Source organism: Artibeus jamaicensis, unplaced genomic scaffold (assembly GCF_021234435.1).
Source record: "Artibeus jamaicensis isolate MK-2021 breed Jamaican fruit bat unplaced genomic scaffold, CSHL_Jam_final scaffold_1964, whole genome shotgun sequence".
Taxonomy (NCBI): Eukaryota; Metazoa; Chordata; class Mammalia; order Chiroptera; family Phyllostomidae; genus Artibeus; species Artibeus jamaicensis.
The window spans coordinates 11,712,606-11,784,694 of NW_026522030.1; positions in this window are offsets into that span (position 1 = coordinate 11,712,606).

Sequence of the window (72,089 nt, forward strand, 5' to 3'; positions counted from 1 at the left end):
AATCCTCGGCTCTAGAAGAACGCTTAGAACACAGTAGGCACTTAGTAAATATTTCCTGAGTGAATGAACAAATGAAAAAAGAAAATGAATGCGATAGATATTTCTGGACAAGCTTAACTTCACTACGTACTGATAGAATGACACTTGACAAATGATGTAATTCTAAAACTTATTTGCCTCACATGTACAGTTTGAGGATCAGGAAAGGGGACTCAGGGAGAGTGTAGTTATAAAGGGGCAACGTGAGGGATCCTGGTGGTATTGGGACTGTTGCACATCTTGAAAACAGTGGCAGGTATACAAACTACGCACATGATAAAACTGCATAGAACTAACTGCACACACATAGATAAGTACAAGCAACACTAGAGAAATATGAATACAACTGGTAGATGGTATCAACATCAATATCCTGGTTGTGTACCATACCAGAGACTTGCAGGACAATGCCACTGGGGGACACTGAGTATACAGGATTCCTCCATGTATTTTTTACTACTACATGTGAAGCTACAGTTATCTGAAAAATTCCAAGTAAATATTAAATTAATTTAAATTAAATTAACTAACAGGGAGTGTTCCGTACATCGAAGCACTCAGCTCACCGCCTGGCACACAGAATTTACTAAATGTGAGTCCCTGCTTCTAAATACTTGTTTCACCTTCTATTGTCTTCCTCATGTTCTATCACTAAAGGGACTTAAATGTAGCTGTTAGTCTCTGCTGACCCAGTCCACAGCCCTGACTGAGATATATAGCTTCAGGCTTCACCTTACGCTGGTGGAACATTTCTCGTAAAGATGCACCTTCCACCGACAGGCATGCTGTTGCATTTGTGTGTGTGTGTGTGAGAGAGAGCGAGAGACAGAGAAAGTTTAAGAGGTACATTGAGTTAGGTGGGAAATTAGGAAGTATCTTCTGGCCATTCCTGTACATTTTCCTAACCATTAGCAAGTTATTGCAACCACTTCAAGTGTCTTCTGTCTCAAATTTTCTGCTTTGCAGTTGGAATCTTGGTTCAGAATCCATCGTGGTCAACCAAGCCCTGCTATTCTGCAAAGCCCTTTTATATTTCTCATCCAGGAACAGAGAGTCTTGACCTGACTCCTTACCTACACACCAAAACCTGACCCCCTTGAATCTGGTTAATACGTCCTTCTTAGGAAGCTTGGGTCAAGTTTTCATTTACCAGTTTTCTTTTTGCTTACATTTTACTCAGTTTGACACTGACTCTGGAAGCGCTGTATCCCACAGTGAGGCCCAATTATGAAAGCTGACGAGTTCCCTCCCACCAATTCTACCTGTTTCCATCTCCTTCTTTTTCCCAAACGCCTACGACTAAGACCCCAAAGTTCCCTGATTAAAGTTCCAAAGGTTTCTCCAAACTGACTGTGAGTCGGCTTACCTGATGAGTGCTACCTGTTCATGGGACAACAGAACACATTTTCCTTCCTTGAGGCTCCACTCCTACAGCATCATGCAGAAGAGGAAAGAGAATACGGGAGATTCCAAACACTGGGTGAGGTGTTACAAGATGCTACAGGAGGGTAAGAGAAGGAGGGAGAAGCTGAAGATATCAGGGGAAGGAGTCTTAGAGCTGAGCCTTGGACGATGTGCAAGGATTGGGCAAGAACACCACTGGAGGAAGAGGGTTTTTAAGAAATGGGACCCAAAAGTTCTAAGGCTTGGGTCAGCACAGCTGTTTTTGGAAACACTGGGATGTTGGTATGGCTGCAGCACACATTGCAAAGGGAGGTGTGGTCGAGAGAAAGACAGGTAAACCTGATCACGGAGATGGCTTTAGCAGAAGCTTAGATTTCTAACTTAAAAAACAATGAGGAGGAGGAATTACTAGTGTAACTCTTAGTAAAAACCAACAACTTGGACACAGGTTCTCTGGAGATATAAGTCACAGGTGAATTTCACCTGGGTACTGATTAACATAAGTCACATGACTTCCCACAAGCCCTATATTACTGGTAGGATATTGCTTAATAGAACTGATCTTTTGGATTGCCAGGGTGTAAAAAGGCAGGAGCCACAGGGGAATGTCTATTGCTCCTTAGCTATAAACTCTCGCAAAGAGAATATCAGAGTGACTCAGCGAAAGTGCTTCGACCATGAAGGGCATTCCAAGGTTGCCATTGTTGTGAAGAAAAAGCCATATCCTTGCGGCATTTGGCCAGTGCATCCAGGCATCTGTTCAGCAGATACTCTTCCCTCAGACTGGGTGCAGGTGGCTTCATTATTTTCTGGTTCACTGAATGTAGAGGAGAGAATGCAGTGCAGGCACACCTGTGTTCACACCCAAAGACTATTCTGCACTGACCATTTCATCAGGGGCAAGGGACTCCTGAGCCTTATTTTTCCCATCTGCAATACAAAAATAATCCCACTTGATTTTGAGAGACATTAACTGATAGAAAGCAAGGAAAGCACCCAGTAAAGAAGAGGTTCACAAAAAGAGAGATACATGTTGCTATTGTTGGAGGTCAAGTCCTGTCTTCAGCCCAGATTTTAAAAGGGGTGGAGAGTGAGGCACTGGGCACCTGAGAGAGCCAATCACATGGTTATATGTCATTCCAAGGCATGCAAGTGCCTCATCCAAGGAGGAACTGGCAAGTAGCTTGTCTTCTTGGCATGAGCATCTGCCTCCCTTGGGCTGTTTGGCTCACCATTCAGCTATGGGGATGACTGCCCATCACCGGGATGACACTTGGATCACTGTTAAAGGGCTTTCCTAGGAATCTGAGGTTGGAGGATTGAGGAATAATCCTGTGAAGAAAATATTTCCACAAGTTCATTTAGGAATCTGAAGTTACAATAGTGTCCCTTTAATGAGGGACAGAAGCAAGTATGTCCCAAGTCCATTACAAATGAATTTTCCCTGGAAAGAAAAGGCAGAGAATGGATATTAATGGACATTAAGTGGCTACTCCATCAGTGTAGCCCATCTTATCTTGGGCAGGAATGAATTTAACAGCATCAGTCCTGAATTAGTGTAAGTCCTGATGTTGGCAAGTGAAATGGGACTACAGAGGTCTTCTTCTTGTACCCCATAAGAGAATGATTCTTCCTGCCAATGGGGACTTGAATGCTCCTCCTAGGGTCACAATAGAGAATAATTACAATCAAACAGGGCATATTGTTCTAGAGAGAATACAGACCAGTGTTTAGATTAAAAAATAAAATTAAAATTAAAAAGCAGCTCCCACAGCCATTTTCAGCAAGCAAAGGATGCAGGCAGCATTTTAGAAAGTATAATAGAGGGAAAATTTAGCTTCCATAGAAATCAAATAAAATACTGATCCAAAACAATATATGCACCCCTATGTTCACTGCAATGCTCTTTATAATAGCCAAGATTTGGAAGCAGCCCAAGTACCCATCAATAGATAAGTGGATAAAAAAAAAGCTGTGATATATTTATAGAATGGGATACTACTCAGCCATAAAAAAAAAGGCAACCTTACCCTTTGCAACAGCATGGATGTTCCTGGAGGCTATTGCACTGAGTGAAATTATCCAGTCAGAGAAAGACAAGTGCCACATGATTTCAATTATATGTGGAATCTGATAAACAAAATAAACTAACAAAATAGAAACAGACTCATATGTACAAAGAACAGACTGTCAGGCATCGGAAAGGAGATGAGGTTAAGAGCTGAGTACAAAAGGTGGAGGGATTAAGCCAAAAACAAAAACTCATCTACACAGACACCAGTATGGTGATGACCAGAGAGAAAGGCGGTGGGGAGAGGTTAGGAGAGGGCAAAGGGAAGATACATGGTGTCGGAAGGAGACTTGACTTGGGTGGTGAACACACAATACAATATACAGGTGATGTATTATAGAACTGTATACCTGAAACCTATATTATTTTATTAAACAATGTCACCCCAACAAATTCAACAAAAAAATTTTTTTAATCAAGTGACAAGAGGAAGCCCTTTTGGAATCACCTCTGAGGAAGTCCTTAAGCAAATACTAACACTATCTGGGATTAGTAATAAAGACTCTGAAGGAAGAAGCAGGTGTCTCAGAATCCATTGCCTGGGATAAGATGGCATGAAATGCCAGGCTTTTCCCGGCCTGTCCCACCAGGGGACAGCTGGGAAAAGAATCAACGTGGGATCAGAGCTGTTACGCCAAGACTGTGTTCAGCCCCTTCAACCTGGGACAGGTGTGGAGGCACACTGCTCAGATCTCTCTTCAGGAAAAAACTTGCCATCAGATGCAAGGAGAGAAGGCAGCTGATAGCCTCCAGCCAGAACACTCAGCTTTCCAGCCAAGGCCACATTCTTCCTGAGCACCCTCTAGCCAATGACTGGGTGCACTGAACTTGGCCACTGCCGAATTCAGATGACCTGTGCTCCAGAGCAGCCAGTGGGTTGGCAGAGACTTAGATCAGACTCATGGCCCGGGACTTGGGGCTCCCTCTTCCTTTCATCATAGATGCTACATTTGCATCATGGTCTGAAGGCTTTCTCTGACCAATTCTGCTTCTTCCCCCTGCTTTATGTAATTACCCCCACCCCCATGAATACTTACACCCCTAACTCCATCTCATAGGCTGCTGCCCAGAGAACCCCAATGAAAAACGTGTTACCTTATTTCATATTATTAACGCCTTACAAAGTAGATGGTAATAGCCCAATTTTATAAAGTAGGAGATTAAGGATCAGAAAATAAACAAGAAAGCTGTAATTCAAGCCCTGCTCTGCTTGACCTGGGAGAAAAAAATTAGGAGACAACATTTCCTATTCAAATTGTGAGTAGACAGAAAAGTTTTGCTAGTGTTATCTTTGTCTGAGTGAAGGGAAGACAAAAACCCAGAACACCAAGGTAACTGTTCTTTTTCCCCCTCTGGGGATTTTTCTGAGTAGTGGGGAGCTCTGCATAGAACTCCAGTCCCTGAGGCTTTCGAGAAGGAGCTGCTGTCAGTATGACAATCGCACTTCTGTGCATGGGGCCATATGGCGGCATCTATAGACCCCTTCTCAGAGTAATATGTTTAAATGCATAAAATGAAATGTGTCAGGTTGCAAAGGAAACCAATTCCATTAAAGTAAAGCAATCAAAATGGTTTTTTTGAATCTGCAGGACAGTATGATATGTACTTCTTTATTGATACTTTAAATAAGATTTAGTAGCAGGTCTCAAAGTAACATAATTTCAAAGTACTTTTGCACTTGAGAGATATTTTAAGATGCCTACCGCTCCCGTGTGATAGGAAGAATTTATAATTTACATTGCTGACAAAGCCACAGGTCATGCTATTATGACTGTGGCTTGTTGCTCACATTCATCATTGAAAACGTGCTACATTTCAGTTAGAGATTAGTGAAAACAAAGATGTAATTTATTCCCATGTAAATTTATGAACCTGAGATTAAGAAGCCTTTCAATAAATTCTAGTAATACCTGAAAAACCAGGAGACAAATGCTAACTCACTCAAAACTTTTATAATCATTACCAAAGAGGAAATGAGCTCCAAGAACCACTAAAGGATCCCCAAGAATAAGTTCTACCAAGTAACTTTATTCATTTTTTTGTGATAGAATACGAGACTAATAGATTGGGAAACACCACTTGTAGCCATGTTATGTCTGAAAGGCCCTTGACCCAAAGATTCATGATGCTTTGTAGCTAAGATAGAGAGACGTGAGCTGGACAGTGATGCAGCCATTCTCCAAAGGGTCAAAGCCAAGCTGCAGAGTGTGTGCAAATTGCATCCTGGAGGACTCAGCCCTGCTCTGGCTGCTCCAACAGTTTCTTGCAGAGACTTGGATAAGGACCTAGAAAACCAGCTGAGCCAATTCTCAAAAGACATGAAGTCAGGAGGCTTGGTAAATCCTCTGGATAGCAAAGAAAAATCCAAAGTGATGCTGGAGAGCCAGGAAAAATGTTTCCCTCAAGAAGGAATTTAATAAGAATGGGTGCAAAGTCAGATGCTGAAATTTACACATGTACATGCAGACGCAGAGGATGAGGCGGAAGAGCTTACGAGGAGGATATGTGGTGCTAAAGGCTTAGGGATGCACATCTGTCATAGGTGTATCCTTTTACATAAGTGTAAAGCTAGGGCTACCCTCGTCTGAAAGCTGTTGTCCAGAGCAAGGGAGGTGAGATTCTTTCTCTTCTCTAAACAGGATGGCCCAAATCCAGGGGTGGGTTGGGGTGGGTGTATGCTAAGAGTCATACTCAAAGGACTTGTAATAAACAAGACTGCACTTGGCGGAGGGCTGAAGGACCCAAACTCCACAGTATGGGAGTCATTGTTTACGCCACCAGCAGCATTTAGTCTGATAAATAGCACTTTTGGAAGGACAGGGACAGGGAGATAAGGTCATTTTCCCCAAAGGACATTATGTAGATCTGGGATCAGAAAACACTTTCCATCAAGGGCCAGATAGTAAATATCTTCTGCTTTGTAGACCCATAGCGCATCTGACTTCTGTCACAGAGACACATTCTGCCATGGTGTGGCTGTGTTCCAATAAAACTTTATTTATAACAACTGGCAGGAAGTCAGCTTTGGCCTGTGGGGCATAGTTTGCTAACCCCTGATGTAGAAGGAGGAACGTAACATTTACTTAGCATCTACTCTGTGCTAAACATCTGCACATTATCTCATTGACTCTTTATAGAACTCCTACAAGGTAAGTACTATCACCCATTTTACAGATTAGAAAACTGAGGCTCCCTATATTCCTATGCCTGCATATAACTTAACAATTTCCTATAGGAGTTACTAAGAAAACATGCCCCCAAACCCCACATTATGTGATAGCCCTAGGATTCTAACAAGGTTCCATTACAGCACTCCCTTGAGATTTGGGGGTAGGGAGGGAGATTTACATCTGGTATAATTTGTCATCCTAGAGAGAACAAACAGTACATCTGTAAGGACCACTGAGCTCCAGAAACATGCTGAGAAACACAGACCCTGATTCCAGTCATGAGGAGGAGACCTGGGTCACTGGGTTGAAAGTTGTGATGAAGTGAACTATGGTGCCCCCTCTTTATGGGAACAAACCTGCTAAGGCTTTTGCATATTGTTTCAAGTATTTTCTTAATTAGATGATTCATTAGCCACAGAGATATTTTCCACAGCACTACTAACCACAGTGCTTCCTGCCAAACACAAGGTCAAAGGCAAGGGTATCTAGATAGCTGCAGCATCGGGGTGAGAACAACGCAATAACATCGCTGTCCAGACAGAACTGCTTTCCCTCCCCCTCCCCTTCCTCTCTGCCTTCTTTCCTCTCTCCTCACAATATACCCCTTGGAAGCCTCCCCAAAGCTCTCGAGCCAACCTCTGGGCAGTCACTCCCTCCTCTGTCTCTATCCAGGCTGCCATTTTCATACTTCCTTCTCAGGAAGACCATCTCAGTGGCCCGTGCTGCCCCTCACTCATCACCATGCTCCAACGCTCAGAGTGCACAATAGATAGACACACTCAATCAACATGTTCCATTCATCTCCACTCAAACACATCTCAACCAAATGCATTCACCTCTCTTTCCCATTTAACTGCCATGGTCATCATTTAACAAAGTAGCCTCTGTCTGACTTTGTAGATGGAAGAAGCCAGGACTCTGAAAGGAGACTAGACTGAGGCAGCAAGCACTGATGGTGCCTGCTGGAAGCCAGGCCTGATCATCCCATGTCCCTTAAGCCCTGCATGGTTCCTCTGCCTTGACCATGGGAAATAGTGCCATGTTGCCAGGCTGCACAGCCTTTTTTTTAGTGATTACTGGAGAAGATTGATTTTTTTTTCTTTCAAATCAATGGCTACATCTAAGAGTAAACTAACTGGATAGGCCAATCCTGCCTGGATTCACTCTACTGTTTCATTGCTAGAATCACCTTCCTCAGGAGTATTTTATTCACCAGCATCTTCATAGACCCAACAGAGGATGAAGAAGAATGGTAGGTTCTAAGGTTAAATCTTAGTTCTGCTATTTATCAGTTGCAACCTTAAACAGATGGATTAATCTCCCCGGGACTTGATTTTCCAATCTGTAAAATGGGGTTAAGAATACCTATTTTGTAGGTTTGTGAGATTAAAAGAAACAATAGGTTGGGAAAAGCATTTGTAAAATGTTCATACAGATGAGGTAGATAGACAATAGACCGATAGATAGATAATAGATCATGATGATAGATGATAGCAGCATGTAATAATGAACTTATTTTGTGACTTGAAAAATTGAATAGTAAGAGCTCAGGAGAAGGAGAAATAGACCATCCTCATAAACGCTTATCCTCTTTCTGGATGAGGACCTGACACTCAGAGACATTAGATAACTAGCCTAATGGCACACAGCTAATAATTGACTGGTTCTCAGCAAGCATTGTGTACTTACATGGTACCTGTCATTCACTGGATATTCAGTGAGCTTTACAGACTAATGAACTGAAGGAATGGTAGGATGTGGTCTGAAAACAAGGCAATGTAATCCAGGAGTAATGTCCTCTAGTCTTCTTCAGGCAGAGCCAAACTTGTGGCATTTTATTGGTATTAACAGTCTTAAATGAGTTTTACTGACTCCAGTGGGAATCATCTCCATAGCTCTGAAAACTAATGGGACTCACTGCCTCCAGCCTTCTCAAATAAGAAAGGCTACAGCTCAAGAACATAGGGATTTTAACTGCTCTAATTTAATGTTTATGACTGTTCTTAAACAAGGTAAACTTCCCTTCTTGCCCTGAAAATATTACAGAAATAGAATTCCACTTAGTAATATTTAATAGGCCATCAGTTCTCATTTGTCTTCATATTATAGAACTAGGTTGATTATAAACATGGAAATCCATGTTGGTATAATGGAAAGAGCACTGGACACAACATTAGGAGACATGTGTTCAAATCTCAGATCCTGGGTGAATTCTTGGCATGAATCTTAGCCCTTTGCCTCTGTTTCTTCCTGCATGAAATGGGAAAAATAATACTTGCCCCTCTCCATTATAATAGTGAGGGTTAAGTGGTATCATTGTGTTAAAGTGATTAACCTGATGCTTAACACAGGAAAGTGCTTAATAAATATTTACCCATTTGAGAGAATGCTCTTATTAAACATGAAAAACAAGATTCTGTCCACTTAGTTCAATCCTAGCATTACAGTGGGTCCATAAAAGGCATTTAAAATAGAGGGACTTCCAGTCAAGATGGCGGCATAATCAGACATGGCTCACCTCTTCACTCAACCACATAAAAATTACAATAGAAATACAGAACAACCAGCACTTGGAACCATCAGGAATTGAGTTGAATGGAAGGCTGACAACTGTGAAGTTAAAGAAACCACATCCATCCAGACTGGCAGGAGGGGTGCAGATATGGAACAGGCTGCTCTCATGCTCATGAGTGATGCATAAACTCTTGGGAGGGATATCTCAGAAGCAAGAAGTCCCAGCCACACACCAGGCCTGCAGCCCAGGATTCCGGTGTCAGGAAGATGAGTCCCCACAACTTCTGGCTGCAAAAACCAGCAGAATTGAATCAGTGGAATAAACTTCTGGAGACCCAAGCAGTTCCTCTTAAAGGACCCACCCACATACTCACCTATTCAGACTCACTCCCTTTGAGCTCCAGCACTGGGGTAGCAGCTTGAAAGGTACCAGTGGCACATTGGGAGAAACTAAAGGGTCTGGCATAAAGGTGAGTAGAGGCCATTGTCCTTTTTCTAAACCTTCCTCTAACAGAGCAACAGAGCAGGCAATCTGGTGCAATATCTGAGATGCCATCAATGTGGCTAACACTGTTTGACCTCCTTGGAGATCCTAGAGACTCTGCCCCACCCAACTTATTGGCCCACCCAAGCTGCTTTTCCAAATGAATGGCTGGGCTTGGCTCATGCTTTACAACTTCCTAAATGCTTTTAAACAAGCAACAGCTGTCCTCAGTGTGCCCCAGGCCTGGTACTATCAGCAGCCAGCCTGGATTCACAGCTCAGCTTCACCTGGGAATCTCCAATCCCAGGACAAGTAGAGGCCATCTCAAGATTGCTTTACAGCTCAGGAGGGTGCCCCAGGCAAAACACAGGTGGTGGCTGACATTGCCCTGCTCCTCTGAAGTAACCCCAGGGCCAATGCGCCCAGTAGATAGCTACAGACCATGTTGGAGCACCCCCACTCTGCCCCTGCACAGCTGATCCTCCAGAGGATGGAGGTTGGTGGTCAATGGTCACAGCCAGTCTTTATAGCTGACTGGCCTGGGTAAATCCCTCCCATTGATCTGCCAACAGCAACCAAGACTCAACTATAAGAGGAGAATGTGCTCAGTCCACATGAAGGGCACTCCTTGAGTACCCAGCTTGGATGAAAGGGGAAGCTGTGCCACTGGACCCTATAAAACACCTACTATATTAGGCCACACTATCAAGACACAGAGTCAAAGTTACTCTATCTAATACATAGAAACAAACACAGGGAAGCTGCCAAAATGAGGAGACAAAGAAACATGGCCCAAATGAAAGAACAGATCAAAACTCCAGAAAAAGAGCTAAACAAAATGGAGATGAGCAATCTGGTTATAAGGATGCTCAAGAAACTTAGTGAGGACCTCAGCAGCATAAACAAGATCCAGTGAAAAATGAAGGATACACTAATTGAAATAAAGAACAATTTACAGGGAAACAACAGTACGGTGGATGAAGCTGAGAATCAAATCAATGATTTGGGACATAAGAAGCGAAAAAACAACCACACAGAATGACAAGAAGAAAAAAGAATCCAAAAAAATGAGGATCGTATAAGCAGCTTCTGGGACAACTTCAAGAGATCCAACATTCACATCATAGGGATGCCAAAAAGAGAAGAGAAAGAGCAAGAAATTAGAAATCTATTTGAAAAAATAATGAAAGAAAACTTCCCTAATTTGGTGAGGGAAATAGACATGTGAGTCTAAGAAGCACAAAGAGTCCCAAACAAGATGTATGTAAAGAGGCCCACTCCAAGACACATCATAGTTAAAATGCCAAAAGTTAAAGAGAGAATCTTAAAAGCAACAAGAGAAAAGAAGTTAGTTACCTACAGGGCAGTTCCCATAAGACTGTCAGCTGATTTCTCAAAGGAAATTTTGCAGGCCAGAAGGGATTGGCAAGAAATATTTAAGGTCATGAAAACTGGGAATCTACAGCCAAGATTGTTCTACCCAGCAAAGCTACAGTTTAGAATGGAAGGGCAAATAAAAAGCTTCCCAGACGAGAAAAAAACTGAAGGAGTTCATCATCACCAAACCATTATTATATGAAATGTTAAAGGGACTCATTTAAGAAAAAGAGGACTTCCAGGTAAGATGGAGGTAGATACACTGTGCCTCCTTGCACAACCAAAATAAAGACAATAGAAATTTAGAAACAAAGTAACAACCACAACTGACATAAAATTGAACTGCATGGAAGTCAGACAGCCAAGGATCTGAAATAGACACATTCAACCAGACTGGTAGATAGGGCAGAGTTGGGCGGCTCAGCAGAGAGGGGTCCCAGAACTGGAAGTGGTGACACCAGGTGCACAAGGCACCCCGGGCGCACAAAATGACAGCAGGCTGACCCTGGGAGCGCAGGAAGTGGCTGGCAGACCCCGGGCATGGGGTGGCAATAGGCAGACCCAGTGAGGCGATGACTGTGAAGTGGGGCACCACGCGCAAGGTAGTTGGCTGACCAGGCAGGGGGCGACAGTCCCACATTCGCGCCCAGATAACTGGAGAGTGAGATAGACCATGCAACCCAGGATCCCAGCACCGGGAAATAAAGCCTCAAAACACTGATTGAAAACACCTGTGGGGGTTGAGGCACCGGGAGAGATTCCCATCCTCACAGGAGAGTTTGTTGGAGAGACCCACAGGGTCCTAGAACTCACACAAGCCCACCCACATGGGAATCAGCACCAGAAAGGCCAAGTTTGCTTGGGGGAAGTGGCAGAAGGGACTGAGGTCCAACAGGGAGTGGAGCAAGAGCCATTGTTCCCTCTTGGACCCCACCCCCACATACAGTATCACAAACCTGTGACTTGGGTTGCCTGCCCTGATGAACACCTAAGGCTCTGCCCCTTACTATGTAACAGGTGTGACAAGACAAAAAAGAAATGGCAAAAACAGAATAGATCCTAGCTCCATAAATAATACAACTAAGTGACCAAGAGATAGCCAACCTATCAGATGCACAGTTCAAAGCACTGGTGATCAGGATGCTCACAGAATTGGTTGAATTTGGTCACAAATTAGATGAGAAAAGGAAGGCTACGCTAAGTGAAATGAAGCAAAATGCACAGGGAACCAACAGTGATGGGAAGGAAACTGGGACTCAAACCAATGGAGTGGACCAGAAGGAAGAAACAACCAACCAAACAGAAACAAATGAAGAAACAAGAATTCAAAAAATAAGGAGAGGCTTAGGAACCTCCAGGACATCTTTAAACGTTCCAACATCTGAATCATATAAGTACCAGAAGTGGAAGGGGAAGAGCAACAAGTGGAAAACTTATTTGAACAAATAATAAAGCAGAACTTCCCCAATCTGGCAAAGGAAATAGACTTCCAAGAAGTCCAGGAAGCTCAGAGAGTCCCAAAGAAGTTGGACCCAAGGAGGAACACACCAAGGCACATCATAATTATATTAGCCAAGATTAAAACAAAGGAGAGAATCCTAGAAGCAGCAAGAGATAAGGAGACAGTCACCTACAAAGGAATTCCCATCGGACTGTCAGCTTATTTCTCAAAGGAGACTTTACAGGCAAGAAGGGGCTGAAAAGAAGTATTCCAAGTCATGAAAGACAAGGACCTACATCCAACATTGCTCTATTCAGTAAAGCTTTCATTTAGAATGGAAGGACAAAGTGCATCTCAGATAAGGTAAAGTTAAAGGAGTTCGTCATCACCAAGCCCTTAGTTTATGAAATGTTAAAGAGACTTATCTAAGAAAAAAGATGAAAAACGTGTATAGTAAAATGACAGCAAGCTCACAATTATTAACAACCACACCTAAAACAAAAACAATCTAAGAAAACAACTAGAACAGGAACAGAACCATAGAAATGGAGATCACATGGAGAGATAGCAACAGGGGAGTGGGAGGAGGAGAGAGTGGGGAAAGGTACAGAAAATAAGTAGCATAGATAGTAGGTAGAAAATAGACAGGGGAAGGGCAAGAATAGTATGGGAAATGTAAAAGCTAAAGAACTTATGACACATGGACATGAACTTAAAGGGGGGGGAATGGAACAACTGTAATAGCATAATCAATAAAATATATTTAATTTTTTTAAGAAAAAACAAAGAGGATCAAAACTATGAACAATAAAATGGCAAAAATTCCTATCCATCAACAGTTGAGTCTAAAGTACAAACTAAGCAAATAACAACAGAGACAGAATCATGGATATGGACAGCGTTTGGATGGTTGCCAGATGGGAGGGGATTGTGGGGCAATGAGTGAAGAGGTGAGGGGATTAAGAAGTACAAATAGGTAGTTACAGAATAGCCCTGGGGATCTAAAGTGCAATATAGGAAATGGAATAGCCAAAGTACTTACACACATGACCCATAGACATGAACAATGGTAGGGGGATTGTGAAGAAGTGTGGGGTGGTGGGTAGAGGGGGGCACAGGAAAGAAACATAAGGACAACTGTAATAGCATAATAAATAAAATATAATTTAAAATATATAAATAAATAAAAAGGCACTTAATAAGTGTTTATTCACTCAGTGTAATATTTACCCAATGATTGGCATAGCAGTTGCTTAATGAATGTTCATTCACTCACTGGAATCGTGCACAATACTCAGTAAATGTTGGTGGAATCCACATAGGGAAAATGGAACCTCATTTATTTAATAAGATTTTGCAATCCCATAAATACTGTATATTGTTGCCAGTGCTTTACAACAAAGTGAATCAACCATTGCATAAATGTTCTCAGCTTGTACTATTTAACAAACCCCTGTAAGCTATTTTCCAAACATACAGCATTCCATGAATGTGCCATAATAACAGTAGTGATGCTAGATACCCACCCCCAGACCCCAAACAAGTAGCAAAAAAGTGAAGCCCATGAATTAACTTAGAAAGTCAACAGAGGATCCAGCTTCACAGACACAAATACAACTGAACAATCCTTCCTATGCTTTTCTAGAGATCAGCCCCCAGGGAACAATTCCCAAGTACAACTGTAGACCGAGACATTTGGGAATTAGAAATACATATAGGCAAGTGTATGCACGTGTAAGTGTGTGGTGTATAAAACCTTCTTATAAAGGATTGCTCTTTGTTAAGTTTTGCCTTCTTTAAGTACTTTGCAACAATAATGCAATCCCCTTGGAAGAAACAGGGGTGGCTTTTAATCTTATCATTTCTCCTTTTACAGGCCACTTTCTTTAGAATGACCAGGGAGCAAAGACTTTAGGGAAAGGAGGGAGAGATGCCTTCGGATAGGCGTTTGGTGTCCCCAGTTAATCAGTAGTCCAGGAAAGAGGAACGGACTGCATGGTTCTTTTGCAGAGTAGGTAACACTGAAGTTTGGTTCTGAAGAGTGTGCTGGATCATGAGTGATCCAGGCAGCAAAGGTGGAGAAGGAGCACCCTGAAAGGGAAAATGGCATTCAAGGCATAAGGAGTTTGATGTGGCTGGATGGGCAGCCAAGGAGTCAGTGATAGCAGGTGACGGTGAAGTGGTGGGCCGGGCTGGGACCTGAGGGGAATGCTATGCTTGTATCTTTCTTATAACACATCACTGCCTGTCTTGTTTTAGACTTGGTTGCTTATCGGCATTTTTTCCTCTCCTTCCTTTTTCTAATCTTTAATTCCTTGAGACCAGGATGTGTGCATCTGTGACCTTTATTCATACCTGTGAATCTAGCTTGGCACCTAAGTACAAAACAACTTCCAGCGTAAATAAAAACCAATGATAACGCTTCTAGAAGTTAACACCTGTTGCCTACTATCTAATTCCTTTTCTATGCAAAGACACTGTGCCAGTTAGGAGTTAATAAGGAAAAAGAAGTCCCTCCAGGTGTTTTCACAGAGGAGTTTATATGATCCTTGGAAACTGGAGGAACCACTCTGGGGGCTGCTGGCTCAAGGGCACACCTCCAAAGCTAAGATTCCGAAGTGCACCGCTGCCGCTGGTGACATAACTGCCAACACCTCCCATCCTCAAAAGGACTCCACTGCGTGCCATAAGTCTGAGTCAGTCCATTGACACGTGTGTGTCTATGATCTCACTGGCCAGCAGCAGTGACCACGGGACTGTGGCTTCCAACTCCTTTCCAACTCCCAGGTCTCCTGGAATTTTCTCTCATTGATGGAACCTAATCTGTCTCTAGAATCTCAAGCACACGGGAGTCAGGGAAATGTGGTTTGTAGCCTTCTAGCCCCTGTGATAGAGATCTCTTAAGAAGGGGGTGGGAACGGATGCCTAGTTTTAATTGAAGATACCCAGCCCAGCCAAGAGTGATCCAAACGCTTGCCCACTTAATATGTGAAATATGTTCTCAAAAACAATAACAAACACCTCATCCTAGTCAGGATAACATTTCCTAAGAAATAAAATAATTGTTTTTAATAGCCTTATTTTTAACTTAAATGAGAAGCACCTGTTTTTCCCCTTCTCTTTCCTCTTCCTCTCTTTTTCTCTTCCTTTTCTTTTCTGAACAGTTTAGTTTTAAACCCATTGGTTAGGAGAAATCAGGTTCAGCAGGGGTGGGAAGGCCATAGTTAAGAGTAGGGTGTCAGAGCCCCAGCCTGTAGCTGGGCAGCCCAGAACGGGGTGCAGCTTCTGAGCAGGGTCAAGGAGAGTCCCCATGGAGCCACAGCCCAGCATAGGCTTTCAGAGCTCGGGCAAGGAGAAAAGAGATTCCATTTGGGTGAATGGCCTAAAAGAGAGAGAGTTAAAGCCCAAGAAAAGTGAAGAGAACATTCACTGGGGTGTTGGCCTGGCGAGGTGTCTGCCTGAGCTGGGGTCAGAAGACAACCACACGGGGGATGGGATACAGGCAGAAACGGAGGAGGGTACACACAGGGGGCTAGTCGATCTGTAAATATGGCAGGGATATTGGAAGCCAAGGTGTTCACTGTGGGAGAAGGAAGTCACGGTACAGAAAAAGGGAGAAAATGAGCCACAAAACCATGAGTGTGAACTCGTTATTTTCAGTACACATGTAGATAGATAGAGAAATAAATATAGATGTAAATATGAAGAGCATGTGTGTGTTTCCTGTTTCTGTCCATATACAAAGGACCTGGGAACAGTGACACCCAAGAGCAATGAGTACAACTAGTACCCAAACCTTGGCTTTCAAATAACATTCTGCACTAAAAGAAACTGGGGTTCCTTGGTGAGATGGCTGATTCCAGGACTGGGGCAAGGAAAATATGAGATGAACCTGGAACACCTCGTTTGTGCCAGCAAGTAGAAAAGACTCAAAGGATGTTGGGGATATGTCAAAATAGAGAGGCCAGACTGAAAGGACCCCCACTGGCCAAATCTGGGGCACTCTGAACATCAAAATACATGATAGAGAAAGGCTGTAACTCACTGAATGGGAAAACCGTGATTCTATACTGATACACAACTTACAAAGTGAACATTGGACTAGGAAAGAGGTATTGACATAGTTTCAAAGTAGCTCCCCCCCCAAATTAAATTACGAAAGGAACAAGGAGTGCACTTTATATGGAAGAGGCTGGCAAACACCACCATAGGAAGTGACCATAATTACCCTCATCAGAGATGGGACACACTGGAATCCCACAGCCGGGATGACCCGTAATGAGAAAAAGTGATACTCCTGTGATATCCATGCCAGGGAGGCGCAACAAGGAGAAGATCATGAGGAAACATCGGACAAACAATCAAACTGAGGGACGTTCTGCAACATCAGTGTTCTGTAACCGTCAGCGTGTTAAGGTCGGGAACAGAATGGAAGACTGGAAAGTAACCAGTGAGACATACAACTTGTCTCTCTGGGGAAGATGACTCTCAAGTGGAGTCTGTTAGGACTAATAGGTCACTATTGGGTCAAGGGATGAAACTGGAGTGAGGGCTGAGGATTAGATTGTAGCAGCATATAGATAGATGTCAATTTCCTGATCTGGATAGTTGCATTGTGATTATATGGGATAATATCCTGGTTTGTAGGAAATACCCACTTAAGCATCCGGTGGTCAGGAAGCATCAGAGTGGCAATATTACTTCCAAATAATTGAGAGGGAAAAAGTGTTCTTGGCACTGTACTTGCAATTCTCTGGAAAGTTTGTGAATATTTTAGAATAAAACTTATTTTCTAAAAGTGATAAGTACCCAGATTCCAGGGAAACCCAAATTTATTAAATTAATAGCCATGATCTCACCTGAGACAGGTGAAGCCTCCAAAGAGCTCCATTTAAACTATTCAAACAGATGTGAGGTTTTCTTTTCTCACACTGCTTCAGAGAAACATATAATGGAACCATATTTATAAGTTTCCTGGAATAGCAGTATTCTGGAAGGCTGCGTCAAATATATGCCAACTTCTAACCTTCTCGTGTCTATCACGATGTATGGGAAGAAAACTTGGTTCAGAGTAAGAAGACCCAGGGTCTGAAGGTCATTTTCACCACTTCCTAAACAGGCTGCATTGGGCAATTGCTGACCCTCCCTAGGCCTTGGTTTCCTTGATTATAAAATGGAGATAATAATATTTACTTCACGGTATTGTTGGAAGAATTAAATACAATAATGGGTGTGAACCTGCCTACATACCAACTGACATCGGAGCACAAGGGTTTTTCTTTTGTTTTCAATTGCACAACAATTTAATCTTATATAACCCAACAAGTTCCTTCATCTCTGACACAATTTCTCCTGCTTATGGGTGGACGCAGTTGCCATTTAGTTACTCATCCTTATTCATTTACGCACTTCGTGTTTGACAAATACTTGTCGAGAGTCTACTACACAGGGTGCTACGTTCTGAGTCAGAAAGAATAAACCCCAAGTTACCTTTTTTTTTCCTATAAAGAAGAAGACGCAATGGAAACAATGCTTTACATACAGCTGTGAATTATGAATTTAAAATCAGCTTAATAATCCAAGGAAGGGTGTGTGTGCATTTTATTCCCTCTCTCTTATTGTAACTATTGGATCCACCCACTTCTCCATCACATCCCTATTTATTTTCCAATGAGTTCTGCAAGAGTTCCAAGGGAGAGCAAGAGACAGGGAATGCAGCTGACGTCTGCCTCCCCCTGGGAATTAGGTCACTCCTTGATCTAATTCCTCCTGACATTTTCCACATTGCATTTTCTGCTCTTCTTCAAAATACATCCCTCTCAGAAGATGAATGTATTTACTGACTACCTGGGACAATCTTGGCAACAGTTGCAACTCGTCATGTGTACAGTTTGAAAAAAAAAAAAAAAAGCAAGCAAATAAAATGTGGAGACCTGTCCCATAAGGTCTCCGGAGCACAGAAGGGCTGGTTCTGGAACACAAACACCCAGGGGTTTCTCTTCAAACCCCACTTAGGCAAGGCAGAGAGCTTATTTTCCATCTTCAGCTCATTGGCAATTTTGTTTGCTTAAGCTTAATTGTTCCCGGATACTGAGAAGGTACAGAAGGTATGTTTGATTTTAATGACTCTTGGCCTGGATTTAACATCCTCTCTGAAAAAATGACCAGTGCACACATGCAAATGGACAGAGGTTTTTGTTTAATGTATTTTTTTTTTCTCCTGAAGAAATGTGCATGGAGGGGAAGCGCAGGTAAAATCCAGCTCCATAGCCAATGCCCTTCCTGTGAGCAGCAGAGCGGCCAGCATGCATGGTTGCTGTTGGTCAGAGCAGAGCAAACAGTAGCTGTGCCCTCAGGAGAATCATCCACACCTCTCCCTGCTCTTGCATCTCCCCCTCCCCCCCCTGCCCCCTGCAATCCCACTTCCCCTCCCCCATTTCTCCAAAACTGCTCTGGACAGGTGGCACAGAACTGAAGACACCCACCCCGCTGGCTGCCCAAAAACAGAACAATCGTAACTGCCAGAACTGCGGCAGAGCTTTCAGAAGTGCATGAAATCAGCTAAGTAAATTGTGAAATAACTGTTGTGTGACAGCATCAGGTCACATCGTACAGTTGAGGTCCCCTGGGGGAGGGGGAGACAATTTCCACCCTCTCCCCCAAACCCCCAACATGTAGTCCCCCCTGTATGCACGATGCATTCCTCACCTGCCCGGCCCCGGGGCTCGCCTCAGTCCTCACCGCAATGCCTGGTACAGGTGGCCTCCCCCAAGGAGCCCTCTCATCCTAACCCTAACCCCTCACCCCCAAACACACCCCCTAACACCCTGTAGCCCCCCATTTCACTCCCACTCCCCCCTCCTTTCTTTTTTCAGGCTCCCCTTTCTCCCTTCCCTTTAAAAGTTGGTGTAACCCAGTCCTGGGAGCGAGAGCAAAATGCCAGCCGTGTCAGAGTCTCTGAGATGGGTAAATTTTGAAAAAGCATAATGGACAGTATAGATTAATATTTAATCAAGGAAAGAGACATCTACTTTTTAAGAATACAAATTCTTGCAGGCAAAGCTCTGCAAAATCCCCTTGGTTGTGAGAATAAGGGGATGATGGAGTGAATCTTGGTTGCACCCGTCACCCAGAGTTCTGTCCATTTGTTTTCCTGGGTTTTATTTTTTTTCGGGGGGTATGTTTCCCAAAACAGGATGTGTGCTGTGTATAAGGTTGAGAAATTCTGTTCTCAATAACCTCATCCACTCCCACGGCTCCGATTATATGTATAAGCCGACGACTCCCAGCTCTATCTCCATCCCAGATCTCTCCATGGAGGCTCTGATCCACCTATGGACTGGTTATGGGATCTTTCCACTCACAAATCTCCAACCTAACAGGTCTGAAGGTGAGCTCACCATTTCCCCACACCCTGCTTCCAGGCTCTGCAAGTGGCGCCAGGGTCCGCCCCCTCACCCAGGCCAGGGACTGGGGATGCTCCCCTTTCTCTTGCTCTTCCCATGCAAGGGGCACCTCTAAACCATCTCATACGTCCATTGTCTTCTTTCCTTCACTGTAGACACAGCCGCAGCTCAGCACCCCTCTCCGGGGTCTTAGGAAAGAACAGCCTCCCAACTGGGTTCCTTGACTTCCAGTTCTCCTCCTGCCTATCTCCCAAGCTGTTGCAAAATGGCCCATCTAAAATACAGGTCTACTCAGTTCATTCATTCCCTTGCTTACAGTACTCTGGTGGCTCCTTGTTGCTTACAGAATATACTTTCACATTCTTAGAACAACCATGGAAGTCTCGTCGGAGTAAACTGCTACCTTCCCTGTTTTTCCTGCCAGGCCTCCTTCAAATTCTACTTTCTAGCCACCCTGTCCCTGCACATCCCCACACTTTTTCCCACTGCAGACTTTTATGCTGAGAATTCTTGCTTCCCACCTGGCTACATAGTGAATGCCTACACTTCCCGCAGAACCCAACTAAGGGCCACCTTCTGGGTAGAGCCTTTCCCAATTTCTCCAGGTAAAAATAATTCTTCCCTTCATTGTTTTCCTGCTGTACTTCCTACAGGTTTCTTTAAACCCTTATCATTTTGTAAATTTAATTCTTTGGTTAGTGTCTATCTTTCCCTGTATATCACAACTGCTTTCAGTATAGAAGCTGAAGCAGCATGTATATGTGTTTCTGAAGACTCTAAAACAGAGCCTAGTACAGAGTAAGGAATGAATGAATGAATGAATGAATGAATGAATGATAAACTCAGGGTTCCTGCTGCCTTTACCCAGCATTATTGTCCTCTCAAGTCCTCTGGGACATAAATAGGGCTAGACAGATGAGTAAAGGATTGCAATATCTTTGCATTAGCTCTCTAATGCTGGATAACAAATTACCCCAAACTTAGTAGCTTAAAAAAGCAATCATCATTTATGATCTCTCTGTGAATAGGGAATTTGGACAAGACACACATCCTGTCCTCAGGAAGTCTGAGGCCTCAACTGGAAGACTCAAAGGCTGGGGGCTGGACTTGTCTCAAGGCACATTTTCTCACAAACTGACATTGACTGCCAGCTGGGATTTAACTCAGACTGTCAGCCAGAGCATTTCCATGTGGCTTCTTCATGTGGCCTGAGTTTCCTCATAATATAGGGGATGGATTACGAGAACAAGTGTCCTAAGAATGAGAAAAAAAAGCAGGTGGAAACCATACGGCCTTTCATGACCTAGCATGACTTCTGCCACATTCTGTTGGTCAAGGCAGTTACAAAGGTGCATCCAGGTCCAAGGGTAGGGACCACAGAGCCCACTTACTGATGGAAGAGTGTTAACATTGTAATAAGAACATGCGGGTGGCATATACATTGGTGTGGCCATATTTGGAAAATATCTGCCACAATCTTCAAGGAACACTACCCTCTACTATTATGTGACACTAACCTCAATCTCATGAGGCACTGGGAGCAGGTTACACAAATAACCCTAAATGCCTCCCCAACTTTGTCAGGAACACTGGTGCTCCGAATCTCAGATAGGAGCTTTCCATCCCATTAGCCAGAGCCCTGTCTCCTCAGGGACACACAGCTGTGCTAGGAGAATTATGCTAGGTAGGATCCATTTGTTAAATTCATTCACAAAAGACTGACTGTACCAGGGCCCACAGATGGGTCAGAAGCAGCGCCTGCTTTCCAGAAGAAACTATGCTCAAAACCACTTCTTGCTACAGCAAGTACACCGCCATCCTTGAACCAAGTCAGTGCACTTGCACTTCCTTTACCCCTTGAGATGGAACCTTGGTTCCATAGGCAAAATGGACTCTGAAGATATGGCCAGTCATGCTGGAGTCCAGGAAAGAACACATTTCAGGCTTCCAGGCTGAGGCTCGCTATAGCACAAGGAAAAATGAACTGCCATAAAAATAGAACAGATAAAACATTATTAGTGGTTAGAATGTATAGATACTGATAAAATTACAACCTGGGGGCCAAGTTCTGTCAGGAGCCTACTTCTGTAAATAAAGTCTTATTGAAACACAGCCATGCCCATTGATTTAAGTATGGTCTGTGGCTACTTCCATGGGTCACAGCTGAGTAGTTGCAGCAGATTGTGTGGCCCCGTAAAACCTAAAATATTGACTATCTGGCCTTTACTGAAAAGTTTGCTGACCTTGCTCTGGAGACCTGACTAAATCTGGTTTCCTTGCTTGCATAAATCACAGTGGTTGCCATTTATCGTGCATCACTTACATGCCAGTTTCTGAGTCAGAAATTCCTATATGTGTTACCTTTAAACTTACATAGAGCCGCCCAAGAAATATCACTATCCTTATCTTGCAGCTAGAGAAAACCAAGACTTAAAGAAATAAAAGATCTGCACAAAGCCACAACCAGCCAGTGGTGAAATTCAAACCTAGGTCAGCTTGATTTCAAAGGCCATGCTCTTGACACCATCAATAAAAGCACGGGAAACAGGCCCTGCTGCATGCTGGCTGTCTGGGTGCGAAACAACTGCTATCCTTGCTGGAATCTAGAAGCTGCCATACATGATCATTAGCCTAAGGAGTCTGCACTCGAGCAGAACCACTTTTTCCAAACGACTGCATATGGCAGAGATGACTCATCCATCACCCAGCAAGGCAGGATCATAGAGGTTGCCCCCTGAAGTTGTTGGAATGAATGGAGAGAGATGGGTTGCCCAAGCCCACAGCCGGAACTTCTCCACCCGCTCAGATGGGAGACTTGAAGCAGCAGCCACAAAACTGTGTAGACTCCACCACCTCCCGCAGACCACTTAACTTGGAAGGGTTGCCCAAGCCATATGGAGGATCAGAAAGAGCCCAGTTATGGCAAGAAGCTTTTATCTGGAGAGTAGCCACTATTGCAATGATGCTCCCATTAGCACTTGCCAATCTCTGTGGGCCTCAGGGTCAGCTGGGAGCTATGTTTTCCTCCTCCTGTGAAAGGCCATGAGGGGCTCTGACTGTCTGAGAGCCACCATGGGAGCAGGTTATCACCCACGGGGAAGAAGGAGGATGGCCTTCTAGAGAGCTAAAAGCCATTTGGGAGTGAAGACCCAGTGAGTGGGGAGCTCAGGACAGAACACTTGGCCCAAAGGAAGTGTGCCTGGAAAGCAGCAGGTCTGGGTTCATGTGTACTTGTAAATATTTTTCTGGAAGCTTCTGGAAGGTTCTCAGAATGGGTGAGGTCAACCTTCCAGCAGGCCTGAGAACTGTCTCCCAATACCAGCCCTTCTAAGTGGTTTTATTGCCCTGGGTTAAACAGTGGTAATCCCTTTAAGGCAAAAACAAACTTATTAATGCCAGATGGCCAGCTGAGGGGATATTCCAAGAGCTGAATATGGTATCCAGTGTAAGATTCCATGTACCCACTGTGCAGATCCATTGTGAAGACCAAATGCATCCAGCTTAGGATCTCAACAGGAGATTGTTCAACCACTGATTTATTCAGGAAGTATTTGTTAAGTTTCTACAAAATGTCAAGCCTCATTTCTTATTGCTGTGGATACAGAAGGGACTAGGCATATCCTTGTTCAGTTCTGTAGGACAGACAAATACCCAAGAACCATGGTGCAATGTGATGAGTACTGGGACGGAGGGATGGTGAGCAGGAGAAAGGAACACTACCTGTCATGGGACCTGGAATGGGACAGCAAGACTGTCAACACTACCAAACCCTTGTCTGAGCTGTGTGGCCTTCAGCAGTTTACTTAACCTCTTTATGCTTCAGTTCCTTGTCTGTAAATTAGAAATAAAACAAATTATTTCCTTGGAATTTTGTTGTAAGTATTAAATGTCAATATAAATAAAGTAGTTAGAGCAGCACCTGGCGTGTCCTGAGTATCATTTGAGAACTGTCATTATAAAATGTTCACCATGCACTACATCCTGTTCTAAGTGTTTTTGCATAAATCAACAACCTATGCAGTTGGTTGTTGATCCTATTTTATGGGTGCACAAGGAGGTACAAGGAGGTCGCATAGGTTCTAAGTCCATGGGGCAGGGATCTGAACCCAGGCAGCCAGGCTCCCAGGTCTGTGCTCTTGATCTAATACAATTCTGCCTCAGCACCCAGCACAGAATGGGCACACATGAGTGGGATCATTCCAGAAGATATAACATTGGAGTTGGTGACATTTGATATTTGCAAGGAGTTAGGGGAGTGGAATAGCTATGTGTCACCTGACATAGAGTTCAAGGGCATTGGTTTGGGTGTCAGAGGCCCCACTCCACCATTTGTCAGCAGTATAACCTCTAGTGAATTGTGTAGTGTCTACACCTTAGTTTTATCATGTGTAAAATGGGTATTACCATTCCTACATTGACAGGTTGTCGTGCAGATAAAATGAACTCACTAGAGTAAAGCACTTAGGGTGTTATCTGACACATAAGAGGTATACAATAAATGATGGCTATTGCGAAGCTTCACTCACCAATTGCTGCCTTGCATCCCTATAACTTTCATGCTTTCTCATTCCTGCCCCTAACTATGATCCACCCCCATTCTCTTTATGGAACATTGGTGGTTAGGTGTACTTTTCTGACATCATTTGCCCAGAAAATACTCTCTTAGTTTTCTCCATCCCCTCTGGGACCTCTTCACCATTTCCTTCCCAGATTTCTCTTCTTCTGTTCATGCTCAAACACAGGGGTTTCTGTAGGTTCCATTGCTGGTCACCTCTCTGTCCACTCTACACAGTCTCCTGGGTAATCTGTGCCTTCATATACTGACAGCTCCTGAACCTGTATGTCCCAAGCAAATCGCTCTTTTGAGCTCTTGACCCACATTTCCATCTACCATCTCCACTTGGAGGTCCCAGTGCTACATGTCCAAAGGAATCATCCTATTCAACCCCAAACCTACTCTTCCCCCTGGACTCTGTCACCACCACCCTCCTAGCTGCCCAAGCTAGAAACTGGAAGTTGTTCTGGAATCCTTTTGCCATTCCACCTCCATAACTAATCAGTCTCAGAGTCTGGTTGATTCCACTTCCTTTGGACCCTTCTCTCCAGCTCCACAGACCCTGCCTAATTTAGGCTCAGCTGTGACTTTCATAGTCTTGGTCTGGCTTCCTAACAGAGTTCCTTCTCACCAGCCTTTACCCTCCTTTAATTCATCCTCGACATCAGAGGTTGACAAACTTTTTTGTAACGGACCAGATTGTAAATATTTTATATTTTGAGGCCATAAGATCTCTGTCACAGGTAGGCAGCTCTGCCATTATGGTATGTAAGCAATGACAGACAACATACAGGTGAACGTGTGTGGCTGTGTTCCAATAACATTGCATTTAGAAAACCAGGAGCTGTGTGCATTTGTCTCATGAGCCATAGTTTGCCAACCCTTGTTCTACACTATTGCCCAATTGGCCTTTCTAGTAAGACTAAGAGACTCTCTGTTTAAAATCCTTCATTGACCTCCTAACACAATGCAGGCTCTCTTGGGTGTTCCAGGCTGCCTTAGGTAACATGAATTCTGGCTCCATTTAATCCCTGAAATTGTGCCCTACATGTTAGGCCTGGACAGGTGCCATTCAGCATAACAGCCCATGAGGAATGGTAACCAAAATATAAACAAATCTCAAAATGTATGACACCAAGCTCCCACTAAATAAAGTTATGGAGCTACACTTACTAATTCAACAAAGATTAGCTGTACACCTGTTATATACCACACATTGTGCTGGGTCCTGAAGATTTAGAAGCTATGGCCTCCGCTCACAAAATGCTTACTTTTGGTGAGACCCACTTTAATGGGAAAAAACAAGTCTTACAGGAATACAGTGCAATTCTGGTATAATTGTACACAAACATTCACAGTCTGGTGCTTACTTTTCTAGCCTGATTTCTCCTCACTTTCCAGTGCTCTTGAGTTCCAGCCACACAAATGTCTCCCCTTCCATGACTGTTCATGGTCTGCAAATTTGCCTGTTCTCTTTCCTTGGCTGCAGTTGCTTTCTCTGCATCCTTCTGCAGCTGCCAAGTTCTCTATTGCTCATCATGTATTTCCCAGACCTAACTTATTGGTGAATGTCCCTGACAGCTAACAAATGAACAAAGGCCCAATTCAATTATCTACCTTCTGTGAAGCCCACTTTGATTTTTTCAAGGATTGTTCTGTTGCTTCTCCATAATCCCATAGCCCTTTGTTCATATCGTCTTCAAAGCATGTAGTATACTGTACTGAAATTACTGACTTCAGTGTCTCATGTCCCAACTCTCTGCTCCTTAAGGGTAAAAGTAATGTATTAGATATGTTTGTCTATATCACTCACTCCCCTGTACATAATACCTACACGTTTTCTCTGGAATCACCATTGCTTGACATATATTTTTCTGCTCCATAACTGATTAATTAAACAATAAATATAAAAATTAATAAATAAATAATGGATATAAAATGTCATACAGGCACCAAGATGAGAGAATTCATACTTACTAGGGAAATCAAGGGAAGCTAAACAGAGAAGATGGCATAAGAACTGAACCTTGAGAAATTATTGGAAGTGTGTCTACTAAACAGGAGAGGAAAAGGCACCCCAAGAGAGAAAGAGTTTGAGCAAAGGTAAGGTGCAATGAAAGAATGTGACAGATTTGGAGAATGGTGGCTACACGGATATGGCTGGAGCTAAAGAAGAGTGAGTCATTATGATGCTGGACAGGATGGTGGGGGTGGGGCCAAATGATGAAGGTCTCAGTGGTCCCTTTGAAGGGTACAGATTTTATCCTGGGGACAAAGGAGAGCCACCGCAGGGGCGTGACATCAGATGTGCACTCTAGAAAAATAAGTGCGAGCTAATTACGGAAGAGAGATTGGAAACCAAGAGATTCTTCTGAGGCTGCTGCCTGGTCCCTGTGTAGGGGGCCAATGGAGAGGATCTGAACTAAGACAGTAAGTGGGGAGGTGGAGAAGAGGGATGGCTCAGTAGCTCTTTGGGAGATGACTGGCCAGGAGCTCTGAATTTGCAAGAAAAGGAGCCCAGACATAGAGAGAAAGGAACCAATGAGAATGTAAACTAAAAGAAGTGCATCAGCGCATCAGGTGATCTGAACTGCCCAGGCATCAGCCTTCTAAGAAGGAAACAGTGAAAACTCAAAAGTCAAGGAGGTGTTATTGTGAATAGGGAACCCAACCAAGGAAACATTCCCTCCACATTTTATGGGAATTAGAAGCCTGGTGAGGAAAACTGGGGTCTTGGCTGAGATTCATAGTGAGCTGATGACCAAGAGCAACACGTGCATGACTAACAACCTCATAATAGGCTCTTCCTTAAAAGATGTAACAGGAGACCCACTGACAGATGTGACAGGTGTTCTCGGCAATCCTCAGGGAGGGACAACTGCTCATGCACATCCTCACTGTTGGTATGTGAGCACGCTAGGTTCTTCAACCATCCTTAAAGTTTCTTTTGCCCATTTGGAAAGCTGATCCTAATATCTTAGCTGTGAGATCTTATGAGAGCCTGATCTCCCTGCTGGGGATCATTTTCTTTATCTGCCTGTTAGAGATAACAGCACAAGCTACTTGGAAAGGTGACTGGGAGAAACTGATGAGAAAGTGGGTGTGAAACTAGCTTCTTGGTAACCTAAAAAGCACTAAGAAATGTTGGGGGTTAGTATTATTATTTTATAAACCAAGAACTGTACCTAGAATTTATTTCCCCACATTTTTGAGGAAAAATGTGATCTGTTTCTCTATTTTTTTGTGCATGTGCAAATCATCCAAAGTGTTAGTAATATTTTTCCTGGTAGAGCATAATTTCCTCTGTTAAAAGGGAAGTGATGCTTTGCTAGCAGCAAACACATCAGAAAATTTTAGTGTGGTCTTCCCAATGCTACTCAGAGGTCAAGAAGAACCCACCCGCATCTGCCATGGCTCTGAATAGGCAGGAGGCAAATGGAGCTGACCATGAGGCAAGGAAAGGAGAGTTCTGTAGTACATCTTCTCCTAGAAGATTTCTAAGGCAGCTTCCAATGGCTTTGTACATCCCTGCAAAAGCTTGGAAACAAAGAGGTGAAAGAACAACTCAACATCTTAGAATGTGCCACCTCTGATTGAAAATTGATAGCTATGGGGGAAGAATTGCAAAAACAGAAGTGAGGAAGAGCTGGAGACAACTTTAATTTGTAACTATTCACCAGGTTGTTTTTTCCTTTGTGACAGTATCTTCTATTCATGGGTCTGTTTAGAAAAATATTTCCACTCTCATTACTCTACCTTGTCCTCACCCTAAGCCACGAAGATGGATATTAGCATTATCACCATTGTTCACATTTAAGAGCAGAAGAAACAGAAGCTCAGAGTGACATGCAGTCAACAGCAGGCCTGTGACACCAGACAGCCGGAACACCACTCTTCCAGACTGCAGGCTCCCCAAACGCAGGGCCATGACCTCAGTTTCTCTGAATGCCCAACCTGCTGCTCCCAGGAGACACTTAAAGTGCCTCCGAATTAAACTATCTCGTTTGGTTCTATATGTGTTCATTCCACACATCTGTGGTGGGTACCAGATAAGTGCTGCTGTGGATAGTGAAGGATTTTATGTAAGTTGAACTCTGCTTGAAACCTGGTAGGGGAGGTGTGAGGAGAAGAAACCATAGTCACGTAGGATTGAACCTGTGGAAAGAAACATAAGCAGAAAACATCATTTGAAAAGACCGAACCAATAGTTGTTACCAGTGAAGGGAGGATGCCGTAGGGACAACAGAGGGGGCCTGAGGCCACTTCCTCTAGGTCCGCAGCTATCCAAAGAAGGTGTATCGCAGAGTCACCTGGAGAGCCACTGAAGAATGCAGAGGCCTGGGCTTTGTGAAGTAGGTAGGACCTGGTACTTACCAGCATGTCCCAGGTAATTCAGACATTGACCAAAGTCTGAAGACCACTGTTTGGAGAAGATTTTCTCAGGAGCCAGTGGCTCTGAATTTTGCTTTTCTTCCCTGGCATGATAAAGGGAATAGAGAGCCCAATGGAGGTCAGTAGTTGGCCTCTCTGCCCATTAGGGGCATTGCCTATTTGTGAATCCACAGCCCTCAGTCAAGTTTGCCAGTGTCTAGCTTAGGACTTGAGGATGGGAAAGCCAGCATGCAGTGAAGCTGTCTGGGGAGCTCCATCTACTCTGTGAAGGATATTGTCCCAGTTACACTTGTGATGCCTTCCCTAATGCATGGTTTTGCTCTTAAATCAATGTTCTGTTCAGTGAACATTGACTAAGCACTTCCATGTACAAAGAACTGGGTCAGTCCCAGAGATGAATTAGGCAATACCTTACCTTCAAGGATGGTAGGAGAGACCAGAGACCTGTGGCGTAACATTCTAAATCCTATAAGAAAGATGAGGGCCAGCGGAGGGAAGGCTAATGTAGCCTAGGCCAGGCAAAGGCTCCTAGAAGAAGTGACATTTGAAAAATATAAGCACAGCAGGCAAGGAAGGGGAAGCAAGGTTTTGGTAGAGAAACCATCTGGTGGCAAGGCCAGGGGGCTGCACTGTGCAGGGCGTAGCTAATAGACTGGTGTGGGTGAGGGGCAGGTGTCAGGAACGACAAGGAGGACAGGCGGGGTCAGATGTGAAAGGCTTTGAATGCCATGCACAAGAATTCAGGCTTCATCTTAAACAACTGAGAGGATTCCCTTTTTGTTACTACCTCCCCCTCCCACTATTTTCCTCTATATTTTTCTCCCTCTCCCCTTTAGGAAGCTAGAGAAGAAGGAAAAGCAGAGGCAGGGAGGGGGACACAGACGGAGAAGGGAGAGAGGAAGAGAGACATTCCAGTTCCTTTTTGGGGGTGGCCCCGCCTTAAAATGCTGCTGCTGTGTTTTATGAGGAATTAGCAGTCTAATGATTTCTGGCTTCGCAAGACACTGAAGTGCTGAACTTCAACCCTAGAGGGCTTGGGCACAGCTCTGGGTGACAGGGTTCAGGAGGGACCAGTGCAGTCTAGAGTCCTGATCCCCAGCCTCTTGACCTCAGCTGTCATCCTTCGTCTGCTGTGGTTTTGCTTAGACTTGTGGTGTCTACTGATTGAGAAAACATAAAAGTGAAAAAAACAACCCTGCTGTTAATTCAGGAGCACTCCAGAGTAAATTGGTATTCTGTCTGTACAATAACATCCACACACTTGAAAATCCAGCAGTACACAATAAACTCCATTAAGAGAGAAATAACACACTTGGACACATGTCTGTAACTTACATGACTGGCCAAGGACTAATGTCTTAATATATAAACAGTTCTAACAAATTAATAAGAGAAAGAAGAAGAATGGTTAAGGGACACTTGTAATGGTGTTCACAGAAAAAGAAATAGAAATATATATATATATAATACCATTTTTTTAACTTAGTAGAGTAGCAAAGACTAACATGTTTGACAATCATAATGTGGAAAGGGTACATCTGGAGAAAAACACTGTCATTTGACATTGAGAAAATGTAAATGAGAGCAGGTCATTTGAAGAACAATTTGACTATGTCTGTCTAAATTTAAAACAGACTTTTGCTTGACACAGAAATTCCATTTCAAGAAAGTGATGCTACATATAAAATCACACATGATCACCCTGGCCAGGTGGCTCAGTTGGGTGGAGCATAGTCCCCTGACCCAAAAAGGTGCAGGTTCAATGCCCAGTTAGGGCACATACCTAGGTTGTGGTTCAATCCCCAGTCAGGGCATTTACAGGAGGCAACTGATCAATATTTCTCTCTCACATCGATTTCTCTGTCTCTCAAATCAATAAACATATCCTTGAGTGGGGATTTAAATAAATAAATAAATAAACAAATAAATAAATGCCACGTGTTCACAAAGAATGTCGAATGACTGGACTCAATAAAGGGCAATTACAATGCAATTTTATTTGTTCTCATGCTGTGAACTTATTTACCTGGTCCTTTAATTCACAAAACGTCTCTGTAATTTTAAAGCACTCTCCAGTGTGTTGACCACAACATGGAACAAGTTTTATCTGAAATACTCTTCTTGAAGAAAGCAGGGTTCTCTCGCTCCTTCTCAATCTGCTCAGGCTACCCCAGCCTCTCCTTACAGTCTTACGCTTCCAAACTCAAGTCCCAGGAGTGTTCCCTATAGGCCTTTCTCAGAATCAGACTGACCCACTCATGGGAGATGAAGGTGTAGAAGGACAGGAGAGACACACGGACAGCACCCTCCAAAGGTCTCCCTTCCCAGCCTGTCCAACCTGCGTCACCTCCTCAAGGCTGGAGTCAGGGGATGGCCTATGCTGGCAGAACGGCTCCACAGTCTCAACAGGGCCTGCCCGGGTGGTCCAGCCCCTCCTTTAGGATTCGAGAGAGAGGCATTTAGTACAGGCTGTATCATTTCTAGGGATCTGGGGGCTTGGCCAGAAACTGACATTAAAAGAGTCCCATTTTAACGTTCACTTGTGTGTGTGTGTGTGTGTGTGTGTGTGTGTGTGTGTGTGTGTAGCACAGTTCAGAGCACTGTAGGCTCCCAGAAGTTCTGGGGAGCAGGATAGTGAGCAGGCCTACTAGTTATGGTACAATTTGTTTTGTACTTTTTGAATTTTTACCAGTATGCATTAGTTTCATAATTTTTAAATCTATTATTAAAGAAAAATTAAAGATAAGCATAGTGCTTTGCATTGCTTTTTAGAAATCATTGTTTTTGTTTCCCAAAGCAATAGAACTTTATTCAAACAATTTAGAAATACATAAAGAAAAAAGAAGGTATCTATAAACAACAAAAAAGAAAATGTATACCCATTAAATTTTTTTAAAAATCCAGCTCTCACCCTCTCTCTGCCCTGCAAGATCACCACTCCTAACAGTTAAGTGTTTATTTTATTCCAGGTATTTCTATATGACTTTACAATGTCTAATTTTCTTTAAGCCAAAAGTGGAATCATACGACACAGAATGTTCTTAAGCCTGATTTTTTTTCACTTTGAAATATGCCTTGGACCACATTCCATGCTCCCACTCCACTTTTCCTCATCCTGGAAACAGCTTACCTCTGTGTGTCCCCAACATATACACAGGTTACTTGGCTCTAACTTGAGACAGCTGCTCCTTCTAGCAAATCTGTAGTGACTATACTACACACGTTTGCACACTAGAACATCATTCTCATCTCATAGGTACCTTCAGTAGAATTCCTGGTGTTTTTAACATGTTGACAGGCACCTAGAATTCTATCCAACTCCTCTTTTTGCCTGCTCATCAACATACCTCCCTTTTTGACAACTGTAGTAACCTGAGCCAACTTCTTGATGCAATTATAAATACTGATAGACTCAAGACCTACAGACTGGGACCCATGGACGATGTTGGTGCTTCCCCATTGAGACATGATTATCCCTGCAGCTATCCAGCACAAGAAGATGAGAGAATGAAAAATGACATTCTATTTTTATTTCACAATAGATTAAATTTGGGATAAAAGGCAGAATCTGCATTACCATCACTAAGAGAAAATATAAATCACTCATGAAATGTCTTGCTTGTGTCCAGCAACTTCAAGCTATGCTTCAGACACCTTGTGGGATTCCTGTTCACTCTCTTCTACCCTTTGAAAACCTCATGAAACTTCTCCAACTTTAAGGAAAAGAGGAGTCAATAACTGGGACTGTGATGGTTCTGGATGCCATATGAGAAAGGAATGAAAGCCCCTTGTCTGGAGTCTAGAGAAAAAAAACAGCTAGAGAATAATGAGGATTGTCATAAAAAAATCTCGAAGGGCTGTCCCAAGGACGAAGAAGCAAGCTAATTGTAAAATAGGAGCAAAAAAGTGGAGTAACAGGCAAGCAGGTTTTTGAGATAAACAATGCAGAACTTTCATAGCCATCAGAACTGTCCAGAGTTTCCAGGGAAAGCATTCACACAGCCAAGACTCAAGTCACCGATGTCTATAGAAGCCAAGAAAGACAGAGGACAATGTGCACTGTAGTGTGAACGGTGCTGTCTGAGGAAGTCTACTGGCTATCACCAAGGAGCCATAAGAGTCTACATTTATTTTACTATTGTTGTGAAATGCCCTATGCCAGGATTTGGCCAACACTTTTCAAAAATCTGATGTGATTCAAACAGGTAAATAATTCTCTCACAGAAGGTTCATATCAAGCAAGCAGAGAGAGAGATGTATAAATCATGGGGCCAGTGTATTCACTTACAAGGAGATAGCCATCAGAAAGACCAGAAATTCAAGTCATCGTCATCAAATAGCCTCATCCCCCTGGCAGAATGACTCAGTAGTGTCCATGGAGTTGCCGTTCTCAAAGTCTACTGGCCAAGGCTCTGGCTTTGATGATGCCAGGATGGGCTCCGCCCAGGCAGTGCTGTGACTTCCCTCAATCCGCACTTGCATGGATGATGAAACCCCCTTCAGAATGTTCTATTCTGTCTTCTAATACATAAATACCTCAATACTGTCATTGGCAGGTCCGCTGTTCTGGGAGACTCTTTTTAAAGTAACTTTATAAATTTCCACTCTGGTTTATTGTGTTTGAATTATATGTCTCACTCTTACAGAACAAATCCTGTTAAAAAAAAAATCACTTGCATAGGTGAGTAGAGGGAACTCTCATGTACTTGCTTAATGCATGTTATAGTAAGAGCCAGTACAATGTCATAGCTAAAATCACAGACACCCCAATTGAATCCTAGTTCACCAGTTACTATGACCTCGAGGAAGTTATATAATGTTCATTTGCTCCAGCACCTCCTGTGCAAAGTAAAGATAATGATAATATCTGCTCCTAGGGCCTGTGATGAAGATGAATGAGTTCATAAATAAAGTCCTTAGATTACCACCTGTGATTACCGGGCCCTGGTATAACCCTTGCCAACCTAATCTTCACCATGAGATAAGTCATATTCCTGTCTCCCCTTTACCTGTGAGAAAGCAGAAGTTCAACAAGGTCAGAGAGATGGAATTGACCAGGAAGCCAAGGTCCAGTCTGTTAGCCACATCCCACTATATCCCTCCCACAGACATTGTGGAACCACTTCTCTTCTCTTTTCTTGAGTTGGGGTGAGGTAGGGGGAAGTCTATTTTCATCACTGCAGCTCGTCCTTGAGCAGGAAAAGTGAGTGTGTCCTCTGCCTATGGTCAGGCCATAGGGGGCTGGTAAGAAGCATCAATTGTGCAACTTCAGCAGCTGCTTTGGCAGATGTGTCCACAGCTAAATGTGACACAAGTTTCATTTCCAGAGTCAAGAAAGAATACCTATCCCAAAACATCCCCTGGGACCTTACCAGAGGTGGATGAACATGAGCAACAGGGAGGGTTTGCTCCAACAAGCAGCCCTTATCTTCTCTGTTCTAATAACTGCTGAAGGTATGAGTCGGTCAGCTTCCCGTACAGCCATTGGCTCTGATCACAAAGGTCCCTGGTCTCCCAGAGTTGACAGAACATTTGAACATTGCCTGCAGAACAGTCAACAATGAAAGAGAAAATAATGAGAAAGACAACCAATGGCCTTGAGATTAAAGGCTCCAGAAGGAATTCTTATCCATTGGAACAGGGGAAAGGCTGGGTAGCTGGACAGGCTTGAATTTCAAGCTGTCCGGAGTTGTTGGTGGACTGAGGAAGCCATTTAACCTCTCTAACTTTGTTTTGTTTTGTTTTGTTTTTTCAAATTGAAGACATTCCTTCCTTGCAGATTTGTTGTAAAATGCTGACACTATTATCACAGAGGTGTCAGAAACCACCATTATCCAAGGACAGTCAAAGACTAGGCTGGATAGAATATTTTTTAAAAGACCAAGAAAGCAGTAGGATCGAGGTGGGAGATGGCAATGGCTGGGGTCAGGGCAAGTGGTGGTGGGGAAATAAAGACAACTATACTTGAACAACAATTAAAAAAAAAGAAAAAATTAATCACAAAAAAAAGAGAGACCAAGAAAGCAAAACACATTTATATATGTCAATCAATTGTAAAGGAAAGAGAGAAAAGGAGCACCTACTATAGGCCAGAGACCTTATTAGGCCCTTTACCCACATTTAACCTCCCTCCCTCAGACCTCCAGCTCCCCACTGCAAAACTAAAGCAGAGGCTCAAAGGAATATTTGCAAGTCTCCTCCTTTGCCTACTCACTCCAACTCCTCCTTCAGGGCTCACCAGAATCCTCAGGCCCACACGGACACTGCCCTGGACTGTTTCTCTCATGCAACAATGACAACTACCATTTTCTGTGGCCCTGTTCTGTGCTAGACTCTATGGTATCTTATCTCACTTCATTTTTCACAATGTCCCTTTTAGGAGAGTATCATCACCCATGTTCTCTGTAGAAGGTAACTGAGGTTCATAGAAGTTAAGTGACATATAGAAGGTTAAAGAGTTATAAAAGGTAATTGAGGCTCAGAGAAGTTAAGTAACATACAGAAAGTCAAAGAGGAACCCAGGTGGGCTTTGAACAGAGGTCTCTCTATCACCTGGTACTGCCTCTCACCATGACATATTTGCAAAGAATTCAATACCTAGAAAGTACTCAATAAATAAATCCATAACATCAACCCAAATCAAAAGCAATAGGCAAAATAGGAAATGGCTTACAGCTTTTATGATACAACCATATAGTAGAATACAGCTCAACCGTCAAAATGATGTGGTAGAAAGGCAGTTACTGACATATGGAAAGATGTTCTTGATGTTGACTGAGTCAGGTAAACAACAAAGGAGAATGTAAAATGTAATTCTATTATAGTGTATCTATTATCTAGCCATATAGATAGGTATATACACATACACATACCTTAAAAGTGCACCAAAATGTTGACAATATATATGTCTTGGTGATAAGATTGAGCCTTTGTGCTATAATTCTGGTGTTTTTAAAAAGTTTTTATAGTAACTATGGTCTCCTTGGCCTTAAAAGATCGTACCTGAACACAACTGAAAAGGCCACATGGAAAGAGTGTGTGACAATAAGTAAGCAGATTGTTTTATTTTTCTTTTTTTAAAGTATATTTTATTGATTATGCTATTACACTGGTACCACTTTTTCCCCCTTTGTCCCCCTCTACCAGTACTCCCTTCTCTCCAGCACTCCCCACTGCTTTAGTTTATGTCCATGGGTCGTGCATGTAAGTTCTTTGGCTTCTCCACTTCCTATACTATTCTTAACATCCCCCTGTCTATTTCGTACCTACCAATTATAATATTTAATCTCTACACCATTTCACCCATTCTCCCCCATTTCCCCCTACCCCCACCAAGCTGATAACCCTCCAAATGATCTCTATACCTATGATTCTGTTCCTCTTCTAATTGTTTGCTTAGTGTTTTTTTTTAGATTCAGATGTTGATAGTTGTGAATTTGTTGCCATTTTAATGTTCATGATTTCAATCATCTTTTTCTTAAATAAGTCCCTTAAGTGTTTCATATAGTAAAGGCTTGGTGATGATGAAGTCCTTTAGCTTTACCTTTTCTGGGAAGCATTTTATCTGACCTTCCATTCTAAATTATAGCTTTGGTGGATAGAGTAATGTAGGTTGTACATCCTTGCTTTTCATCGCTTTGAATACTTCTTGCCAGTCCCTTCTTGCCTGCAAAGTTTCTTTTGAGAAATCAGCCAATAGTCTTATGGGAACTCCTTTATGGATAACTCTCTGCTTTTCTCTTGCTATTTTTAAGATTCTTTCTTTAACCTTTGGCATTTTAATTATGATGTGTCTTGGCATGGTTTTCTTTGGGTCCAACTTGTTTGGGACTCTCTGTGCTTCCTGGACTTATATGTGTATCTCCTTTATCAATCAGGGAAGTTTTCTTTCATTATTTTTTCAAGTAAGTTTCAACTTCTTGCTCTTCTTCTTCTCCTTCTGGTACCCCTATGATTCAGATATTGGTATGTTTAAAGTTGTCCCAGAGGTTCCTAAGCCTGCCCTCATTTTTTAAAATTCTTTTCTCTTCTTTCTGTTCTGGTTGAATGTTTATTTCTTCCTTATGTCCCAAACTGTTGATTTAAACACTGGCTTCCTTCCCTTCACTGTTAGTTCCCCGTGAATTTTGCTTTATTTTACTTAGTATATATAGTTTTCATTTCTTCCCTTATGCATTCGCTGTACTCAGTGAGATCTCTAAGCATCCTTATCACCAGTGTTTTGAACTCTGCATCTGATAGGTTGGCTATCTGATTCACTTAGTTCTTTTTCTTGAGTTTTGTTCTGTTCTTTTATTTGAGCCATATTTCTTTGCCTCGTCAATTTGGCAGACTCCATGTTTGTTTCTGTGTATTAGGTAAAGCTGCTTTTAACTCCATCTTGGTGCACCTGTCTGCATGAATACTTCCTTAAATCTTTGGTTGTCAGACTTCCATACAGTTTGATTTTCTGGCAGTTCTGGTTGTATTTTTTGAAATTAGTTGTGAACCTTCCTGTGGTTGTGCAAGGAGGTGAAGTATGTCTACCTACAGCTCCATCTTGGCTGGAAACCCCTGCCATTGGAATTCTTATGAACTGGGTTCTTGACAAGCTAGAGAGGATAGTCATAGGTGCAGATGCTATAGCCTTACACCTGAGTTAAGGGACAACTCAAAAAAACTCACAAAACTAAAGCCAGTTTTGAGGTACATATATATATATATATATTCCACCTCTTTACTATCCAAGTAAAACCTAGTAACTATAATAACTATAAGCCTGAACTAAATCAGACAAAGAAAGACATATACCATATGATTTTACTTATGTGTAGATTCTAAGATATAAAATAAGCAAACAAACAAAATAGAAGTAGACTCATAAATACAGAGAACAGACTAATAGTTGCCAGAGGGGAAGGGGTTTGGGGGGGCTGGGTGAAAAAGGTGAAGGGACTGAGAAGTACAAATTGACTGTGACAGAATAGTCATGGGGATACAAAGTACAGCACAGGGAATATAGTCACTAATGGTTATATTGTAATGGCTACGTATGGGGCCAGGTGGGTGCTTAAAGTATGAGGTGGACCATGCTATGGAGTGCATGACTTTATAACCACTATGCTGTGCATCTGAAACTAATGCATAATGTTATTGAACATAGACTGTGATTGAAAAATAAAAAATAAGAACTATATGTCTGGGTAACAGACTCACTCAACTTTTGTACTCTGCTTTACCCAGTCAACATCAGCAACATCTCTCCATGTCAGTATCTTCTATTCTACACTATCACTGAGTATGGTTGAGATATAACTCAGTCACTCACAGGACACTAGAGAAAGACAAAGGCAAAATAAAACACACTGTCATACTTATTGTCATACCCTGTTTTCATGCAGGCCCTCTGATGATGTCCAGGTAAGATCTTCCAAGACTGCATGGACTAGGAGTGGCACAAGCACCCGGAGACATGCCCGCCCCTCCGCGTGAGCTCAGCCTCAGGCCGGCTTCTGAACTGCACTGATGGCTTTGGCCAGGGTTAGAACAGTGGCCTGGGAACCCACTGAGAAGAGGAGCCTGTGGGATGCAGTGAAATCATGTTCTAAATTGTGGAGGGTTTTTAAGGAACAACCAGTCAGGGTGGGAGGCTGGGAGATGGGCTGGTCAGGAAATGCCAGTTTAAAGTTAGCTCTGACCTATTAATCAGCAGCAGGGACAATGATGCAGGAGGGGCGGGAAGGCCGGACATGTGCTCGCGCCAGATTTATGGACCCAGAACAAAGGGTGGCCAGCTCGTTTAGAGAGTCTCTTTCCCTTTTCCTCTGGCAAAACGAGCACATTGTTTAAAAAGCCAAAAAGAACAAATATTCTAAAGACTGAGGTCATTTCCAGAGATGCAACAGGTCCTGATGGGGACTCATACACGTGCTGGGTGAGGGAGACCATGCAGGAGGGCTCAGAGCTGCATGGTGGGGTGTATACAATGTGGCTGAGACCACTGCGGGGGGAGCTTGGGCCTTTTGCCAGGCATCTGGCAAGCCCACCTAAAGCCTCTCAAGATAAATCCAGAGGCTTTGGGAAGCCTGTCATTCAGGCTGAAAACAACGCTCTTCGAGATTTTGTGGGAAGGTCCTCCCGAAGGTGGGCCGCCTCGTGTGCTGTTCATCTTAGCTCCCTTCATGTTTAGGAGAGACCCTTGTTCCACCACCCTGCCTCACTTCATCAGACGAGGGGAGGAAAGCAGGGAGAGAAGAGTAGGAAGGGGAAAAGGAAAGCATGCCATTCGGAGAGACAGGATATGATAGTTCTGGTGCCCCCAATCATTTGGTGTTTGGGGACTGACCACCTGTGGCTTTACAGCCCCTCCTCCACGGTGGCCACCTTTAGTCGGGTTCTGGCTGCCTCTCCCCAGAGCCTCAAGGAAGGTCTCCCTGAATCCTGTCTTGCTCTCCTCCTACGTGACTTCCATCCAGCCCCTGCAATGAACTTTCTAAACAGTACAACTGACCACCTCTTTCCTGGCTAAAAAGCACCTGGTGATTCTGCCTTTTCTTCAGAACAGAGGTTCAGAAACCTCAGCCTGGTGACAGGATCCTTCATATTATGCGCCCACCTTCCTTTCCTATTCATTTCCAATCTCTCTCCAGTCCCTACATGTCCTTTAGCCTCATAGAATTATTTCTGTTCCCTGAACATGACATACTCCTCCTAGAAAACTGCAAAGCATTCTTTAAGACCTAAACTCCAATGCTACCATCTCCACTGAGATCATACACTACATGTTGGCAGGATTAATCACTTTTTTGTCTAGGGTCTGATGCATTGTTCATACTGCCAATAATTATAATTACAGTAATAATAAAATATCAGAGCACTTATCAACTACACTACTTAACTGCAGGTTACTTGAAAGCATAAACTCCACTGAATGCCTGAATGAACGAATGAATGATGACCTACTAGACAGGGTTACTCCTAGGGTATGTGGGGACCAATGCAAACATTTTTGTGAGTCCTCTGTATATATAAACAATTTAAGCCACCAAACTCAGTGTTTCAGCACCTTCTGACATCCCATTTTCATGTGATCCATCCTGCAAAATAAATACTCTCTGGCCAGCAGAAAAGATCCTTTCACCAGGCAGCCCTCCTGTGACTAGGGCCTGCACGTGGGTCCCTCAGACAACTTCTTAGAGGCCAGGCCTGGAGCTCTTCTGGGGCATCTGGTTGGCCCCAAGCACTAAGTAGAGAATTGGAGAGCATACCAAAGCAGGGAAATGGGGAGCAAAGTGGATCCAAGTTGGGCCCAGAGCACCCTGTCTGGACGGCATTGCTGGCTCTAATGAATCCTGATCCCTGAAAGGACTTAGAAAATGGAGATAACATTCTCAAGTTCAGCCTTGGCTGGTGTGGCTCAGTGGATTGAGCACCCACCTATAAACCAAGAGGTTGCTGGTTCAATTCCCAGTCAGGGCACATACCTAGGTTGTAGGTCAGGTCCCTGGAGGGGGGCCATGGAAGAGGCAACCAATCCATGTATTTCTCACACATTGATGTTTCCCTCCCTCTCTTTCTCCTTCCCTCTCTTCCCCTCTCTCTGAAAGTAGATAAATAAAATCTTTTTAAATAAAACTATCAAAGTTCTACAACCTCTGAGGCCCAGAACCCAGGCAGATTTCCCACTTACCCAGGTAGTACTGCTCCTAGATAACCATGTGATTATATACTGTCCTTCAAACAAACATTGAGGGAGCACCTACTATGCACCAGGCACTCCATCAGAGCTGGAGTTATATATTCATTCTTATTTATTACTATGAGTTAGCAAGTTATGTCTGCCAAGGAGCGAACTTAATCATAACACGGCAAGACCTGCAGAGAGCGTGGGAGCAGAGGTATCGTTCGGCTGATCAGGAAATGGAGCCGGACGGGGCTGTCAAATATTCCATGAAAGTCCAACCACGCGCTCTACTCCTGGGTGTGGTTAGAGTGCAGCAGAGAGGTTCCTGAAAGAAAGCAAAGGGCAATCCATTGATCTCACTTCCAAAAATAAACCAAAACGTGAGGAGAGAGAGAGAGAGAGAGAACGGTGACTTAGAGTCTATTCTGAGGTTCAACTGATGATGGAAATAATGACAAAAATACATGCCAATGGCTCCATACTGTTTCCAGAAATTGCAGTTGTTAAGTTGGTGGGTAAAGCCTCTCACAGAAAAGCAATGTCAAGTGCTGTGATTTGAGGGCCAGGGAAGGACCCCAGCGTCTGCCTCTCTCCCTGAGCCTTGATTTCCTCGCCTGCACACCAGGGATTGGGACCCTGATGTGCTGATGCAAGATTCAAATAAGATTAAAGGTTATAAAAAAATCTGTGTGCACTTAAAGCACCGCCCTTGAGTTGCTCATTATTAATAGGGATGGAAAGGTCATTTTGTGGCTTGCTCACCTCACCAAAAATCCACAAAAGGAGGGGATTTCCACAATGTGGGCTTTTATGAAAAGTGAGATAATCAAGGGAAGAAACACCCCTCTCCTGATGCTGACCCTGAAGCTTTGAAGAATGTAACTCCATGCTGTCTTTTACGTTTCGCACCTGTGCTCACCGTACACACACACACACACACACACACACGCACGCACGCACGCACGCACACACGCACACTCCATAGCTTGATCTTTGAACATTCCTTTTTCCATGTCTTGGTTCTCAACCTACAGAAATTTTGTCCCCACGGGGGCATTTGCCAATGTCTGCAGGCAGGTCAGTTGTCACACCTTATGTAAGGAGAGGGTGGCTTATTACGAGTATCTAATGGGTAGAGGCTAGAAATGCCACTACACATCCTTCAGTCCACAAGACAGCCCACAGCAAAGAATTATCCAGCTCAAAATGTCAATTGTATTGAGATGAAGAAACTCTATTCTGAGCCTTTGTTCATACTGTTCCCTCCATTGTAAGTTCTCTTTCTCTCCTCTGCTTACTTAAATCCTACTCCTCCAGAGAAAGGAAAGGCCCCATCACATGCTGATGGGACTTTTAAACCAAAATAAACTTTTTTGTAATTTGACCAGAACTAACGGAATTGTAAACACCCAGACCCTTGGAACAAAGTCCTGTGCACAAGGATGTTTACCGCAGCACTGTTTGTAATAAGGAAAGACTAAACACAACCTAACTGTTCTCTTCAGGGGGGATCGGTAGCTTTAAGTTATAAAGCTTTGGTACAAAGCAATAATCTACAGCCCTTACAAGGAATAATAAGGTCGTTTCCAAAGGCAAGATAGGGGAAAAACACTGAGATGAATTGTTAGATTTAAGAAGTAATGTAGTAATGTGCAGGAAAGCCTTATAAATATGCCCTATTTGGTAAATAATAAAAGAAATATTCATAAATATATTGATATGCATCTATGAAAAATATCTATAAAAGCATGTGTAAGAAAGTGCTAATACTGGTTGCCTTTGCTAAGGAGGACTTAGTGCAATTAGAAGATATACTTGTCATTTTCTCATCCATCAGACTGGGTATTTTTAACCATATGCAAACATTTCTTTTTTACTTAGAAAAAAATAGTTCATTCAAAACATTTAAGTGGCAAATCTGGGTGAAGGCCATACATGAATCCATTGTACTATTCTTGCAACTTTCCTCCTGGTTTGAAATTTTTGCAAAATAAAAACTTTATAAAAGCCTTCTAGAAAAAAAAATAGAATATCTTTCTCACGTTGGAGTAGCTAAAAACATCTTAAATAGTACACAAAAGAACTGAACTTAAAAGGAAAAAGTTGGGATACTCTTTTTCATTAAAATCGAGAACTTCTTTTATCAAACCAAACCATGAAGAGTAAAAGGGCAAGTCACAGGTGAGAAAAAAAGATTTGCAGTAAATATATCCAACAAGGGACTTGTAACCATAGCATAAATAACTCCACAAACTCCAGTCAATGATATTGTAATAACTATGTGTGGTGCCAGGTGGGTACTCGCCTTATAGAAGAGATCACTTCAAAAATTACATGCTGTATATCTGAAACTAATGTAATATTGAATGTTAACTGCAACTAAAAAATAAAATTTTTAAAGTAAAATAAATAAATAACTCCCCCAAATCAAAAAGAGATAGCCAACATTTTTTTAAAATGAGCAAAACATTTGAATAGGAACATCACAAAAAGGATATTCAATTGGCTAATTATCTTATAAAAAGAGGCTCACAATCACTAGTCATTAGGAATATGTAAAATAAAACCACAGCAAAATACCACTACTCGCCCACCAGAATTGCTAAAATTAAAAAGACTGACATCAAATAGGGATGTGAGTAACTGGGTTTCCCATATACATCACTGGTAGGAGCATGAAGTGGTACCATCACTCTGAAAATTCTCTGGCAGCACCTATAAAAGCTGAAGTTTCCAATCTTACCTCTACAAATCCTCCACGATCTACACAGATTTTTCTCTCCATGATCCCTTGGATCTACATCCTGTGTTTACTACCCTTTAAATTCTGCCCTAATTTTTCAAATTTTCTTTGAGGACTTAGTTCTCAAAGAAATTTTTAGTTCTATGTAACTAAAATCTGCCTCAGTGAGGCCCTTGGGAATCTTATCTTTGGGAGTAAGGAGATGACCTATTAGAACCTAACTAATACCCCCTGCAGGAGCTCCTGCACTAGATGGAGGTAGAGACAGCAGACAGTGTAGAAGACAGATACCACTTCAGACTAACCTTCTCTTCCCACCTACATTCAAACTTTAGATCCTTGTGTCATAATACTTCTTTCACAGTTTCAGTGCCTGAATTCACAATGACCCCAAGTAGGAACTGAGAAACTAAGAGGCTACTGAACTGATCCACTTGACATCAATCCACAGACAGCATGGAAGATTAGGGATAGGTAAGGGGGAAAAAAGTAGATTTTAGTCATTGACATCTTTAATATGAAGGCTTTAAGATATTTAAAACCTAGCCCCACAATGGCCAATTTTATATCCATTAGCTCATCCCATTCTCAGAATAATCCTGTGAAGTGGAGGCATTATTATCACCATTTGGCAAATGAGAAAATTAAGGTTAGGACAGATTGTATTAGTTGCCAAGGTCATGTTAGCCAGGAACTGGCAGGGCTGAAAGCCAAACACCTGAGCCCTTGCTTTAAATTCTGCTTATTTCCACTACATCACATCAGAAGCCTCCCTGTACAACTCCAGAGATGTGGAAATCTAAATTTCTCTCTGGCTTTGGTCCCCTGTACATGCTTCTCCTTCCCCTGAAACACTTATTCAACCCCCATCTCTCCTCCCATCCTGCTTCTTCATGGCCAACTCTTTCTCCTTCTTCATATCTCTAATTCTAGTCTTTACAGACCTTTCCTCATCCTCCAGAGAAGTTTTGATACCTTGGCCATGAGCAGTGAAAGCACCCTGTACTTCAGACCTTTCATTACCCTGTGATGTCTTCAATAGTTTCAAGTTGCCTTCCCCTCTAGGCTGTGAGCTGTTATCTTCCCTGTTTGTGGCTAAATTCCCAATGCTCTGCACATGCTCATTATATATTGTTGAATGAATGATGAGAACATTCTTCCAAGTCTAAGTTTAACCCTACCTGTTTCCCATTGATTGTGTCTAAAAAAAAAAAAGAAGAAAATAAAAGAAATGGTAACCAAAGATCAAAAAGGGAAGACCAATATGGTCAGATGAACCAAGGACTACAAATTCTCATACCTGTTCTAAGACTTATTTGGTGGACTATTCCCTCCTCTTTCTGTAACTCATTTTTGCCAATTGTTCAATAGTAGCATCATAACAGATTGTTTCTATAACTCTGCCTTGTACCACTTAACTCTGGTGCTTTCACAGTATGTAGCCAGAACCATGCTTAACCTAGGAAGCCAGTGCTGCCTAAACCCATCTTAATTCCCAGCTGTGGGAGATCAGCTACTATGGGCTTCATATGGTTTCATGGAAATTTCTGTGGCTGCAAGGTGATGCATAGTGATGAAAGTAAAAGTCATGAATGACAACCACATGACCCCTAACATTCTTCTGGTATGCTTTTTAATAATAATCAGTGGTTCAGAACTATGTTAACTTAGTGCTGCTAGCTCTACCACCAACTTTTGTACAGTTGCTTTTGGAAAGCCCATATTTTTAGATGGTGTTACAGTTTTGAGAAAAGTTCCCTGGGAAAACTGAGTAGACTTAAATTATTGTCTTCCCATTAAAAAATCTGCCTTGTAGCACAATTTACAATAGCCAAGTGCTGGAAGCAACCTAGATGCCCATCAGTAAATGACTGGATTAAAAAACTATGGTACATTTACACAATAGAATTCTATGCAGCAGAAAGAAAGAAGAAGCTCCTACCCTTTGTGACAGCATGGATGGAACTGGAAAGCATTATGCTGAGTGAAATAAGCCAGGCCATCAAAGACAAATACCATACGATCTCACCTTTAACAGGAACCCACATAACAAAACAACAAACAAGCAAAATATAACCAAAGACACTGAAATAGAAAATAGGCTGACAGTGACCACAAGGGAGAGGGGAGGGAATTTCAGAGGAATTTCAGGGAAAGGGGGAAGGGTTTACAGGAACAAGTATAAAGGACACATGGACAAAAATAGGCAGTGGGGCCGGGGGTGGAAATGAGATGGAGATGAGGAGGGCTGGAATGGGAGTAAAAGGCAGAAAACTGTACTTGAACAACAATTAAAATTTAAAAAAAGAAAACAAACAAACAAAATCTGCCTTGTAAATAATTAAGGATGCCACATGCCACATGCCATCTGGCCTCACCTCATACAGCATCAATGTCAGGTGGTCATGCAATTCATGCTTGATAGTCCCTAATTACAGGACATCTCACCACCTACCACACAGCGCATTCCATATGTGACAGTTCTAACTGGAAGAAAGTTGTTTACTATGTTTAGTTGAAGTCTGCCACGCTGCAACTCTCCTCCCGTGGGACTGGTTCTATCTTCTTCATAAACTGAGTAAATGTCTAATCCTGTTCCATTTGACAATCATTAAAAATACTGAAGGATGGAAGAAATGAATAGAATTGGCTACATAAAAATTGAACACTGTAGTAAACAAAAACAATCAACCAAAACAAGCCACCATAAAGAAGTTTAATTGGCACACTGGGGAGAAAAATGTGTGTATGTGATACGTGTAAAAAAGAAAGTGTTATTACACCTACAAAGAACTCATACAAATTTGTTCAAAAGAAAAATGAGCAAAGGATATTGACTGGCAATTTGTAAATTAAGAACGCAGTTGTACTAAACATGTAAAAAATTCAAATGCATCAAAGTAACCTAAGAAACATAAATCAAACCAAAATAACTGTGGAGTGTAAATTGCTTCAATCTTTCTGGAGGACAGTATAATATCAAAACCTTAACTGTGCATAAATTCTGATCCAGAAGTTTTACTTCTAGGAGTTTTCCCTAAGAAGGTAATTAGCCAAATGATAGTGGAAATATTTAACAACTAAATTTCCACCAATAAGAAATTGCTTATCTGCCCTGGCTGGAGTAGCTCAGTGGATTGAGCAGAGGCCTGTGAACCAAATAACTACAGTTTGATTCCCAGTCAGGGCACATGCCTGGGTTGCAGGCCAGTTCCTAGCAGGGGACGCACGAAAGGCAACCATACATTGATATTTCTCTGTCTCTCCTTCCCTTCCTCTCTAAAGATAAATCAATAAAATCTTTTTTAAAAAAGAAAGAAATTGCTTATCTAATTTATGGTAAGACCATAAAGTGAAATTCTAAGCAGCCATTAAATATGATAACCTAGTTGACAATAGCATTATGTTCACTACATAATGTCAAGTGAGAAAAAGATTAGCATTGTTACACCCTTTATATAAAATTGTATGCATATTTTGTGTATATGAATTTGCAAAATGCTGTCTAGAACACTGTTCATCAAGATATCAGTAGTATTCCTCTTGGATAATACAATTCAGGCTAATACCTTTCTTCTTTACCCTCTATGGTTGTGTTCACCTTTCTTTGTCTTGTATATCTAGGATTTTATAATTTAAAAAGTAATACAGATATTTTTATTTTGAAAACACAGATATGGAAAAACATTTTAATATACCTCCTAATTCTTTTTTCCCCTAAGCTAAACCTTCCTGACTTTCAATAGTTCTTCAAATGAAATGAACTGCAGTCCCTCCTTCTGTCTTCAGAAGCCCCTACCCCAGGTTACCTACGTCTCCCCTAAAATACAACAGCCAGAATGGAATACAGTGATGCAGATATGGTCTCTCCAATCCAGAGTGGAACACAGAACTCACTTCCAGATATCATGCATCCAACGGTGTGATTAGCTTTGATGGTACCACTCCTCCCCGCTGATCTACGTGGGGCTCCCTGGTCTTTTTCACACATCGCTGGTTGTTAAGCCATGAGATCCATGTAGTGATGCTGTTACTTACTTGGGCCCAAATGCAGCACTTGACATCTATCTCTGTTTGACATTTCATCAACCTAGACTCAGACTGGGCTCATCTTTTCTGCCTGTGAATTTTTATAGAGGCTGAGTCATTCAATCAGCTGCTTTACTCTCCCTTACAGGAAATTGAGAAGTCGGAAATGACATGGTCATTTTCTCCCGAGGTAGGATAAGCATAGGACAAATGTAGATGGATTCCTCTACTTGCTTCCCCAATGCTCCCATAGATGAAATGATCTACTTTGCAAGTCAAAAGCACACATTTTTTTTCTAACCATTATAGGCAGGTATATAAGTTGACACAGTGTTTCTGGAAGGCAACTGGAAGTTGTCTAGATAAACATTAAATGTAGATAACCTTTGACACCAAAATTATACTTCTATATACAGGGTCCAGCACAAATAATGCCCCTTTTATTACAAAATAAAGTTGTGAGTTTCTTCCCATGAACCAAGAAGTTGTGGGTTCAATGGCCAGTCAGGGCACATACCTAGGTTGTGGGTTCGATCCCTAGTCAGGATGCACATGGGAGACAACCAATCAATGCTTCTCTCTCATCTCTCTCTCTCTCTTTCTCTTTCTCCCCACCCCCCACCTTCCTCTCTCTCTAAAATCAATAAAACATATTCTTGGGTGAGGATAAAAAAATGAAAACCACCTGTTCACTTATGACTCTGAGTTTAGGCTGGGACACCTTAGCTCTGCTCCATCAGGATAATCCAGGCCCACTCATTTGTTTGAGGTCAGCTGACCATCAACAGTCTCACACATGTCTGGCTGGCTGTCAGCAGGGGTGATGGAAGTAATAGGGCCACATGCCCCTCATCATCCAGCAGGTTGCCTAGGCTTATTCATGTGATGGTGGTCTCCAGTACAAGCCCAAGAGCAGTAGGATAGGACCATCCCTAATCTGAAGCATTTTTTGAGCCTCTGCCTCCAACACATTTGCTAGTAGTATTTCACTGACCAAACATGTCACATGTCCAAGTCCATATTCCAGGGCTATAGTACCCACCTCCCATGATGAAAGGAATTGCAGGCACATGCAGAGGGATATGTATACAGGTTGGGGAATGACATGTGGCCGTTTCTTGGTCAACCTGACAAATTCCCTCATCAGTGCAACCTGTGGTCCTTTCTCCTTCTAGAATCTCTCCCAGGAACCTCCCACTCAGGTAAATGACTGTCCTACAGGGTTCTCTTCCTCTTTTCTTCGAGTACAACCATTGCTATATCTTTTGGTCAACAACTGCAATCTCAATGCATCTTTTCCAGAAACAGGTCCATTATTCTTATTCTCACCTGCAGTCAATTGTTACTAATCCTGGAAAAGTGAGTCAAGCAACTATTTATAAATCTGCTCGAAATATTTCTCCACTCTCTGATTTCCGTCTTTAAAACTTGTATTTAAATCATTAGCCTGTGTCACTTCCCATTCACTGAATTCCTCCTGCTTTCCATGTGTTCACATTCAGGCCTTTGAAAAATGAAGATTATAAAACTGGGACAGTTCCCATGGTGACACATTGGTCTCTTTGATCCTCTTTACTCTCACATGCCGAGTGAACCACCCAGACAGCTGAAGCTCATTATAATCCTTTCTGTGAAGAGAGATCATGCCTTCTTCATTCACCCTCCTTCCCCCAACAGCATATACAACACTGCTGGCAACCTTTAAAAGAAAAGACTTTTAAATCTTGCTCAACAACCACCCTTGATGGAGATAGTGACAGTTGGGATGTAGGAGAAAGAGCATTAAATATAGAGTCAGAAGGTTGAGCTGGGTTCAGAGCCAACCTCCACCACTATTGGTGTGGCCTGGGACAAGTAATTTTTTATTTTTCTCATGTGAAAGCACCCAGCAAAATATAGAGAACAAACAGAGTGCTCAGTAAATGTTTATTCATTCATGTTTGCCCATAGTCACATGCAAAGCACTACGGGAAGGGGCCACAAAGGGTTCAGCGATCAGCGAGACCCACGTGCCAACAGAGAGCTCATGATGGGGTGGTAAGTGAAAGCTCACAGCCCAAACCTCCTATTTTTTTATTCTTAGTAAAAGGATGATGTAGGAGGAAAACACTTTTAAACACTTGTCACCCTTTGAGCTGACTAACAAGGAAATGAACAATAATGATAATGACCTTCAGACTCATTTTGTCATCCAGGTCATCTCCATCTTTAGCCCCAAGTCCTGACTTGTTTCCTGTGGAAGAAACTCTCCGGTACAAGCTCACCACTGGTGCAGCTTCCAGCGTCTCATCCTTGACAGGCGTTTATCTCAAAAAGGCTTTAGAAAGCCCAGTTCATCCGAGGGCTGGAGAGCACTGGATTGTCGGGTTATGGAGTCACAGTGACAACTGCTTTAGCAGGAATATCTCTGAATACAGAAGAATGAGTGCAAAGAGCAAAAGCGGCCATGTTTTTACAAGAAGTAGAGATGATTTCATTTGGCTTATGTCACTTGGTTATTTATTTTCACTCTTACAAAAAATGACAAGAGAAAACTGAAAAATAAAGAGTCGGTTTAAATTAGAGATGTTTACAAATGCAATCTGTTATTTGGGTGACCGTGAGCAAATTAATTTAAACTCTCTGAACCTTAAATATTCATCTATAAAATGAGGATAATTACCCTTATTATCTCTGACAACATGTCAACATCTAGTTAGTACAGAGCATTCCCCCAAAAGACAAATAAATGACAAATACACTCTACACTGTTTGGTCTTTGGTAACTCTAAAGTGGTCTTTAGTAGAGAGAGAGAAAATTTTGTACCTAAGAGGTGCCAGGGGCTTTCTATGCAATAACTACAATTCTCAGGTCTATTTATTGTCAGTTCTATGGATTAAGAACCTGAGACTCAGAAAAGTTAGGTAACTGGACCAAGATCACAGAGCTACTACTAAGCAGCAGGTGTTCCCGACTCCAAAATTAATACCCCTTCTAAGCTGCTGTCCCAACAGTGCTAACCATAGCCACAGACTAGAACAGAGCGTGGCCCTGGTACCCCCTCAGGAATGTTCCTCCTGCAGAAACACAAGCTCTGGATTAGAGTTTGGCCAGGGGTCCAGGAGAAGGAGATCTGGCCTGGCTGGTGGAAGTGTCTGGCAGGCACCCTGGGGCGCCGTGTTCGGTCTGGCCTGATGCACAGTCTGCACCAATGAGCAGGAAGAGGGTGTAGCTCTGGCTCTAATGAGGTTCGCAGATGCTGGAGACATGTTGTAAACACCAGTGGGTGTGGGTGACCAGGAGGGTGGAGGAGCCACAATGGGGCTGTTCCAACAGCTCAGAGCGGATAGAAATATCGGCAAGAGGTAATGAGAGGAAACCCCGTCACTGGGGCCTGTTTGGGAACAGATAAAAACCCGGACACTTGGAGCAAGAGGCCGGAGTCTATGGCGGCAACAATAGCCCTCACACCAGAGGAAGGACTCCAGGAAAGATGATACAGAAACCTAGGGCTCTGAACTGGCAGCCTTCACCCACCAGCAAAGGTTTACCTCCTGGTACACAACTCTGCAGTGTGCCTCTCTGTCTCAGGCTTGGTCCCTGCTCACCAAATAACAGTGTGGTTAATATGAATTAATTTGAATCCTGGCTCCCTGCTTGCCAGCTCAGTGACTTAGCAAATCACTAACAAGTTTAAACTCTACTTTTCTCATCTGAAAAAATGGGTATAATAATTAGTACCTTCCACACAGAGTTGTTATGAGGATTAAATGATATAATGTGTATTAAAAAAAACCCACTTGGTACAGTGTGTAGCCCACTTTCAGCACTTAACAAAGAGTGGCTGCTAATATTATTAATATGCCTCTCTTCCATGCCCAGGCTCCAGGGTTGATATCGTCTGCGTGCGAGCAGAGGGAACAGAGAACACACTCATATAGGACACTTAAACATTATTAAAGGGGCTATTTGTTGTGGTCTGGGTAGGATCAAGAGGAATAGCAATGGATTTTCAGACACCCAGGAACTAGCAACATCAGCAACCTAATTTCTCTACCCTGCACTCTGGCCCCAGCCTTGGTTTAGCTAGAACCCAAGGACATGGCCACCACCAATGGGAGATGGAGATAGAGTGTGGAGAGAGCGATGTGCCCATTGGCCAGAACAGTGGAGAGAGCGATGTGCCCATTGGCCAGAACAGTGGAGAGAGCGATGTGCCCATTGGCCAGAACAAAGCACAAGCATTGGAAGTGGGTAGGGGAGCCTCTCTCTCTCCATGTGCCCCTCAATTTTCTGCCACTGCCTCCCACTGGCTAAACTCCAGGGGAAGCAGAAGGCAAGGAATGCTGTCCTGTTCAGCCTCTTGGGCACTGATGGGGAGTGAGGGTGCAGATGGAGGGAAGCAAACAACGCAGCCCGGGCTCCCAGACTCATGTATGAGTCTCATTAACCTAGGAAAGTTGGTGTCATTAACTTTCTATTTCAAATGAGGGAATTCAGCTCAGGGATGTATAGCAATTCACTCAAAACACAAGCTAAAAACAATGGTGGAACCCCCATTAGAATCCAAATCCACTTCACCAACTGCTTCAACAGACTCAATCAATTATCAAGAGACTAGATTTGGAGGTCCGTTGTGGTCCAGAGGGATTGGGCAGGAGGGTTTTGCCAAAAGGTTGCATTGAATCTTAGGTGAGTTTGGGTTAAGGGGTAGTCTGTAAAAACAAGCAGAATAAGAAAAAATAAAGCCTTTTGTGCCCACTGGGGTTAGAATCTCTTCAACAGGCGTGCCCTCGATCCTTACCAGTGCTCGCTGTGGGACCGGAAAGAGGTGACAGCCGTAGACACAGCTTTCCCTTACGCAGCACTTTCACGTGCCAAAACTATTCCAAGTCCTTTATGTGTTCACACATTCTAATAGTAGAACTTTAATTAATTCTAATAGGAGGGCTTCAATTAATGTAATCATCCTTAAATCACTTACACACAGATTCTGCCCTTGAAAACCTGGCACGGTCCAGTGTAAGAGACTTATTTACAGATGGCTTCAGCCATGTGAGCTGGCTGTGTCAGAGGGCAACCAGAGGCTCCAGAGCAAAGAGCAGAGTGAGTGACTCAGTGGTGAGCTGGAGGCAGTCCTTACTGGCTTTCCTAGAGCCAACTCTTCTTAACTATGTCTTTAGTGACCACATTGCTAACTTGAAATCGGCCATGGCGGGAGAAATTGGCAATCACTATAAATGAAAGCTGTTATTTCTGTTTGGTTGTTGTTGTTAAACATTGACTGGTACATTATTGCCTGGAGGGCTTCCCAGAGGAGGAAGTATTTGAGGCAAACTTATTTATAAAGAGATAGAAAGGTGCCCAGCCCCCTCCCCTCCCACTCCCTTTCTTTCCTACACCCCTTTCTCCAGCCTCACGGAGCTAATCAAGGCACATCCCACCTCAACTCCTGTGTGCTGCTCTGCCCTCTGCCTGGATGATCCCTTCCATCTGATCTACCAGAGAAGCTCTTATGCTTTGCTGAGTCTCTTTGCAGATGCTGTATATGCAATCACCTGCCCTGAACCAGCTGAGCGACCTTGGGTGTCCTGATCATCTCAAAACCTTATTTTTCTAGGCTATAAAATGGGAGAAATATGAGCTACCCTGTCTACTCCACAGAGTCGTCGTGGGAACGGAGTAAGATGGTCCAAGGGCCACCCTGGAGAGGTGAGCACCAGCAAAGGCATGCAATGAAACACTGGATGTCAGAGCTGGGAGCAAGCTCAGAAACCATCGAAACCAATCTTCTCAACTTACAAATGAGCTAGCGTGTTCCTTGGCGAGATTACTGAGGGCAGTGGAAAAACATGATCCCGTGAGCGTCCCAGAAGGAGACCTCTCCTGGGTGCCCACCATGGACTTGTGGGCACCACCAGGCCAGACCTCCCAGGAATGAGATTCTGGAATCAGTGCAGAAACAACAACTGCCCAGACCTTTCTAGGCAGTGGGCCAGAGAGAGGACAGAGAGAACCAGGTGGGCCAGTGCTATACAGAGTCTGGTGAGATGGGATCTTTGGAATGTGACCTGGTACGGTGAGGCTCATATTGCCTCACCACCCCCACACTGCCTCCCACCTTATCAGAAGAGAGGAGGGAGGGGAGGCAGAAAGAAAGGCAAGGAGAAAGGCAAGGCAGTCTATAAGAAGAGATGTAACATGGGGATGGAGCTCTGGGCCTGCTCTGCTTGGGATCAGGTGAGGTGAGCCATGGGGGTAACACTGAGGTGAGGACCAGGCCAAGGCCAGGTTAAGTCTTGGGGAGTAGTTCATAGGGGAGAAACTCATAGGGCATGTGGGTGTCAACAAGGACCCAACACAAGAGGTAGATACCAAGGGGCTGAAGAGTCAGAGGACACTACTGAGGTCCTGGAGAAAGGGCGTGGAGGGCAAGGGCTGCAGTTCCCACCACACTTCTCACAGGAGTTCCGAGTCAGGATACAGTTCCATTTCAAGAGCTGTCTGCATTACACAATACTGCCTCAAAACAGTCGCAATGCAAACAACACAGACACAGGCGGGACTCCCCAGAGGCTCATTTTGATGTGCATCCTTCCAAGCCTTTGTCTGTGAGTTTATATCCATGTATGTTCATGGGGAAAATATGCAGCTGTGCATGCATGTGTCTGCATGTGTGTGTGTATTAAAGGAATCGGCCAGAAACACTACCCGGAATGTTACTACTTGTACCTGCGACAGCAGCACATACCCACATAGCAGGACCACCGCCTTCTTTGTAAACCTCCCCCTACAATCCCACAGGCTGGGGGACTGATGGGTTATCTAATCAACCCCCCATTGATAGGCACTAGACTGTCGCCAGTTTTTCATTTTCAAGCAATAATGAACACCCCTTCACAAGCCTGTCACCAGGAAGCAAAGAAAATTACATTGCATATATTTTTATCCCACATACATATTAATAAAAAACTTTTCAGAGGTGAGAATTGCCTAGGAAAAGCGTGCACTTCAACCCCTGACTGAGGCACCCCCTGATTTAAAACCAATCTAAACAAAGATACTGAAAGACTGTCATCAGGAACTATGACTGCGCACACCCAAGACGGGACCAAAATGCTTGACAACTCATTTCTACTTCCACTTGCAAGGAGTCTGTCTATCTTATGTCCCTTAGTCATCATTTGGGTGGGTTCTACACATTTACGCTTGTTCTTTTTTTCATCTGTCCTCATAAATCAACCCTTGCCGTCTCCTAATCAAAGCCAGCTTTTCAAACGAAACCATAGCCAGTGTTTAACTAACTAAATATTGTTTTTCCCCCAGCACTGACAGAGAGGGGGTGGGATGCGGCCGTGATAATTGTCCTCCCTTCCTCAGCGACCCCAGGAACCCACGTGCTGCCCCCGCAGTTACTGACAGAGCCCCAGGTGGGTGGCAGCCACGGTCCGGAAGGAGCTGTGTCGGGAGTTTTTCCTTTTGCTCTCTGGATTTTGCTCCTACATCATGGGATCCCAGGAAGAAGGTTACCCTCCCTGGTGAACAGATCACCTACCCTTCATTAAAGAGGAAAACAGAGTGTGAAGCTGCTCAGAGTGGCGCCCAGCCAGCCCTGGCAATCTGGCTGGACTCTCCTCCCCGGGTCCTGCCGACCTCTAGGCCAGTGATTTTCAGCCGGTACGCCCCAAGAATTTTTAAAGCATGCAATACCTGACTCTTTGGTCGGGGGCACTGGCCCCTTTTCCCCTAGACTGTCAAATTTTAAAAATGACACTAGCCAACACAACAATAGCTGACCAGTGTGGATGAATCAAAAATCATACCTATTTTTTTGGTCAGATCAGGAAAAAATAGAATTTTTTTCGCGTGTCGCAGAATTTTAGTAATCAGTTTATGTATGCCTTGAGGTGAAAAAGGTTGAAAACTGCTCTAAGCTGCAAGTGCTGTCACACAACACAGGATGTCGGCTCCTGCTGCCCTACTTCCAACAACCCCCACCCTGGTCTCAGGTGGCTACTAGTGTGGCCTCCAGAGCAACAAGACTGAGTGCACGTTTCCCTGAAAACTGCCCTTGAACCTCGTCTTGAACTTACCCTCAATCTTCCAATTGTCCCCACCATCCGTAGCAGGGGTTCTCAAAGTGGGGTCCCTGGACCAGCAAGCAGCAGCATCACCTGGGAGCTTGTTAGAAATGCAAATTCCCAGGCCCCTCCCAGACCTACTGGATGAGAATGTCTGGGGTGGAGCAGAGCCGTGTATGGTCTAATGAGCACTCTGGGTGATTCTAATGCAAGCTCAAGTTTGAGAAACAGGATGATGTCCAAGTTCCTAACTCGGACCCCAACCCTCCTGCACTGGCCCCGCCAGCCCCCACGACCCCATCTCTCATGGCTTTAAGTTTGCAACTCTGCACCACGTGGAGCAAACACACCCCATGCAGGTCTCTCCTCTCTGAGTTTGCTGTCCCTCTGCCTGGTGTGACCTCGCCCACCTGCCTCCACACACTAAATGCCTACCCCCATCTTTTAAATCCCAGTCCTGTGTCCCTAGAAAGACTTCCTTGCCTTCTCCAAAAAGACAGGAAAAAAACGGCTAACATGTGCAGGGTGCTTACTATAAACTGGACACTATTCTAAGAACTTGACATTTAATAACATTTAATCCCCTCAGTAACTCTACATGGAAGGTATGACTGTCACTCCTGTATGACAGATGAAGAGACAGAGGCCAGAGAGCTTAAATAACTTGCCCAAGTTAGTAAGAGGTGAAACCGGGATTGGAACCCCTGGCTTTAAACCAGGGGTAGAACCTTTAACCTTTTGTTCTATTGCCTCCTGTGATGTATCCAGACCAATGGTTGTAGTGCATCCCCTTGGGCCTCTTAGAACACACCTGTTCCCCCTGCCTCACGGCAGCCATTCAGTTCTATGAAGAAAATGCTCATCCAACCCAGGGTTGCTCTTGTCCAGGCCAACACCCGCCGTTCACTCAACTGGCCCCCGTGTGACTTGGCGCTGCCTACACAGCTGCCAGCCCCATCACTGCAGCTCAGCTGGCTTCTGGACCAGGAGGCCTCTCATTGGCTGCCTTTGATTCTCCCATTTCCTGTTGTAAATTTCAGGGCCCAAGCCTTTGCAACTAGAATGATGACATGACATGCTTTCTGAAAAATCTCATTTTCTAAAGGCATTTCCTATTGATTTCCTCTTTTACTGAGGCTCCTCCCAGCCTGGCTTATGTTAAAAAAGAAAAAAAAAAGGTGGGGTGGGGAAGAGAAATCTGTGTTTTTCCAAGTTCAGGCTGACTGGCAGATTGTTGTCCAGGTCCCTCCATGGATGAGCTGCTCAACCAGTGTGTCCCCAAAGCCATGGGCCTTGGAACCATCTCTGAAAATCCAACCCCCAAACTCCCCTTATACTGCTCTCTTCACCACCTGCGTGGGATTTGCGGCAGCACGATTTCTCATAGGGAATTCTCTGGCTTGAAAGACGTGCCTTGAAAATGAAAGGCCCACTTCCCATCTTTCCTCAGCTCGGGGAGCTAGTTTCTCATCCATGGAGACCTGCCTCTGCAACCCTCATATGCTCTCACTTCTCCTGGAAGGGGGTCCAAGTGCCAGCTTTGGAGTCCCATGAGCCTGAACTTGAACTGTAGCCCCCTGTTAGGTACGTGGTTTTGAAGAGGCATTTAACCTCTCTAATCCAGTTCTCACATTTGTTAAATGGGGTAAAGAGAATGCTGTAGGAGTTTCATGGGGCTGCCATAACAAATGAGCACAAACTTGGTGGTTTAACACACAGTAATGCATCCTCTCGCAGTTCCGAGGCCAGAAGTCCAAACCCAAGGTGTTAGCTGGGCTGTACGCCCCCTGAAGGCTCCAGCAGAGAATCCTTTCTATCTCTTCCAGCTTCTGGTAGTTTCCAGGTGTTCCTTGGCTTGCAGCTGCATCACTCCAATCTCTGTCGCTGTCTTCCTACAGCCTCCCTCTTGTCTCCCTGTGAGTCTCTCCTCTCTGTGTCTCTTATAAGGACATACTTGTCATCAGATTTAGGACTCACCTGGCTAATTCAAGATGATCTCTTCTCAATATCCTTAACTTGATTACATCTGCCTTTGCAAATAAGGTAAAAGTCACAGGTTTCCAGGGTTGGAACACAGGTGTGTCTTTGGGAGGCCAGCATGGAATGCTGCACCTGCAGGGTCACGGTGCAGTTGAAATGAGCACACGAATAGAAGGTGCCTAGTGCGGATGCAGGCACAGGGTGCCCAGCAAGCGTACGGCTATGGGTTCCTCTCTTCTCCTCTGCCTCCATGCCCAGCCTGCCCCACTACATTTTGGGGGTCTGGCTTTCTGAACTGGCCCAAGACCAGCTGGGAGCAGCCAGCTGCTTGTTATAATGGTTCCACATGTTATGTGGAAAATGTTATAATGGTTCCTGCATGTCACAATGGTTCCACAAATATCCATATATATATAATCACCTGACTCATCTCAACAGCCAGGTGAAATAGGCACGGCAGGTACTTCATTTATCCCCATTTTAAAGATGGGTACATGGAGGTTCATTACATCACTTGCTAGTCCCACGCAGCTGAAAACTGGCATATCAAATGAGGCTATCAGAGTTCCCTTGAGATTTAGTGTATAAACAGAGGATGAGCCTACTGATGATGCTCAGCTATGGGTCCTCTGGAGGTGTCAAGAATGCGGGGAGATGGTCGTCCAAGAAATATCATTCCCGCCAAAGGTCAAAATCTGCTTTTGCCTTTGTCACTAGCCAGACGGTAAGTGCAGACAGTGCAGACACTGCAGCCATCCCTGGGCTCGTGTCAGGGTATCTGACCACCTCACCTCTCCACTGATGTCTAAATGAACTTCAGAGTTGAAGTTCTTGTTTCCGAGTCTGCCGTGGATAAAGAGGTCAAGTGGGAAATAATCACAAAGCCACGGGTGCCTGGCCTACTAGAGGCATCCCAATAAACTTCTGCAGGACGAAGGGAAGGAGAAAGCTCTGTCTTGATTGTAAGCCCACTCAGATGCTCACTCACAAGCTATGTGATACTAGGTCCATGCCGAGCCCTATCTGTGTCTCAACTTGGCCACGTGGGCAAAGTAGTTTTGAATAAGATGATGGCCCAGCCTTTGCATCTGAGCCGGTCTAGGAATCCTGGGATCTAGCATCTCTGTACCCTCAGGCTTGTCGGAAAAGGAAGGTTCTCTGGAAGCTCCAAGCCCAGAGCTGAAGACTGGGGAGTAACCCTGGATAGGGACCCAAGCCAACTCAAACTGCCATGGGGGAACATTCTGGCAAGGCCCCTCTAGAACTGGCTGCTGGCCTTCATCTCTATAAAGAAGTAACTGCTAGATCTCTGCCTGTGTATGTGTGTGTGAGTGTGTGTGAATATGGGTGTGTGAGTGTGTTTGGTGATGTTAGGAGATCTTTGTATCCAAATGACCTGAGCTTGGCTCTCCTGCTTCTGGGCTTTAAAACCTTTGCTAGTCACATCCTCTCCCCCAGTCTCAATCACTCTGTCATGAGTGGAGATAATAATATTAGGAGGATTCAGGGAGATAAAGGAAGAGGGAATTTAGTGGTATAGGAATAAAAGCATTCTCTCCCTAAATCAGGTCAGGGATGGAGTCCTGGAGGCTGGGGCCAGAAAGTATATTTAAAGCCATAGAGCACCCCACAATCCTATCAGATAGGCTGCGATTTTCCTAGAGGCTGGGCTGCTGGTCCGTTCATACTCTTACTCATTCAACAAACAGGTACCGAGCTTCTCTATGAGTCAGGAGCTGCACGTAGCCTTGGAACACAGAGACAAGCAAGACCTGGGCCCTGCCTGGGGGGGCCCACTGACCAGTGGGAGAGACACACATATCCGTAGATCATTGTTCAGAATCCAATGAACACGACAAAAAAGTCTGAGCGAAGAACAGAGCACAGAGGAGGAAGGAGGCTGACTCTGGGAGTAAAAGCAGGAAGGCTTCAGAGAAAAGGAAGCCTAGCAGCCGGATCTCGAGGGGGAGATGCTCACAAGGCAGTGAAGAAAGGGAAGGGACATTCCAAGAAGAGAGGAAGCTCTAATAGCCCAGGGCCTGGGGAGCTGACGGGTGTCAACTGAGCAGAGCATGAAAAGTCTGCTGTGAGTAGCCTGAGAGAGGTGAGTTGGGCCAGGAGGAAAAAGGGGCCAGCCACATGGGCCTTGCCAGGGATAAGAGGAGCCAGAGACAGGAGCAGCTCTGACTTTGCCCACAGGCAGCTCAGGGTGGACCGTGAGCCAACAGCTTCAGCATCACCAGGAGCCACTTAGAAACGCAGACCCTCAGGCCCCACCCTGTACCTACTCAATCAGGAGCTGTGGAGTGGTGCCAGGAATCTGTATATTCCCGAGCCCTCCAGGGGATTCCACACCAAGGTGGAGCCCAAGAAACACCTGTGTAGAACATAGCTCACGGCTACTGTTTACCGAGCACCTACTTTGTGGCAGGTGCTGGGCTGAGTCCTTCCTATGCCTTATCTCAGGGGTGTCAAACTCCTTTTCACCGGGGGCCACATCAGCCACGTGGTTGCCTTCAAAGGGCTGAAATAATTTTAGGACTATATAAATGTAACTACTCCTTAACTGTTAAGGAGTTGAAATTACATTCAGCAAAGTAACTCGCCTGAGGTTGTGAAGCTGTTACGTAGCAAATCTGGAATTTAAACTCAAACTGCTAGACTCCCAGATACCCAGAGAAAGGGGTATGCCTTAGGGGCCATTGCGGTTTTTACTCCAGGAAATGAAGAGCATCAGGGGAGCTGAGATTTTCTGGGGATCACAGCAGGAAGTAGGTATACCTACCTTCATAGGTATAAGGAGGGAGCAGGAATAGACAAGGAAGAGCCAAGCTCCCTAGGTTGGAAAATTGAGGAAACAGAGACCCCATTATCTCGCACAGGAACACTGGAAAACTGGGAAGGGGTGTGAAGTTTCCCCCTTGGGATGTGCAGAGCCTGAGGGGAACATCAAAGATAGAAAATGTGCCCATGAGAACTGGAGAACAGGGCTGTCCTCTACCTCTTGGTGGGTGGCATAACCACAGGTATATTGGATCAGACCAAAAAGTACACTTGGCTCAAAATACTACAGCTTGGGAGTGTTGAGCCTTAAGGGGGCTAAATCATCACAGAATGTATGAGTACGTGGGGAAGGGGTTCAGGCTGAGGGGTATTATTCTCACCAGCCCAATTCCTCCAAGGGTGTACAGGTTCGACCCTGACGTGACCTTTATCTGGGTCTCAGAAAGAGGGGAAAAACCTGTCCACAAGGTAGGGTAATTAATAAGGCTGATTCTAAACCTTATGATATGCCCCAAAGCAAGAATCCAGGTGCTAAATTCATCTGCTCTAAAGATGAAAAAAACAGAACACCCTCTTTTGGTTCCTATTTGGGTCAAGTTGGACATAAATCATCCTTTGAAAAGGTGCTGTGGGTGCCTTTGGTTGTGGGGGCTCAAGGCCTTTCCAAACATCATCTCATTAATCCTGGAGAGAGCCCGGCAGGCGGGGCAGGCGGCACCTTTAGTGTCACTGAACAGATGAGAGGGGCCTCCACCTTAAAGGTGCAGGCAGGCTCCAGGTGGCCCTGGCACCAGCCCCTGCTCACTGACTATCAGCTACCCTGCCCTGTGGGCTGAGGGAGAGCGGGAAGAGCCAGAAGTGAGGGTGTTTATGCATGTGCTTTTAGTCTTAATGACTCCAACCATGAAAAAAAAATGAGGCAGCAGCAGCTCGAACTATTAGTTGGGTGGCCAAGTGACGTGCAGCTAGGAAATCTATATTCTCCTCACTACCAGGTTTGTAGGAGAATTTAACTGCATTTACTCTGTAAGCTCCTCCTTCATAAACATCTTGGTCTTTCCCAGCCCATCCACTGTTAACACATTATTGCAAAGCAAGTTCTAACCCAACAAAGGAGATAGGACGAGGACTGAGAAGAGGAGAGTCAGAGCAAAGTCAAGCAACAGATACTGAAGTCCTTTGCCCCTGTTGGGTTTATCTCACCGTTTAGTCTGGCTTGGTCTTTCAAAGTAAGAAAAAGATGTAAAAGTACCAGGTATCTTAGGAATTGAAATGATTTGATGTGATTTCTCTCTTTCAATAAAGAAGGGAAAAGAAGGGCTGTGAGAAGGGGGGAGACAAGGAAAAAGAAGAGAGAAAGGGAAAAAAAAAAAGAGACAGAAATAAAGAGAGTGAGAGAGAAATAAGCCAGAGAGAAGTAAAGAAAGAAAGAGGAAGAGAGGAGGTGGGGAGCGCCTGGAGTCCGGAGAAATCCTGGCTTCCTACCCGGGAGAGCCGAGCACTTCCCGCAGCGGCCGCGGGCTCGGAGCTTTTAAGGGTTTCTAATCCTGGAAGGCTGTCTGACATCACCCCGTTTCTTGTCGGCTGATGTTTCGTACAAGCCTCTCATTTCCTCAGTGTTTTCAGAGCCACCAATTACTGCAACAATCTCGTGTTTATGTTTTCTCTCTCCTGCCTGGCTGGCCCTGCGCCTGGAGCCTGAGCCTCTCTCTCTAATGCACGGAGCCCAAGGGGGCTGGGTGGGGGGAGCTAAGTGGAGGGGGGGCGGTCTGGACCAGGCAGGGAAGAAAAAGGGAGGGGTCCCCCTTAATTTTTTTTCATTGACTTCAGCACCATGTGATCAGGAAGTCTGGCCTCCCTCCATTTCCCCTCCCGACTAAAGGGAAACATTGTGTAGCAGCCGCCGAGGCCGCTGGTGGGATGGCCTTCGCTGCCTGACGTAGGGAGATAAAAATAACCGGCATATTTAAGGCAGGAGCAGGAATCCCGGCGCTCACACGCGGCCTGGTCAGATCCCCGGGCCGGGCGTGCGGGCCACGCAGCCTGCTGCGCTCACGGAGGCTGTCGCCTGTGCCAGCACGGGCGACCTCCGGACCCGGGCGCAGCACCCAGGCCCAGCTGAGGCTCGCAGAGCCCCGGAAAGGCCCGGAATGGCTGCTGTCGGGCAGCCTGGCCCCGGGGGGGAAGGGGGGGGGCTGGCTTCTGTGTGCTGCCTCCCTGGAGATGAAAAGGAAGGATGCGGTGGTGGCGGAGAGGGAGGGTGGCCCGACGCCTGATGCTGGGACACGCCAAGATGCCATTAAAAAAAGCTTGGGGGGCGGGGGGCAGGGGCACACAAACACACACTCTCTCTCTCAAATCGAGGCCCCCACTTCTCCATCCCCATACCCGCTGCAACTGCACTTTGCAAAGCTTTGCGAATGTGGAAACAAACCAAATCAAGCTCACTAAAGAAAATGGGAGAAATTATCGCAGAGAGCTGGCAATTCTTCAGAGGAGACTTGCCAACGGCATGCATCCAGCCACGTATCTAATGCCCCTACAGGTTTCCTTAGAATTCCTCACAGTGGCCACTACCTCTGACCTCGCTGGAGACACAGAAAATAGAAAAGGAGGAATTGTCTGTATTCTCTAGTGAGTCTACGTCTCCCAGGTCAGGAGCAAAAACCATGGTGAGCAGTACTCTGCCCTGTAGGTACAGACCTGATTCCAGGGACATAGTCTCATTCAACTCTCAAATCACCCCACACTGGAGGTTCTCCTGTCCTCTGTTTTACACAAAGGGAAACTGAGGCTCAGGGCGATGAAAGGATGGCTGGAGTCCACACATGGGCAAGGCTTCCCCACCACTTCCGTAGCCTCCTTCAGCTGCTCTGCGCAGCCACACTGAGTTACCATTCTGGAAACCACCTTCCTCTGTTCCCCCTGCTCCCCAGATAAACTGAATACCAAGCAAAAACAACCATGGCGAGCTTTCTGCTGACCTGTGAAATCACAGTTTCGTCCTTGCTCTGAGCCACGAAGAAATTTTTACTTCCAATTAATAATGGGAAATCTCCCAGCCTTCTGATGTTTAAAGTAACAAGATATCTCAAAATTTCTGGCAGACTTTTTCACCTAAAAGCCAGATGTGCTGATGAAAAATGAACACGCACTCACCCTTGTTTTTTCTGGAGTTACAGAGATACAAATAGCTATTTGACTGGGTGGAAGAGGCAAAGAATTTTCATTTGAGGAGATTTTGGAATTTAACTACCCATGGGATGGAGACCCCAGGGTCCAGCATGGTCATTGCTAAATCTCCAGCACAATGCCTGACATTTAAAATACTCCACCCATAATCTAGGGAATGAATGCAGCGTGGGTTGTGGGTGAGGGGCTGCACTTGGAGACACATCGGGACGATATGTGCCAGCTATGCCTTCAGTGACTGTAGAGTATGACTTTAGTTCTTATAGCAGCCCTCAGCCATCAGTATTATGATTGTCCCCACCGTGCCTATAAGGACACTGAAGCCCAGAGAGTAACTTGCCTAAAGGAAGGCAGCTTAGGGAGCACTAGTGTTCGAGTTGGAACCCAGGCCAGTCCAAAAGGCAAGCCCAGGCTAAACTCAAGAAGCGCCCTATAAGGCATCAGAGAAAAGGACCCACTGTTTACTAAGCACCACCTCTGACTCATCTTCAATGCTTGCTGCTGGAGAGGTGGTTTGGGCACCACGGGCTCCAGGCTCTCAGACAGGTGAGTTGGGAAACAAGACTGGACCAGAGGCTCCTTGAAGGCAGCCCTGGTTCTTATCCATCTCTATATTCCCAACATCACCCCACAAATGCCTGTTGAATTGTGCCTCCTGAGAGATACCTTCATTGGCCACTGCCAGTGAAGCCCATTCAGCTCTCCTGCCCATCCGTCAGTTGACACTGCCCATGACCGCATTAAAGCACCTGTCACAGCACATTGGAGCTCCTTGCTTACCTGCCCACTCTCCCACTAGCGCCTTGAGGGCAGAATCAAGGTGTGGTTCAGCTCTGTTTCCAACTAAGGATTCTGGGGCACGGTGGCCACTTGCTAAGTGTTTGCCAAGTGGTAGGTGACTATGTATTAGGCCTCCACCAGCCTCCCTAAAGATACACACTCCACATCATCACCACTTCTGCTCTCTCTAGCTCAGTGCCCCATTCTGTTACCCCAAAGAATTTGTCACAATTTATCATTTAAACTGTTTCCTTCTGCCGCCACTCCCCCCCCCCGCCCGCCCTGTAAACTCACAAGCATAGGAACCACATCTATTTCCCTGCCATAGTATTTCCAGCATCTTTTAAAGTGCCACACACATCGCAGGTACTCAGTAAACACTTGTAAAACAAATGAGTAAATGAATGAGTGAATGAATGAATGAGTGAATGCTTTCATACTCCTTGGAACAATTCTTACCTTTTCATTTGCAATAACGTTATTCCAAAATCAATCACAATTGAGCAACGCCACTTGAAATAATGTCACTACCCAAACTGTATTCATAAAAGTAAGTGCTTTTTGTTTGGTGACCACTTGAAATCCAAGTCTCATCCATATTGATGATAAGAAAGACTTAAAAGGGGGGTCATTGAATGAGGCCCTTCTTCTCGTACAATGTGGACTCCAGTGACCACTACAGTTGGAGCTGCACACAGACTCCCTTTATGCCCCTCTGTTTTCATTAGCTTGGGTAACTTGCCAAAGAGCGATCCTTTTGGGCTGAAATTTTCCATGCTGGGTCTTGGCAAAAGGTGAATTTTGGGGGAAAGTTTGAATAAAATCCCTTCAGCCATTTTTTTAGTTTGATGAGGATAAAAAAAAATACTTTTTTTTTTCCTTGCTTTTAATTAAAGACATTTTTAGGACACAGGAAACTCCAAGCCAGCTGAACTCTGAAAACTGGAAGCTCGTGTCCAATTCCATATAAGGAAACTGTGGAGATCATTTGGGGCTCAAAATTTTTTCTTTTAATTTAAAAAAACTATGAAAAAAACAAATTATGAAGTAATTGAAAAATCTCTTTGCAGCCTTAGCAATCAAGACCTTTTTCCCCCACGTGGGTTACATAAATCTTTCTGGGATTCTAGCAAATTATAAAAGCTCAGAGCTGTTTAGAGGGGATTATAAAACTTGGATTGCAGCTCCTAGGCTATGACAGATGATATTATTTCCCTCTTTCTTTTGTCTCAAGTCTCTTTCCTCCACATTGTACCAGGAATATATGATTTAAATTATAGGCTCAGAAAAATAAAAAAAGCTGAGGTTCCTGGAATGAAAGGACCACTCCTTCAAAGCCAAATATACAACTGGGTTTCCAAAGGTTTCTTAGACAAATGCTAACCAAAATATTTTATCTTACGTTGGATTTTGTTAATAACTCATGTCAGCATCAGATTCTTGCTTTCTTATTCATTGGAAACTACCTTACACTGGTCATTTTATAGTTCTGGCCATAGAATCATTTTCAGAAAACAGTGTTAGTCTGGGAAATCAGCATGACCTGGGTTTGACTCTCTCCTCTGATATTTACCAAACAAACACTTTAACCTCCCTAAGCCTCAGTTTGTTCACCTATAAAATGGGGACAATATTTGTTATCATAAGGATCCGTTTAGATCAAGTGCCCCCCATAATGCCTGGTACAAAATAGGTGCTCAATAAAGGACAGGTCCTTTCTGCCTCTCCTCCATCAGCCAATTATTCACATTTATCTGGTCGCTATACTCCCTGGTTGGCATCTCATGACTTCTAGTTCTCAGTTCCTCACAGTGTCTGGGACAATCTGAGGTGCACAGTCATTGTTTAGCAATGACATGCAGTGGAATCATGGAGCGCTAACCATGTATTTGCAATGATGCTGTATATTTCCAGTAACACCAGCAAATGTCTTGTTCTTCCCTGTTTCCTTGCCTTTCTCTCCTCCCAGGATCTCTCTCCCTTTTGAAACCCAGGATTCATCCGGGTAAGTGACTGAATGGGAAAATGAACCGGGTAAAAGCCTCCTGTTTCCTTACAGGACCTACGGCCTGAATCTTGGCCTCAATTTTCAAGAAGATTTATTTTAGCTCAGGTGTTGCCTGGCAGCCAAGATTTGTTTGAAATGCTCACTTCCCTTAATTATGTATTCAAAACCAACCACATCTCAAATGATCTTCTTTACATGTAGTTTTATTTAGCAGTGAGCGGGCAGGGGACCTTCGACTAAAGACCTCTGCTGAGGCAAGACTTCTCCTACTCTAATTTCCCACTGCACAGACACAGAACCACTCCAAGAGAGGAAAACACTTCAAGAACTAACTAAAAAAGAGAGAGAGGGAGGGAGAGGGAAAGAAGGAAGGAGGGAGGATCCAGCTTAAGCCAGCTTACCTCCACCTGCCCAGAATAATATGTATCCAACTGTTTGTTTGATTTTTATCTTTCTGCAAAGTTGGCTGCCTTCCTGCCTTCTCTTTAATAGTTAATTTTTTTTAAAAAATTAAACACACTTGAGTTCCAACTATGTGCCATTTCTTTTCATCTCCATCTCATTTTATTGATGGGAAACAGACTCAGGGAGCTCGCGGGAGAAATGGCACTCAAAGCTCGAAGAAGATGACCACTCATTTTGGAAGTGTCTCTGATTCGTGGGGTCTCTCTAGTCTTCTCCACCACCTCACATCCTCCCCTTATAACCCCCCAACCCAACCCACACACGTGTGCGCACACACACACACCCCACACACACACTTAATTGTGTTTTACAGAAAGATACAAGAGTGGAAGGAGCCTCTTTGTTGAAACGGACCGAAAAGCGTCGCCACGGGAAGGAGAAACCCTCGGCCTGCTAGTCTGTGAGGTGGGTCACAATCAGAAAAGAGTACCCAGGAAGCTTCAACTGTTTCTGTAAAGTTTTCTCTCCTAAGCTGAGTATTGCTTACATGGGTGTTTTTGTGTTGAACTTTATAAATGTTCATTTGTCTTAAATGTGTCATAATACATGTTTTGAAGATTTAGCAGTATTGCCTGGATGCTTCCCCCACCCAGTTCTTGACATTTACACAAACACCCTTAAACACATACGCGCGCGCACACACACACAGGGTCACACCCAGTACATACTCACCCACTGACAAGTACACTCAAGTACCTACACACACCCTACACAAAACTTTTGCACATTCACCTACATGTGTCACACACTCGCTCACAGGCACACACACTTGTACGCACATGGCCTGCCAGCCGCAGCCTACAACCACCACTCCTCTCCCGGGATCGAGGGCAACAGGGTCACACCCAAGGACCCTGAAACCTGGGCATGGCGATGACACCAGCTGAGCGACAGGATACCTGGAAGAAGGGAAAGTGAGGATACACAGGACTGCTGTCAGGGGCCGGCACCTATGATGCCACCAGTGGCCCAGGCCACTGTGTGTCCCCACACCCAGATGTTCTCCCACCACTGGCTCCTCTAGGAAGGGACAGAGTTAAGGAACAGAGGGAAGATGCTGGTTTTTCACAGTTCAGGGTGGGAAGCAGTAACTTGTGTGGGAAACAACCTCCTCAGAAACCATAGCAACACCCATTTGGCGGCTCTGGATTGGACCAAGACCAGACATTTATTAAGCAGCCTCATAAGCTGTGGTCTCCAGAAGAACAATACCAAACTGATCAAATGTTAATAGCTTCAATCTGTTCCTCGTCACAGAACTCCCGCCCCATCCTCCTCTCTCCACAGGCTTTGTGTTTCGGCTTCCCAGCCTCAGCTGAAAGCTATCTCAGCTGCTGCCCCTGAGCCCAAGTTCAAGGCTAAGACCATGGGGTGCGGGTTACATAGGGTACAGAGAGGGAAGGCAGGTCAAACCGGGCACCCAAGGTGTCCGAAGAAGACCATTCTTAGGTTAGATTCTCTGAGTGGAAAAGTCTCTAAGATCATCTGATCAAGTAGTTGTCCATCTGGCTGCATGTAAGAATTATCTGGCAAGCTTTTAAAAATGACAAGTGTTAGTTAGTTTCACCCTAGTCCTATTAAATCTGAATTTCTAGAGGGTAGGACTTGACCATTTGTATTTTTTAAATCTCTCCAGATAATTCTTATTATTCAGCCAAGGTTGAAAGCCACTGAGTTAATTCAACCCCCTGTGGAAGTGGGGGTGAGGGACTCAGAGAGGTAGACCTGCCCAAGGTCCCAGAGCTGGTGAGGTTCCACACTGAAAATGGAACGCAGACACCTCACTGCTTGCCCAGAGTTCTGTCCATCTGTCTGGGCTAAAGCCCTCGATGAGTCCTAAAAATGTGTCTCTCTCCTTGAATTGCCATGACTCCTGCTTTTCTCTACCACAGACTGGTAGGTAGGGGGTAGGGGTGGTAAAACGGACCCAAGGAGGGTACAAGGAAACATCGTTATAACAAAAATATGAGGAGCGAACATTCCAGAAATCACAACAGCCACACTGACTGATTCCCAGCATGTACCATAGTCATGACAGAATTTATCGTGCCTAACCATGTGACCTTCACCCAGAAAGCCAAACCACCAACCAACAACCTGGTCGACATCTTCAACTTCACCGGCTTCATCACTGTCCATATGTAGTCAGTCTCTACACCATGAAGAGTCAACCTCATAAAGGCTCTGGCCTCCCTAGTCCAACTCACTCATTAGTTCATGCCCCTAACATGCCCAAGGGCCTGCTCACCAGTCTACCCTCTACAGAGCCACCAAACTATTCCTCCCAGAATGTACATCTGGCTGTCTCACCTCAACCAAAGCTTCACAGACAGGTTACTGCCTATGAGTTCACATGCACCCCAGCAACGTGCTCACCTCACACTAGGGCACAGTGGGAAACAGAGATAAACACAGTCCCTGATGATGGGCAACTTACACTCTTGCGAAGGAGATGGATGCTGACTAATCATGCCATTAGTACTGGGAAGGAGCTATGAGAAAACTATAATGAAGAACAGCTTAATCTACTCTGGGGGATGTCAAGACTGGCAGCTCTGAGCAAAGGAGGGGATATTTAATCTGGCATTAGAAAGGTGAAAATGGGGTAAGCAAAGGGGGAGGGATGTTCTAGGTGCAGGAATAATGAAATGTACAAATGCTCTGGTGGTGAAGGCGCAAAGTCTGGAACAGCAAGAATGAAGCAGGGTGGGGGCACGATGTGGCTCGTCAGGGGTCCCATTATTCAGGGCCGTTTAAATCAGGGTAGAGATTTGGAGTTTTAACTTTGCATTTAGTAAAGTGATCAACCAGGGCAGTGTACCCAGAACTGGGGGGTGTCACAGGATGCAGAACCTACAGTGTTAAGATGAGGGGAGATGAGGAAGAAGAGTGGTCCAGGATGGCACCAGAGTCTCTGAGCTGCAGTGCCGGTGTGTGATGGAGCCACTGCCTGAAGGCATAGCAGGAAGGATGTCAAATGCAGTTAAGTCTGGGAAGGCAGGCAATGTCTGAGTGGAGATGCTAGACTGGACCTTGGGTCTATGGTCTAAAGCGAGAGGTCTTCGCAGAAAGGTGTAGGTTTGGGAGCTTTCAGCATAGAGGTGGTAAACTGAATTTTGGGAGTGGATTAGGCAACCTAGAGATAAAGAAAAATAAAACTGGCAGGAGAAACTACATTGCAGCCTTGAGGAATTCCCATATTTAAAGGTCTGGAAGTAGTCGAGAATGAAACCCAACAAAAGAGGCTGAGAATGAGCAGCCAAGAATGTAGGGCAAAAACTCAGAGTCCATCATCCCAGAGCATGAAAAGCACATGTGTCTAGCAGGAAAGGGAGGACCACCATGTCCAATGCTCCTGGAAATCAAATACAACGACTGGGAAATCCCTGTTGCCTTGGGAACATAGAGGTCATGACGACTTTCTCAGAAGTGTCTGAGTGAAGCAGTGAGGGTAGAGGTAGAATGAGGAGTGAGTGGGAGGGAAGGGAAGGGAGACAGTATGTACAGCACAGAAAACTTACTTGGTGAATTTGGCTGGGAAGGAAATGGATGGGCAGGAGCTAGAGAGAGACATCAGCTGGAGGAGAGTTTTCGCTAAGATGAGACACCTGAACGTAGTTAAATGCTGATAGGGAGGATCCAGTAGAGACGAAAAATGGAAAGACAGGGAAAAAGGAGGGCTCATTACCACTCCCCACAAGACACTTTCTACTGCACTGCTCTGCCAAGCACTCCCTGCTCTCAGTCCGCTGGATGCTTTCCCTTTGTGGATTAACTCCCTGGGATCAAAGGGTGACCCTGGGAAGACTTTCCTCCTCTGTATTTGTACAGCCCAGGGCACGCACCTCCACCACTGCACTCAAAGCTGGATGGTGACCATGTTGTCTCTCCCACCAAATGGGGAGCTTGTCAAAGGCAAGAAACACACTGGTCTCAAATCTTAGCCCACAGCGTTGGCTTGCCCAGAGTACATTATGTGCTCAGGAAACATGTGTGAAATAAATAAATGAATGAATGATGTTATAAATGAATAACAATGAACTTGAAGGGGCACACGGTTAGACAGGAGGACAGTCTGGACTGGCATGCAGAGGAGTCTGTCCTTTCCAAAAGAGCAGCCCTCAGAGGACTCGGTTCCTATGACCCCCATTAGGGGCAGGGGGCAGGGTGGGGTGGACTCCTCACTGAGCTCACATTCTTCCCTTCCATTGTTCCTGACAGCTGCACATGGAAAGTACAACATCCACCAGGGCCCATGTGCTTCCCCTCCTCCCTGCCCTCAGCAGGGAGGGAACAGATGGGCGTAATTTATGCCCAAACCCTTCCCGTGCAGCCCTGGCACTGGGGAGAGGGGATGCGAGGGCAGAGACCCACCCAGGTTCCACAAACTTGTCTCAGCATCTAGGCGAGAGAGCCACAGCAGGGGTCAGCCAGGGTGGGGACCAGCAGAGGACAGGTGGGGGAGGAGGACAGGAGAGAAAGAGGGGCCTGCCCCATGTGCGGAACCACAGCATTCCAGCCCGTGTGCCACCAGAGTGCACACGTCATCTCTGCAAAAACCCCACTCTTGCACCTCCTTCAAAGACAAGGAAACTGAGGCCCACGGACGTGAAGGAACTGATCCAAGGCCGCCCAGCAGGTGACTGGCTGCAGAGCTAGAATTCCAGTGCAGGTCCATCAGGTTCCAAACACTGTTTCTTCTCCACCAGACGCCACTGAGCGAGAAACAGGCTTCCTTCCATCCTCCCTCTCCCGGGTCATCTAGGGTGACAGGCAAAAGGGGCCTTGAGGCCCAGGCTCCTCTGCAGAAGGGGACTGGACACTAGAGTTAAGGCTGCGGAAATCACATGGATGAGCAGAGACTGTGCTGGAGAGAAACAGGAAGGGGCACCTGGAAGGTCAAGGAGCAGGTCCTGTTGGGATGGCCATTCCCCTGACTGGCTTTTGAGGTTGCTCCTCTGCAGGGGGCTCTCCTCCAGCCAATGCTCCAGGCTGGGAGACAAGGTAAAGGTGAGATCCTGAGGGCTGCTAGCTCCCGGTCACCCAAACAGACCTCTCCTCGCCCGCCACCCCTTGCCTCTTCATTCAATGGTAATTAGAGCAACTGGCACAGGCCCTGTTTGGGAGTCAGCTGAGCCCGAGTTCAAACCCCAGAGCCTCTCCCTGCTAGCTGTGTGCCTGTGGGCGAGACACCTGGCCTCCCTGACCCTCAATCTCTTTATCTATAAAATGGGCTTTGTGAAAAGGGAACGGCTAGACCCCACCTGCAACTGTGTCCATTTGGCCCATTGGGAGTTGTTTGGGTTGGGTGTCCTTTCTCTCTATCAGTAACAATTGAAAGGCTACACCCGAAAGTACAAATTTCCAACTATGACTAACCAGAAAGTTTGCACCCTGGACCTGCATGCTTCAGTTTTCCTCTGTCCCCACCACTGCCTCCTTCCCTCACTGATATCACCTGCCAAGGGATGTGGCATTTTTCTATCCTTGCTGTAAAAACCATTTTGCCACAGCCCTGAAATTCTGAGCATG